This window comes from Nannobrachium achirus (assembly GCF_963921795.1).
Source record: "Nannobrachium achirus genome assembly, chromosome: 7".
Taxonomy (NCBI): domain Eukaryota; kingdom Metazoa; phylum Chordata; class Actinopteri; order Myctophiformes; family Myctophidae; genus Nannobrachium; species Nannobrachium achirus.
In genome coordinates this window covers 34131109-34203197 of record NC_137816.1, presented here as the reverse complement: position 1 = coordinate 34203197, position 72089 = coordinate 34131109, and the positions used below count along the sequence as shown (strand labels likewise).

The following is a 72089-nucleotide window of genomic DNA, read 5'->3' as shown; positions in this document are numbered from 1 at the left end:
CAGTGTGCATGCTGGAAACATCAGCTTGATGAGGTTAGTTAGAATGGCAGCCAGGGCTAGTTAAAAAAAGTGATGTAGGCCTACAGCAAAAGTTTAAGATATTTAGAAAATGTGTTTACTTAAGTAAAAGCAGCAATACCATAATGTAGAAATACTCTTGTTATAAGTTAGAGTCTGTATTCAAAATTGTACTTGAGTGAAAGTACAAAAGTATTGCCAGCAAAATACACTTGAAGTACCAAAAGTAGAAGTACTCATTTTATGAAGATAAAAGAACTGCTCAGTAACAAGTAACTAAAGGTTTAAAAAGAGTAAAAAGTACAACATTTGCCCCTGAGATGTAGAGAACCAGAAGACTAAAACTTTTTAAACACTCAAGTAAAGAAAGTATACCTCAAAGTTGTACATAAGTCCAATGCTAAGGTAAATGTACGTATTTACTTTCCACCACTGCACATTCCCCTATTCAACCTTAATTCTACCCATTCTGCCCTGATGATTATGCGAGCAGAGCAATTTCCACAGACAAGCTGAAATCACCTTGACGCAACACTTATATAACCAGAGAACCTTCCCTTCCTTGTAATGCTCCAGCAAAGATTTATTAACAGTTTTCAACCCGGCATGTATCTGAAAAATACTGGTGATTTCATATAATTTAATGGGTCACAGATGGTCCAAATTCAAACTGCTCGGTCAGAAAATAGCCTTAAATGTGCTGTGCTTTCTAATATTGCTGGCACTCCAGACAGATGGGAATACAGTGGAATGGAGCATAAATGTACTTTTCATATTTCCAGGTCTGCTCTGAATCTCCACCTTGTAGGTGATAAAAATTGGACGTCTGCAGCTTCGATTCAAATAAGCTGGAGAAATGCAGTACACATTCATCTTAATGCTGCAGAAAGAGAGAAGGCAAGCGACGGAGAGAGGAGGGGAGTAGTTGGGGATAGCGAGCTCCCAGTGAGTCGCGGCTCTCCTGAGTGGTTCAAATAGCCAAATGTACTCAAGGGAAATATCACTCACAACTCACATCCACCCACTGCACACCTGTTGAATTGGTTTTCTTTCCAAATGAAGGCTAAATCCATCGGTCAGTTCCTTAATGTCTGGGCTACAAAGGCATAAAAAAGTTAAAGTTGGCTGAACATCACCTGCAAACAATCAAATCATGGATGGTCGTGGCAGACAAAATGGCTCCCTGGTGAAACGTACTGACCCACACATTCATAAAGACGAGGACGGCGATCAAACTGTCTCTAACATCTCACACTGTTCCGCTGTGTTGCTGCGCGACAGAATGGAGCAGATCATTTCAACTCCATTAAGTTTGAAACAAGGCCCTTGATAACTCTATACATGTCCTGTCATCTTCATAAAAACTTGCCTTTAGTGCCTTTTGTTATACCTGTTCTTGTACATCTTGTGGATGAATTTAGAAATGTTTAGCCTATAATGCCAGGTTGAGTGTGGTTAACAGAACAACACTTAACCTACTATGTTGCTCCATGTTCTTTCCCGTCTGTGAGTGTCAAGAAAAGACACCTGAACTTGATGCAGAGATGGTGCAATTTGCCACATAGTCACAAAAGCTAGTCTTTGATCTAATTCTGTTCCAGTGTACCGTCGTGTTTCAGTATACCGGTAGTTCACAAGGTGTTCACAAGGTGTTCTTGTAGATCTTGTGGAACTGCTATTTTTAAATGTTTTAAATAATTTAGAAATGTTTAGCCTATAATGCCAGGTTGAGTGTTGTGACTGCCGGTTAACAGAACAACACTATGTTGTTTTATTTTATTTCCCGTCTCTAAGTGTCAAGATACAAAAAAGACACCTGAACTTGATGCAGAGATGCAATTTGGTTCATTTCGCTCGTTCATAAGTCATATCAGTGCAGTAGATTAAGATTAACACGTTCAAAAGTGTCAGGACGTCTTCTTTATGCATTACATGTATTAAATGTATTAAAAAGCATTCTTAATGTTCGCTAGCGATCAATATCTCTTCATTATTATTCTGCTCAGGCAATAAGAAATATCAAATTGATAAAATCCCCTATGCTTATGCTATTTTTTTTTTCCAGACCGATTTATCCGGCGATTGACCTGGCACTTTTGCTTCTGTGTTATTGAAGACTTTGTGGCTGAGCCGTTGAATCAACTGATGCTTTAGCACAAGCGCTCAACTCTGAGGTTATTTCTTCAGGATTTCCGTTCAATTCTTTAAAGAAGGGCTAACGTTTGGAATACACATTATACATAAAAATGCAGGCAAATAAACTAACAAAAGTTGGGGGGATCTCTGGCATCAAAGCATCCTTGGGCCGGCTTGGACCGAGCGGTGAGCCCTGTGTCTTTGTGAGCAGGAGCTTGGAGATGTTCGGCACATTTCAGAGCCCTGCTTTAGGGGTTTGCAGCAGCTTATCCACAGGTCTTTGAAGCCCAGAACCCACCTGCTCCAATCCCAGCAGTGCTGCCCCTCTGGTTTCCAGGCTGTGGTTCCATTGGTCAACACAAACAGCACCTATGAGCCTCATCCCCGGGGGAGCTCCTGTTTATTACTGACCAAAGTCGGGACGGGGGCTCTACACCACCCTTCAAAGAACAACCAGCAAATATGCTCCTATGAAATGTGAATCCATCGGGCGAGTTGCTGGGAATTTGAAATTATTCAAGCTGTATATCTGTCAAACAAGGTTCAGCATGTCTTCACGCAATCTGCCATAATGAAAGTGAGATAGAAATCCAAAAAAGCCAATATAAACTAGGGCTGTAGTGAGAGGGCAGAGGGCACTCTCTATTCTCTTCATGTAGTATGCATCTGTATACTCCACTAAAAGCATTGACTTTGTTCATACCTTAAAGGACCGGTTCACCTCTGGGACAACCAGATCTTATTTTATTGTTGTTTGGGACACGATCAACACAATCCTGAGTTATTTTTTTAGTTCAATCTGTGTTTTTAGATATTTTAGTATTTCAGCATGCTACAACTGGTCATATGATGCTTTGTAGCATGATATTGCATCATCTAATGCATCATATGATGCAAAATGCATCATATGATGCTTTGTAGCATGCTGAAATACTAAAATATCTAAAAACACAGATTGAACACAAAAAAAAAACTCAGGATTGTGTCGATCGTGTCCAAAACAACAATAAAATAAGATCTGGTTGTCCCAGAGGTGAACCGGTCCTTTAACAATGTGCCTCTCTCCCACCTCTCCCTAACACAAAGCAACACACCATTGTAATTGAAAACCCAACTATGTGATTGAAACATAATATGAATAGAAAGGAAAAGAGATGCAATACACACACGAGGTATCTGCTGTAATATATACAGTGTGTGTGTTATACAGTTATACACACACACACACACACACACACACACACACACACACACACACACACACACACACACACACACACACACACACACACACACACACACACACACACACACACACACACACACACACACACACACACACACACACACACACACACACACACACACGTGACCAGACGTCCCAGTTTGGTCGGGATTGTCCCTGTTTCAAGCTCTGTGCCAGAGTCTCGACAGATATCTCTACAACACTATTAAGAATGAATGAATGAATGAATTAATTAATTAATTAATTTATTTATTTTTATGTCTGGCTGCCTCAACACAATCCATCCCTTACAGGATCATTCAGACACATTTTAAAGAACACAATATGTCCAGTGCCAACATACTGTACATATGACTCGCATCAAAGGTACAGAGACAGTTTAGTAGACTTTAGGAGACTTTCCAAACTAGAGAGTAGAGAGAGAAAAGAAGAACACGAAGAGAACAAACAGAAACGGGTAAGGTCTAGTTTAACTAATTTGCTATCCAGGGACAGAACTACACGTGATGGTACTTTGTCAAAGAGTGTTTCTCTTAAATCATCATAAAATGGGCAGTATAGTAGAAACTTAAAGCCACATAGTCTTTGATCTAATTCTGTTCCAGTGTACCGTCCTGTTTCAATACGTAGTGGTAATAATCCCAAGCTAAACTGTGCACACAGTGATCGCTGGCTCTTACAATGAATATGTCCCAGTTCTCAGCATTCACTACAAAATTGTCCCGGTTTTTGCCAAAATTAAAATAATAATAGTTGTTTTCAGCAGTTGCATAGATGTTTATCATGTTATATTCTTGTAAACATGCTCATCTAACCAATCAGAAAACATGAACAAATGCATTACGTGTCTGAATTCAATGCTGAGGTTGTTGTTTATCAATTGTGGTGGTGGTGGTGGTGGTGCGTATACCGTACATGTGCGTGTGCATGAATGTGCATGAATGGGTGCACGACAAACGTGCACATTGATTTAAGAGTCCTGGTTTGAGGGGTTGAAAATGATCACCCTAATATACAAACACACACACAATATATATATATATATATATATATATATATATATATATATATATATATATATATATATATATATATAGTATATGAGAGAGAGAGACAGAGAGAGGGGAGAGATAGATGTTTTAGCCAAGAGAGGGGGAGAGGAAGAAAAAAAAACTTGTGTGAATGGGCAATGCTGAAGCAAAATGTCAGTGAAACTGCAAAGAATCTCAACTCATAAGAGAAAGAGTCAGCAGGCAGGGGCCTGAATGAAAAGGGGCCATCTCACATGCTACCTTCAAGGTAGAATGAATAATAAATGGGATCGCAATGGACACAGAGAGGCTTTATCAATATTTTAATACTCCTTCCTCTAATTTCAGTCTCCCTCACCCCCATTGCCACTACTGTCCCAACACAGATTCTGAACAGCAGCTGCACAATACGCGCACGCACACACACACACACACACACACACACACACACACACACACACACACACACACACACACACACACACACACACACACACACACACACACACACACACACACACACACACACACACACACACACACACACACACACACACACACACACACACAGGTCAACAACACAGCAGAGAGCATCTTTCAAAAACTACACTTCCTCTGTCGGGAAAACCCTTCACACCTGCAGGGTAGGACTGGGCAATCAAACAGAAATATGTCCAAACTGATATTTAGAACCAATAACCAACGTAAACTTGTAGGGTAATCGAATATGCATTGTGTAAAGTCGAAGACACAAAGGCCAGGTACAACCGCTGACCAAATAAGGTGATGAAATGAGTTGCAAAGTATTTTCAATAAATGGTGCAGCCCTAGAAGTCAGCATAAATACTGCAAGAATTCACCTCACATTTACAAACACATTATAAAACAGGCCTATAGGGTAAAAAGAGAGTGGTTAAGAAAGTTGTAGAATGACAGCAGGAATTCAATTACTTGCATCCAATGAGCTGGTGTTTGGGAAGATGTCAAATTAAAAGTTGTGACATTTCTAGGTAATGCTTATTTGTCAAAGGGAAAATCCATGCTCTAATTGTAAAGCCTGTCAGTATCTAAATCATCGCATGCAAATGAACACACGCAATTAGGCTAAATTGGATGCCCTCAAACTTTGCTTGTGTACTAAGGTTCCAACTCTGGAGGCAAATGAGATATACACTCCCTGACCCGGCTTGTATGTGAGTCCCTTTGTCGTGTCCTTTTATAAAGTGTCACTGTCCTGATTACCCTGCAGTGCGGCAGGGAAGGGAGCGGGTGGGAGAGAGGGGGGATATGTGAGTGCGATGCTCAGTGACCTCACGCTGCCATCACAAAACACCAGTCTGATCTAATAACCTGGCTGGCTGCGTGAGCGAGCGGAGCGCTCCACGTCAGCCAAGACCCAGCCCTGCTCCAAGCCTCCGTCTCAGCACCATCAACACACACACCATTCATCAGCGGCGGGAGAAGGACTTGCATTTTGTACTTAAGACAGGGGTCTTCAACGTTTTCAGGCCAAGGACCCCTTAGCTGAGAGATATGAAGCAGGGACCCCCAGATTCCATATAGTTTCATCGTTTGACAGCACAATCATCAGTGTATTTTGGATTCATGTCAATTTGTGTTTTCAGATATTTAACCACTTGAACTGTCAATACTTAATAAACTTGATGTTTCACTCTGTACTTAGTATGCTCTTTTCCCCCTCTATACCAAACCTATTTGCCGAAAATAGCCGATCTACAAGATTGTAGATCGGCTATTTTTGGCTAAAGTTCTCAGAATAAGGACACTAGGGTTCAAGTGGTTAATTTAAAAGAGGAGAAAAAAAGTCACACAAAGATTTGGAGGACCCCCTGTAGTAACTCTGAGGACCCCCTGTTGAAGAATCTTAGTGTAGAGGTAGCCTACCTTGTCACAAGTAAAGGTGCTCTATTCAAAATCTTACAATGGTTAATTAAAAGTAAAGTATTTGCATAACAATATACTTAAATTAGCAAAGGTAAAACTCATTATGCAGAAAGCCCATTTCAGAATAATATATGTTATTGGACTATAATAAATCTTTAATTTATGGACCACAATGGAAACAGGCCCCCTGGGGCTTTTTGGGTTATCCTTTTAGCGTAACATAACAATTTAACTGGACTGTTAACAAACCTGCTAATAAAGTATTTTATCATACAATCTCAATTTTATACTTACTGTAGGCTATTCGGAAATAGCCAATCTACAAAGCTCACAATGTGTTGCGATGTGACACTATGTCTTTGTAGATAGACTATTTTCAAATTACGATTTTTGATTACAAATGTGATTAATCTACATCTGCAAAATAACTTAAGCCATCAAATAAACGTAGTGGACTAAAAAAGTACATCTGAGATGCAGCGGAGTAAAAGTAAAAAGTATCAGGAAATGGAAACACTCAAGTAAAGTGAAAGTAAAGTGAAAGTACCTTGAAAAGGTACATACTTGGCTTAGTCACTTTACATCACTGAGACCCAGCCCTGTTCCAGCCCTGGTCTCAACACCATCAACTCACCATTCACACATAAACTCTGTGATAAGCAGTCCAGGACTGAATTTCAGATCTAGTGAGCAAAGGCTGTAGTCAACATGCAGTTACACTATTAAATCCTGAGTATTGAGTTAACTCTAAGAGAGCACACAATGAACCATTTGGTTCCCCTCTATGCTCTCTCAGAGTTACAGGTTTCAAAGAATTGCAGAAAACATTTGAGTTTCTTGACACACACACACACACACGCACACAAAACATGCAGGCACACACAACGCAACCTACTGCTCAGTACCATTACACTGCGGAATACTCCCCATGTTCATTATCTACTGATAACTCTGCAGTCTGCATTGGATGGCACTGCTTTGAAGGTTAACCAATCAATATTCCAGACTCTTGTCATTTATTAACAAAGCGGGTCTGGTTGGCTAATGACGACCATGCAGGCATCCAGAGACAGCAATGTGCAAACAGGCCATTAGAAGTATAGCTGGGACCTCCTCTGTGCAACCATGAATGAGTACAGGAAAAGGGGCTCTAATTGAGAGTATGATTGTTTGCGTGTAGCGCGGTCACCTCAGATATCGCAGGGCTCATCTCCAGAGCCAGACCCGTCAGGCAGATTAGCGTCCGTGCATCAGTGACCTGAACCGCGCCAAAGTTAAAACACTTAGTTTCACCCAACCCATAATTCAGATGAACTTAATTTTTTAATTAGGCACAGCTCTGGAAAAGTTTGTATCCTTCCCCTCTTCCTTCTCAACTCCTCCAGCCCAGCCTTTAAGTCCTGTGAGTGCAGAGCAAAGAATTGGTTCATCAAGGCAAAAGGGAAAAAGTCATATAGACGGCAGCAGCGCCACAGTAGACAGACAGGCCAACGGAATGCCAGTCCACAGCCAGCGCCACGGACAGCAGCGCGAGGGACTGGATGCATCCCATGTCTGTTCAGATTAAACCAGTAACCGGCGATGTTAATTAGGCAGCGTAAACTTAAACATCGGCAAATTATGTAAGCAGCTAGAAGCGGAGAGCCCTGAGTAACAAAGCGTGATACCAGCTAACTCACAGCTTGGCAGGCCCTGCCCTGCCACTTCACGCTGATGTGGCCATGGTCGATCAAGCAGAGGAGCCTCAAATGCCAATTAGACATGAGCGGGTAATTGTGTCAGGGGGGGCTGGTGGCACCAGGGACTCTGTGACAATGTCCTGAGGCACTCTGTGTTTCTGTTTTAGTCAGACATAGCAACTGACATATCTGAGGTCACTAATGGGTGAGTATATGCACGTAGACGCTTGCATGCATATTCGTACACTTATTGTAAGTACAGTGAGGATCTATATCTATATATCAATATCTAGAGATAGAGAGAAATTGATGAGAGAGAGAGAGAGAGAGAGAGAGAGAGAGAGAGAGAGGGGGGGAGGGAGGGACGGAGACAGAGAGAGAATTAGTGTGTGTGTGTGTGTGTGTGTGTGTGTGTGTGTGTGTGTGTGTGTGTGTGTGTGTGTGTGTGTGTGTGTGGCATCACAACGCATTGTGTGATGTTGTAGATCGTCTATTCTTGAATAGCCATATTCAAATAGAATAAAATAGGGTTAAGGTCAAACTTATTTCAATACTATACTAACAAATTTGGAACCCCTTCAAGGACCCCTGGGGGTCCCTGGACGCAACTTTGAGAACCACTACCTAAGTAGCCTTTTAATTCAAATTCCATTAATGGCCTTGGCTACAGTCATGTACAGGAGGTTTCTCTACCATACCCATGCAAGAGTGAAAGTCCAGCCCTTTCTTCTTGTTCCTTTCCTTTGCTTTGAACTCCTCTCCTCATCCCTCCCTTTCTCCAGCAGGAGCGGTGGAAGAAGTACTCTGTGTTCTAAAACTTAACCCAAATTGCAAAAATATTGGCATCAAAATATACTTCAAGTAGCAAAAGTACTCATTATTCAGAATGCCTATTTTAGAATTGTTATTGGACTACTGTATGTATCATCAACCACTTAAGCATATTTAATACGGTACTTTTCATTAGGCTATTCAGAAATAGCTGATCTACAAGCTCACAACGTGTCCATTGCATGGACACATTGTGAGCTTGTAGATCGGCTATTTTTGATTTAATTAATTATTAATATTCTAACCCTGCAAAGTAACTAGTAACCTGGCTTGTACCTTGGAATTGAACTGAGTAAATGTACTCAAATACTGTTAATCTAAGTTACTTTCCATCAGTGGTGGAAAAAGTACCCACATATTTTACTTAAGTAAAAGTATCAATACTGCAATGTAGAAATACTCCGTTAGAAGTAAAAGTCCAGAATTCAAAATGTAAAAGTATGAAAGTATTGTATATAGTATAAGTACCAAAAGTAAAAGTACAAAATGTTTGAAAATAGCAGATCTACAAGCTCAACGCCTAGCCTATAGGTTAAAGTGGATTAATGTATGTTTAATTATATAATTTAATTACATGTATATCTTCAAAGTAACTAGTACAGTAACTAACATTTTCAAATAATTGTAGTGGAGTAAAAGTACAATATTTGCTTTTGAGATGTAGTGGAGTAGAAGTAAAAGTACTGGAAACTGGAAATAGTATTCAAGTAAAGTACAAATACCTCAAAACTGTACTTAAGGGTGCCCTCACACCAAAATACCTATGAGAGTGGAATCCACGTCCCACCAATGCATTTCAATTAGAGTGAAGCGGTTTCATGCCAGCAGAGGATTTCCGCAAAAAACGCTGCCTTAGGGTTCCCTCAGACCAAAATATGGTCGGCAGTGGATAAACTCTTCTGGTGCGCGGCTAGCTAAAAACGCAGAGAGCGTATTCCGTCCCAAAGCCAGTGACGCGCCTGTCACTCACTTCCCGCACCGCCCTCCCTCCAGCCTGTAGACTAGCGTAGCGATCCTTTGTCTGCAGAGGTACGTTAGCCAGGTTACGTTGCGACTTGCGATGTTATCAATTTAATAGGCTTTATTATCATCATCTTTTACGTGTCAACTCTATAATGGACAGGCGAAGGGTACTCGCCCTTGCTTTATTGGAAGGGGAGATGCAACAAGCTAAAAAGAGAAGAGTTTGGGTGCATGAGACTCTTCAAAACAAAACATCTCCCAGTCCCTTCCTGATTCTCAGAATGTTACGCCTTCGACTCACCCGATTGGACAGAGGGGGAAACCAGAATCTGCGTGGAGAATTTCTTTGCTCCAGAGCATAAACGCAAGGTCTGCGCGGAGCGCAGATATCCTCCACTGACATGAAACCGCCCCCTTCTCATTGAAATGCATTGGCGGAACGCGGATTTCACTCTCATAGGTATTTTGGTCTGAGGGCACCCTTATCATTGAAATACATTGGCGGAACGCGGATTCCACTCTCATAGGTATTTTGGAGTGAGGGCACCCTTGAGTACAGTACTTACTGTAAGTAAATGTACTTAGTTACTTTCCACCACTGCTTTCCATCCACCACTGATGGTGTGTGCCTTGCCGGCAGGACATAGCAGGAGGACAGGCCTCTGGCTGAGAGAACACCCCCCCCCCACCACCACCAGCACCTCCCCCTGCATCTCTCTCCTCTTTCTTGACTGCTCCTGATTCTAATTGGCTCAGACCATGCCAGTGCCTCAGTAATGTCTGCATGTTAATATTCCTACACGGTAACATTCTCTTGCCTAATGGCCGCACAGTGAGAGGCATTTTCAACCACATTACCTCTTATCGAGTTATGGAGCCCCATCGTTCCAAATAAGACAAATTTAATTGATCCGGTCTATAAAAATCCAAGTGCCGCTGTGAGGGACCCCGTTCCTCGGGTTTCTTTATTTATTTATTCACTCTGTTTTCCCCACCTTGGCGAGCATGGCCCTGCATGACGCACAGGGAAATTAGGTTCATTCAGTTACATGGAAAAACGCAGGGAGCAGCCAGAGAAATTCAAAGGTTTTCAAAATTAGATCAATGGTCTCAACAATCAATCAAAGGCAGTGGTTCTGCGGGCGCTCGCTTCTGATGTTAGTTCAAAATGAACCTTTAAAACAGCAGGCGAAGAGTCCGCCCTTCAGTGAACTTTGCAGGGGGGGTGGACAGAAAAAACCTTAAAAACTAGAGCAAAATTCAATAACAAACACCATTCACTTACCCTCACACATCTGATGTACACTAGCAACCAAAGAGGAACCACATGAAACACATGCACTCGCTCTCACACACACACAAGCGCACGCACACACGCACGCGCACGCACGCACACACACACACACACACACACACCCCAACACACTTATGTAGGCTACCTATTTTATACTATGTCGTACGATGGTGTGGCACAGTGTAAATAGCCGATCTAGCAAGGTGACACATTTGGACACTTGCCGGTAGCAATCAAAAACGTAACATGTCCATATGTGAAGACTATTCTGGCAAGCAGACAGTATATTTTGCTGGTGTAACTGATGATGTCACACTCTGTGATATCACAAGCTCACAGATCAACCTCAAACTCGCCAAGGACCCGAGGGAGGGTGGTGCTTAGCGTGAAGTCGATCGGACAGATGGATACAGGGTGTCCATATATGGGCATAAAAGGGACACAGACAGCCAGACAGATACAGAGATCTCCATATATGGGCATAAAAGAGAAACAGGCAGACTGGGTGGGGCATGCATTCATCACATTCGTCGCATGCATCGTTCCCAACATGTGCAGTCGCTGAGTAGGCCGGTGCCCAAAGGGCACCAGTCTAGTAATAAGACACTGTAATGTTTTAAAGCGAGACATGCATAGTGTAGTAAGCAATCAAATCCCCAGTTAAGTACTAACTGAGAATGAATTCACATGCCACGCAGGAGCTGGTGAAATAGCACATCCAAGAGCATTACAGGGAAAACATTACTTTAAAAAGTGTTTTTAATACAGTATATAAAAAGTGTGTGCCTGCCCTCAATTTCAACCCGCATGCATCCAATCCTGTTACTGCCCGCTGAAGATATTGCGCTCAGCGATACTTAGTGATTATTCAAAATAAATACTTGATCCAGTGTAAAAGCTAGGGATTGAATAGGAGATGAACATTAGAACACTGGATTTAAACTCGCCTGCTTAGAATAAAAGGTGATAGTGAGGGGAGAAATGCTGAAGTAATCCTACCAACAGAGTGGTTCCCCTGTGAAGGATTTAACTATTCCCAGCAACTAGATATTACACTGCAGCCAAAGGTGTGTGTGTGTGTGTGCGTGCGTGCGTGCGTGCGTGTGTGTGACACTGTGTGTGTGTCTGGCACGTCTGCGCGTGCGTTTGTGTGTGTGTGTGTGTGTGTGCGCACGTGCGTGTGTGCGTGCGTGGTTTGTCATCATTACGACATTCTCTTCCATGGCGAGGCCGTTTTTTTGTAATCTAAAGTAGCCTCCTTATATACGAGACGTGTAGCAGATCTACAAGCACACAACGCCTCGCATCTATTTTCCCTGTTTTAAATCGTTTTTAAAATTATAAAAAAGGAAGGTTTTTGACATACAAGGTGAAGGTTTCCACCTGACAAGTAACAGTCCATGTCCAAAACAAATGCCGATATATAATTGCGACCGTTAGGGAGCAGTTTACTACCAAAACCTCCACCGGCCGTCCGTCCGTCCGTCCGTCCGTCCGTCCGTCGGTCACACGTCACACGTCACACCTTTGTTTGTGTACGGTGTTATGTCATATATCTTCAGTATGACATCACACCACATGTGTACACAAACCTTTGTGTACGTTGCTGTGGCAACAGTCTGTTGTTGCTGGTCTGTTAGTGTACGTTAGCAACCACCTTAGCAATCATGGTTTTACCCTAGCAACCAACTGTTTACCCTAGCAACCAACTGTTTACCATAGCAACCATGTTTTTTTACCCTAGCAACCAACTGGGCATAAAAGGGATTCTGTTAGGGATCTCCATATATGGGCATAAAAGGGATTCTGTTAGGGATCTCCATATATGGGCATAAAAGGGATTCTGTTAGGGATCTCCATATATGGGCATAAAAGGGATTCTGTTAGCTGTTAGTGATCTCCATATATGGGCATAAAAGGGATGCTGTTAGGGATCTCCATATATGGGCATAAAAGGGATTCTGTTAGGGATCTCCATATATGGGCATGAAAGGGATTATATTAGGGATCTCCATATATGGGCATAAAAGGGATTGTATCCCAGATGATGCCCTGTTAGGAGATCCACACTAACAGAATCCATATATGGTCCTACCGACAGCTGCTATAAGCCAACCCTGGCGATAAGGTCTGAGTCGAAGAAATGCTTCTTTCCTGGCAAGAATTGCCCCTTTATACTGTAGGGCTCGTTTGTGTATTGTATGACATCACGCCACATCATCGGCTGAGGACTGTGTGATGTCATCATATCTCCATATATGGAGACATAAGTTGCTCATGCCCAAATATGGGCTGGTGAGGTCAGACTTAGTGTGATGCGTAGGTTATCTCCATATATGGAGATTCAACTTCAATGAGTAACCATGGCAAACTGTCAACTGCCCGTATGTCTTGATAATTGGTAAAACAAACTTTTGGCCTATTTGTGGAGATAAGCGACCAGCGGTCGCTTATCTCCCGATTAGGGAGTCTTACTGGTTTAAACATAGTCGTATGATGGTGTCACGCAGTGAAAATAACAGATCTACAAGCTTATAATGAGTCACGATATGCAACGTGTTGTGAGCTTTAGATCTGTTATGTTTGCTTTTGCCTTTGAGAATTTTTGGAAAATGTTGCTTTACATGTTGGTACGCCTGTTGAAACTAGACCATTCACACAACTATTCACAACACTGTAGGAGAGGAGAGGAGAGGAGAGGAGAGGAGGTGGTATGAGGGGTTATGATTTGCCTAGGGGGATTTTGATCCTTGGGTGTTGTGTAAAGAGGCTGAATTAAAATCCTGTCCATTAAATCCCATGTCAGGCTAGAAAATTCCCTTTCCATTCCCTTTCCTTAACCTTTTAGATAAATCTCCATCAATCTCATTTTACGCACGATTACAGTTTTAATGAGCGATGGACAGTGTTATTGCTGGGGTTAATCTCAACTTTCTCTTTTTAATGCTGGTAGTAGCTGGGCTAAACACTGCTGATAAAGCCCAAGGCTGGTGATGGAGAAAATCCTTCCATTTACCTCTCTTTCAAAGCAATTTTTCTTTCAACTTATTTGACAATGCCCATCGTACATGTCATGAGAATTTAAAAGTTAATTGCCTATTAGATAAATCCAGATTTATCAAAACAATCAAATCCCCCACCTGGATTTCATTAAATGCTTAATCAATTCATGATTGATCTAAACATTTCTCATAGTAACTGGCTTACTCAAAGCTGTCGGCTAATGACCAACTGCGCTCTTGAAGGATCCTGCGCTTTGGCTTGCGTTTGATCTGGCTTGTTTCAGTCTACTGCTGCAAAACCAGCATTATGAAGTCCTTTTCTGTGAACATGACAGGTATGGCCCTGATGTCAACCTTCCTCTCCAGGTTCTCTTTGAAGATTTGTCTCAGTCTGATGCACTCTTAACAGTTACCAAACCTTTCTCAGGAAGACAGTAAACAACGGCTGGGTGTGCTCGGCAGAGGCCCCGGTCAAACCTGGTTCAAGTCAGACCAAATAGAGTGAAAGGCTCATCTAAGGCACACAGGCGGTTAAGCTAATCAGATCTGAACAATCTCAAGAGTGAAGGGGCCACAAACATCTGTACATGTAGCTGGCCAGTGTGTGCTGCATCCCCCTAAGCCAGTGCTTCTCAAAGTAGGGTCCAGGGACCCTCTGGGTTCCTTGGGGGGGCTCCAATTGGACCCTTACAGTCACAGATCTGTAAATACAGCTGTGCACAGAGGCATGGGGGTACTTGAAATAGAAAAATCACACCTGAAGTGAGCTGTGCTATTCCCCCCCCCCCTTCTGTGCCAAGGGCCAAAATGGCCCCAAGGTAGATGTGCCAGGATTTTGTATGTTTTTCTTTACTATGCAATGAAAATAAATTGTTTTTTTTTGTCAATCAGACAAATGGTTCCAGAGATAGAGCTGTTTGAATAAAAAAAAAGTGTCCATCCACTAGAATGAACACACATTTTCTCAATCAGCTAAACGAGGGAGCCAACACACAAACAGAGAAAAGCATCTCTCTGATCTCAGGTCATTTTGACATATTCAAAAAAAAATATGTATATATATATAGCCTTTGATCTAAAGACGTCAAAGACGTCATTGGCACACAGGGCCCATTGAAAAAAGCAGTCATGAGACATCATAGGCATTGAGTGAGATTAGTTGTTGGGCTTTTATGCCTTTATTGATAGGACAGTAGACTGACAGGAGAGATGGGGAGTGACACGCGGCAAAGGTCGTCCAGATCGGGAATCAAACCGGCGATGCCGCGAGGCAGTCATGCCTACAGTATGTGGTATGCGTCTGGACCAGTAGGCCAGCGGGCACCCCAGCTGTGCTAATTATGAGTTAATTTCATCAAGCGAAGCTTGGCCAATGTGACCCTCTTGGCCAATGTGAATCCTTAAAAACGACTGCCCTTTTGTTTTATTGAGTCTCTGCCTCTCCATTCTTCCCCAACAGTTTAAAATCATCAGTGTTAATCTAACACTAAAGAGTTTATTAACCAAATTGACCTTAAATCAACACTGATGATTTTGATGGCAAGTCTATACTTATAGACTTGTCTCTCTCTCTCTCTCTCTCTCTCTCTCTCTCTCTCTCTCTCTCTCTCTCTTCAATGACTTCAGTTAATTACTGCACTAGACAATCTACACAGTAAGATCCATAAAAGATCCATCTGAAAGTGTAAACATTTTACCCTTTCAGAGTTAAATTAACGGTGCAGATGTTGCTGTGTACTGAACTAATTTAAACTACAATAGTCTATTTGAAGTATCACGCCAAAAAGTTTAACAAGAAAGGAGTGAAGAGAAGCCCTCTCCTTCTTACACGCCTTCAAGACGAATGCTAATGAACTATGGAGAAGCGGCTGCTGAACAAAACTGGGTATGGGGCAATTAAAGAACGCCTAAAGCAACTTTATTGAGGACAAAGCACCCCATCTTTCTAATTAAATTCTGGGGCAGACACCTGGCCTTTCACCTCCTCCTCCTCCTCGATTTCCTCCTGCTCCCTTGTGACAGTCAAAGGGGGGGGGGCGGTGTGGGAGGGAGGGAGGTCTCACTGGTTCTTTACTCCTCATCTCCTCCAGAGTGGCTGGAAAAGCCCATCTTTTTCATGGACAAATGCTCCCCACAGATCCAATCAATGTTGGAGGACTGGGGTCAGGCAGGGGATGGATATCAGAGCCACCATTTACTGCACATCTCTGGTTCCCACATGGTTCTTCTTCCCCCAGCATCGCGTTTATGACTGGAAAAGAAAGTCAGCTGCCGGAGGCCATCAAAAAGCTGTGTAGGCCGAGACCTATTCTCAACATTTGAGATGATTTTCCCCCGGTTCTCACAGAATCCCTCTATACAACAGGTCTTAAACTATCGTTAGGATCTGATATTGATGTCAACTCGTCCTTGGTGTGTGGATGGTTTCTTACGTGTGGGGTTCTGAGGCTGGCCCCGAAGCACAAGGCCAGACGGGAGCCCTGACACTGTTGCACGCAGCGATTAAAGAGAAGACAGTGGAGAGGGTACCTCACGTCTCAGCAACTCCATCCCACTGGGATCTCTTAGAAGTGGGAGACTGCGAGAGGGAACAACCGTCAAAGGGAAGAGAGAGTGGTAATGGTACGGAAGTTAATAAAAATGAAGCCAGGTAATGGAAATTGGTTTTAAACCACTGGCCAAGTTCCTCCTGAGATAGAGATGGCTCGGGCTAATGAACCCTGACAGCCTATTCCAGGGCACTTCCACACTTACAGCACATTCACCTCCAACACCATCTCCTCTCAGCACCAGGAGCAGCCAGGGGAAAGAGAGGAAAGTTACAACTTCACTCAGATTAACTACTCCCCATTTCCTGGTTATTTAACACCCAATCGAACTTCAAAGTCTGCAAGGGCAATAGAGCTTCTCTCACATCAAACACACCAGCACTCTCTCTCATTCTGGATAATTAGCTAAATTTGGCTTGCCCTCCGACCACGACCCCTGGAGCGCTGTTTAACACAGAGCAGTGCAGGGCACATCTCCACACACAGCGTGGCAAACCCCACTTGCCACCAACCATCTCCCAGACACCTGAAGAACCTCCAGTGCATTATTTCAGCACAGATCTCCAGGGCCCAAATCTTAAAGACACAAAATCCAATTCTGATTCGGATAGGGATTAAGGGTTTTGAACCCTTGAGCCAGCAAATCTCCGACATCATGGGCTAGGTTCAGACTGGCAGACCAAATTTGATTTGGCCAATCTAGATTGGAATAAGGTTGGCTTTAACTACATTCAATTAGACATGCGATCAAATTTCTGTACAGTATACTTCGTCCCAGTAAGACATGTCTTGGCCATCTGGCCAGTGATGTAATGTATATTGGACCAGTTACCCATATATGGAGACCCCTGGTACCCATAGATATCCACAGATATGGGCTTAATATTGATGACATCAGGGATCTCCATATATGGGCATAAAAGGGATTTGGTTCCCCTGGCATCACAGGGATCTCCATATCTCCATATATGGGCTTAAAAGGGATTTGGTAACCCTGGCATCACAGGGATCTCCATATATAAAGGGGATTTGGTTCCCCTGACATAACAGTGATGTCAGAGCCGTTTCTCATAGTAAACTGACTTCCGGTCGCAATAAATATTTGTAAACCAGTAAGACGCCTAAGGGCGAAAAGCGCCATCTGTCTTGGCCATATATGGATTCTGTTAGTGTGGTTCTCCTAACAGGGCATCATCTGGGATACAATCCCTTTTACGCCCATATATGGAGATCCCCAACAGAATCCCTTTTATGCCCATATATGGACATCCCTGCTCTGAGTATCTGACATCACTGTGATGTCACCTGTTTAAGCCTATATATGGAGATCCCTGCTCTGATATCTGACAGCACTGTGATGTCACCTGTGATGTGTCAGGGGAACCACAGTGTCAGGCGTTACACATCTGGACGGAGGTCTACGGACAAGCTGTGACGGTACTGATAGTAAACTGCAACCTACGGTCGCAATTATACGTTGTATGACAGTGTCGCTCACAGAACACAGCCGATGGACAAGCTGACAACATGTCATTGCGCCTCACACCTATGTTGTTATTACAGCAACCAATGGCAGATAGGTCCACGATGACTGAATAGTGAATACACAAACCCAATGTGAAAACTTGGGCCAGTCAGTCCTGAAGATTGTTAAGTGAGAAACTAACTGGATTGGCCTGCAGTCTGAACAAAGCCATGGCAAGTTTATGCACATTCAACAACAAGGCAATTCAATGTGCTTTACATAAAACATTAAGCAAATAAAAGCACATTTGAATTCTTTAAAAAGGAAGAAAACTTCATTATAATAGGAAACACCTATTCAGTACAAAAACAAGAAAAGAGAAGAAAATGAATAAGTTGGGGAAAGAAAACATTAAGGAGTAGAATTACACTGCAGAAGAAGAATTAAAAACACATCTCAATAAAAGGCAGCAGCAAACTGAAATGTTTTTAAGTGTAAAAAAACAGATTTGCAGCAGAACTGCAGTTTTCTGGGACTTTGTAAGGTCAGTCCGTAGAGCTCTCGCCTTTGGACCACAAGGTCATGAGCTTACTCAGTTATTCGTTATGAAGTCCTATGACGTCTATGACATCTGATATCATACATACAATCCCTTTTATGCCCATATATGGGCATTCCATATGAAGTCCTGTTAGATATGGGCTTAATATTGATGACATCCGGGATCTCCATATATGGGCATAAAAGGGATTCTGTTAGTGTGGTTCCTGGTTCATCACAGTGATGTCAGAGCGTGATGTCAGAGCGGCAAACCCATAGACCGTAAAAAAGCATACACGGACAGACGGACGGCCGGATGAATGGACGGAGACATGATGTGCCGTTTCTCATACTAAACGAGTCATCACTGTGATGTCAGAACAGGTCAGCTATATCCAAATCTGGAGTCGGTGAGGTCAGATGTAGAGGTATTGGCCAGCTCCATATATGGAGACGGACGGACAGACATGATCTGCAGGTTTCCATACTAAATGCGACCTACGGTCGCAATAATCTGTACATTGAGACTATACACATAATAGGATGCCAGGTCAACAATGACCAGGCTTTATTAATCTAGGCCTACATAACCTGCTATCTAAATTACATCTTAGTCTTTGCATAAACCTGCAAGGTCGTTGAGACTAGGGAAAGTGCTATGGTAAGTGCTACGGGCTGGAGACTGAAGAGATGAGTCTTATATAGACCCACAGTAGTGTTTTGAAATCAATTATTTGACATACAGGAAGCCAGAGTAAAGATCTAAGAAGAGAGTGATATGCTCAACTTTATTGGTATTAGTAAGGATTCAAGCAGCAGCCTTCTGAATCAACTGCAGTCTAAAAGATCCTGCAAAGACTTGAGAATAATATGCATATCTGTATGGGATATAGGAAATATCTACACAAATAGGGCACTATCATTCTTAATTTAAATGTATCGTCAAAGGTTGAGGTCACTGATGAGAAATGATGGAGACTAAAAGTTCAGTGCATGCAGTATTCCTTAGTGGTTTGGCCAGAGCCTGACTGGTCTATTTACCTTGAAGATAATTAACCATTTTTAGACAATTAACTCTGGGGACTGCGGTGCTTTTTAAAATGAAAAGTCTATGTAAGGTTAATTGTGTGTGCTCCATTGTGTGATGTAGATACAAAACGGAGCAAGGGAGAAGCAAGGACAACCACGTGAGGTCGGAGAAAGACTTCCAAAATGATTAATCCTTCCTTTGTCATGAAACCTGTCCAATGTTTTTGTCCTTAAAAACGGATCAACGCAGGAGTTGAAATAGTTGTGAAACATTTCACTTCATTGCCTTTGAAACAATGACGAGAGAAAGTTGAAGGGAAAGCACGGAAAGGAATGAGTTCTGAGGTGCAGTTAATCTAGTGCACATGGCAGAGGAGTTGAAAAAACAGGGGGGGAGAGAGAGAGAGAGAGAGAGAGAGAGAGAGAGAGAGAGAGAGAGAGAGAGAGAGAGAGAGAGAGAGAGAGATGCTTTAGCAAACTAGGGTTTTAATATGTCCCTGCCTGCTAATATTCCCCAGCTTCCCTCCTGCGGTGGACTTCCCCTAACCTCTCCTCTCTCCATTCTTCTGTTTCATACCGGTCCAAGACGACCTGGAACTAATGTGTTGTTTATTTCCCCCCAAAGAGAGTGTCTGAGGCTCTCTGCTCACGCAACCTGTCTTCATCTGCAGACCCCCAGCCCCACACTGCAGGTGGGGAGGCTAACAGAGAGGAATGGGGACAAGGGTGTGTGTGAGGGGTGCTGCGGGGGGTGTGAAAGTGGGTTGTGTTTCCAACATTTTGACTTCCCGTTACACTCTCTCACACAGTACACACAAACACATGTGTGTGGTGTACACATATACACAGTATATACACAGTATATACACATGTAGAGAGAGAGAGACATTTCCCATAGTAACTGCGACCTGACGGTCGCAGTTACTATGAGAAGCTCCAAAGGCTGTCTGTCCGTCTGTCTGTCTGTCTGTCCGTCACGTCACGTCACGTCACGTCACACTTTTGCCTTACTCTAATCTCCGGCACCGTTGCCCCTATCCATGCCAAACGTTGCAGACACACTCCTTGGATGGCAACTCACAACCTCCACCCCTCATTTCTCACATGGCCCTCTTCTAGCGCCATCATCAGGCCGATTTTTGCAAAACAAATTTTTGGACACTGCTCCTACAGATTTTGGCCTAAAATCATGCAAAGACGTACACAGTATCTCTAAAGTCATGTCATCAACATGGATCTGTCCCATTTCCCATATTCCCTCCTGATTGGCTACGATTGCCTTCTAAAGTTTGTGTATGCGACCTGACGGTCGCTTATCTCCCAATTAGGGAGTCTTACTGCTATTTAATGTAATTTATTTACCATTAGCAGATTAGACTATTGGTGCTGTATGCTGTAGGAAACCTGACTCCACACATTCATTTAGCCATGTCAAGAGTGCAGAGGTCTTGGAACTGTTCTCGGTGAGCAGGTTGATGCCTTGCATGGATACCTCCACCGTGTGTGTGTGTGTGTGTGTGTGTGTGTGTGTGTGTGTGTGTGTGTGTGTGTGTGTGTGTGTGTGTGTGTGTGTGTGTGTGTGTGTGTGTGTGTGTGTGTGTGCGCGCGCGTGTGTGTGTGTGTGTGTGTGTGTGAGTGAGAGAGAGAGAGAAACACACATTGTAAAGCTCTTTGGAACCAAACTACATCTACAACATTCAGTAAAGGAATGTCTAACATAGTACGGTAAGTATGTGTCAAAGTGTCACTGAGCAAGACACTTGACAATTGACCCCTCCTTACTCCTTACTGCCCCCGAGCCCTCATCATGAACATCTGATTAGTCATCAGCTGGGTGAAGCTGAACTCCTGAGGCAGGATTAAGGTCTACAAAATATACAAAATAAAAATAATCAAACGTTCCATTTCATAATGTACCGTTCTGTGATTCTGTGCCTTGGTTTTTGAATGACAGAGGAAACACAAGAAGAGAAGAATCTTAAGGCAGATCCAGCCAGATACAATAAAAAAATGGACTGCTGCTTTCAGAGGACGTAATGCATGCTCTTTCATGGCTCTCAGAGTGATAAAACATAATCTCAGATTGTATACCCTGATAAAGGTCCTTCTTCACAACCCAGTGAAAACACAAGGGGGACCTTTGAAGTGGAGACACTGGGGGGAAAGCAGTCCCCCGTTACTCAGGGCATCAGAGAGACAGAGAGGGATCTCGTCTAGCCCGAACTCTCCTGAACATTCATAAATAAAATATCAAGGAACTGAGACCCTAACACAATCCTCACCATGCCACAGTAGCAGGAGCAGCAAGCAGACGGCTGGCCCTGACGAGAGCAGGCAGGAAGAGTTTGAAACCCAGCGGTGTTGGAGCGTTATTCTTAATGAATTGGAAACAGGAGCTTTTTTTTCTTTCCTTTTTTGCGGACCCCAGGTTGAAAAGTGGCCCCTACAAGACCAAAGCCAGCCTTCAGAGAAAGGTGCTCCGGCTAATCTGGCCTCATTTTATGCCTTTTTAACCATGACCAATGTATTTAAATGGCTGTTCCCTTTGACAGATGCTCAGTTCAAATTATTCCTAACTGGAAATTTGCAGGAGCGATATTAAATATCCTTCAGGCCAGTCTGCCTGAAGAGAATGTGGAAACATCAAAAGACCGAACCCTTCAAAAAACTAAACCTAATGACCTCTGCCCACCTCTGGGGAGCAGGAGGGCTCCAGCCTTGGCAACATCCTCCTGGCCACATCACTCCTTTAAATGGAGATTTGACCATTCCCCTAAACCCACCGCTCCATTTAAGATATTTTATATAAGATATATAATGTCCATCACCTGACTAGCATAATCTACAGCAGAGCAGCATGTGTTTAACCCACAGGGGAACATCTTCCTTCTTATCTCATACGTTAAAACCAATCTTCCCTTAACAACAACAACAAACTCACAATGAAGAATGCCTCGGTATTTCAACACTTTGAAGTTTTTCTGTGCTGCAGTGTGCTACACTTCAGCATCTACAACCGGGGCGTCACAATGGGGGGGGGGGAAGTGGGACTAAGTTACTAGGGCCCAAGGTGGAGGGGCCTTAATTATTTTATACTTTAGCAATTGAAAAATAGCAGATATAGTATACAATCTCACAGCGTGGCACCAAGTGCCGCGCTGCGAGCTTGTAGATCTGCTATTTTTTTAAAGTCGTGAAAATGTGTGAAAATCTTTGAATACATGTATTTTTTTAAGCGAACATTCTCAAACTCAAATTTTGCTTCTGGAGGGTCCCTGGAACTAAATATTTTGAGATGGGGTCCGTGGCCAAATACATATCATTTTGGGGGTCCTTCACATGAAAAAGTTTGAGCACCACTGACAGAAATATTCAGAAGGATTTGAAATATTCAAAGACTTGCACACATTTTCAAGATTTTTCAAAAATAGCAGATCTACAAGCTTGCAGCGCGGCACCGATTGCCGAGCTGTGAGCTTGTAGATCTGCTATTTTTCAATAGTTAAATCATCAAATGTGAGTGAATCCTTGTACCCAGAATTTGGTGCGACACCCCTGTCTACAACTATAGGACCTTCAATGAAGTTTTTGCTGGGTATATATTCTGTACACAGTTACAGTACTCACCAAGGACGGAGCTTCATCACCACCATGAGGCTGCATGTGGAGCATGAGTGGCAGGTAGAGAGAGAGACCTAGAGAGAAAAGGAGAGGACGCGGCAGATTGGGACGAGGTAGAGAACAGCTGGCAACATTCATTTTGGGCTTTGATGGGATGTGACAGCGGTGATTAAGTCATAAAACTAGCCGGGCTCCGTTTGTGAGTGAGGTGATTACACAGACCCACCTGGTCAAAGGGGTAAGAGGTGAGAAGGGCAAGAGGCAAGGAGGGCAGCCGTGACTCAGGGCACATTGCCTTCTGTCCTCTATCCAGGAACAGGTCTCGGAGCTAATATGAGTTGAAGGGCAGTAGGCTGAAATGTAAATGTTAAGCAATTCAACAACCATGCACACAAAAGAGGATGAAAAAAATGGAGTCTGATTATTTTTATAGTCTGATGTTGAATAATTCTAATGAAAAAAATATTGGTAAAGATCTTGTTTTTGAGCATTATCACAAATGAGGAAGGTTAAGAGAACCACAATTAGTGATACAAATTTAACAATTAATTGTAGTACCAATGAGAAAATGTAAAAGCATAAAATGTGACTCTGCTTTAAGAATGCTTTCCCACATATACTGTAGATTAACTTTCATATGCCTTCAGAATATGGCCAAGAGACTGTGATAACATGCATAGATTATTTTCTCTGATAGGTTCCAAGAACATGCCATAAAGAATTTAGACAGGGAAACTCAGGCATTACTGTAAAGGACAACCTATGCACATTAGTGACATTTTGAAATATTAACAGTGAAATGAATGGACACCGTATGGTGGGCTGAATGAAGTGCTGTCTCTGCCAGTGAAAGGCAGTATTTTGTTTCTTCAAGCGGTGGGGTTAAACAAAAAGCAAATGTTAAACTTCATTCCTCTGAAGTTGTGCCTGGCTTTGAAAAACAAAACCTACACTCTCCAGGCTGGCCTCACCCAGTCAAATTGAATGCCTACACACATCAGTGCTCATAATTTATGACAGTAGTATTTTAAATGCTATTGTTATATCATTGCTACCATAGCAGAACGAAGGGAGAAACACTCACACGGGCTGCCATAATTTTAGGCAGCTATGTGGAATAAACAGAATATGGGTGCTTTCAGGGAGGCGGTCCACACTGGCTGCCCAGCCTGTGGGCTAATATTTGGTTTAGGGATGTCATGGTCAGACTGAACACAATGCATTCCAGCATAACGTCAAACGATTCCAATTCTTACACATACTTCTCTTCTGGTCCTTCCATCATTCAGCTGTAAAAGGTACAAGTTTAAATTCATAATGTATAGCTTCAAGATATTCCAGTCAGTAACCTAATACAAAGGACCAATATAATGCATCTGCAGATGGCGTGTTAAGTAAAGCTGGAATACCATTGTCATATTTCAAAAACATACGGAAGAGTTAAATACCCTTTTTTGCCAAAGAATGAGGTTCTTTGATTCATATTTCACTCTGCTAAGAATCCAGTTAATGTCTTCGGGGGTGGAAAAAGAATGGCTTTTACTGTGAAATATTACAGTGCTATTAATTATAGACGAACAGCTCACCCTGGTAATAAATGTATCTTCCTTATGATACATTCCTCTATGCCGACCTCTTAAAAACAGCTATGTGGTCCATTAGACCCCACAGGACAGAGAACATCTTCGCAGGTGGAGGCGTTGTGTGGGACTTAAAAGCAACGGAGGACCAGCTAAGGGCAGCCACAAAAGAACAGGCTCCTTCTGCCAATCACCTGCAATGAAAGACATTTCAGCAATTTAAAGTAGAGCCATTTGGCAGTCAAGAGCTTGAATATTTCACAGGCATGCCTGCAAGAGTTTGAGCTCTCTGGGGCCAGAAGTGTACGAGTGTTTGGTTTCATCCAGCGATTTTTGAAGTTGCTCAATGGCCAATTGTATCGTTCACATGACCTTTGGTGACAACCAGTGGTGGAAGAAGTACTAGATTTTTTATTTTTTATTAAAGTAAAAGTATCAAATACTCTGTTACAAGTAAAATATACTGTATTCAAAAGAAGAAATCAGTTTTAATTCATTCATTCAACCTTTATTTAAATTCTCTGAGAGATCAATTGAGGGAGACTCTCATTTACAATGATGCCGAGATTACACACACATATAAAAACACAATAACAACAACGAGAAAAGAACATTAATGTTTAACAACAATCAAAAGTGCTAATGTATAGGCATAACAAGTATTATAAGACATTTTTTAAGATATTTCAAAATGTGTCAAATTGTTAGCATGGCATATCCACAAGCTCACAACGTGTAAAAAAGTGCAACATTTGCCTTTGAGGTGTAAAGTAAAGTAAAACAACATCAAAGTTGTACTCAAGTACAGCACTTGAGTAAATGTACTTAGTTTCCACCACCGATGACAACAAACAGAAAGTTTGAAAACCTGCAGATGTTTAACAGCTCATTTCAAGGAATTAGACAGATATGTGTACCGGAGCGGTAGCAAGCCGTAGCTCTAAAACTAAAACCTATTTTTTGCCCTGAAGGAAATTCATTAAAAAAAATCTTGGCAATGCATAGCTAGATGTAAACCTTTAAATATTAACCTGGAACAGGCGTCCTCTGGCCCTCTAGAACGGCAGGGTTCACCATAAGAAGAATAAGCTCACAGTCCTGTTAGCCACATGCCGCATGGATTTAATTTTCGCCATCTGCTGGCTTCATGCTTCTACGCTTTCCATTCCCACTGCACATTCTTCACAAATTCAGTAGCTTCCTTCTTCTACATTTGTAAATGTTGTTGACTGTGGAAAGCGTCCATGTTTACTTTGAATCCCTGGCCATTCGTAGGCCCTCTCTAATTACCTACAGCTGTTCACTTCTCCACTGCTTACTTTGGCCCTTGCCTTCAAATACAAGGTCCTATTTTCAATGTAAATTATAAGATCTGTAACAGACTAAATAGAAAGTCTCATTGTTATGGGAAGCAACATGGCTCACTGTAATAATGATATTTTTAGATTATTTTTCAGGACAATTGTGATCTTTCCTGGCACACTTCCATGTGTATTTAACTTACCACAGACCTTATGAGTGAAATACTAATACTTTTCTTACAATTATTTTGCTTTTGTGCCCAGATCTGGATACAAGGAGTGACTGAGTTCTTGCTCAGGTTGAGATCCATGTAATAAGTGACACCATGTCATAACGTTTTTTTTTTTTTTTTTTTTTTGTATTTCACTGTGATTGGTAGACACTTAACAATGTGTATGTTCTACCCCCCATGTTAGTGGGAGCTGGAGGGGGGAGGTGAGTTTTAAAGAGAAGTCGACTGTTCTTTGCCTGAGGACCTTGTCTGCACTCACCTGCTCTGTTGGGCAGCAGTAACAGCAAATTTTACACCGTCTGGGACACAAATTGGCATTTTGAACTCTGGTTATTCCTCCAGTATAATCTAATTAAAGGACAGTGCCAGCGGGGTACAAATCAGAGCATTATAAAGTTTGATAGACAGAGAGGCATAAAAATGTCTGGAGCTCTTTTACAAAAACCTCACATCATACTGGTCAGAGGTGTAAAACTTCAGAGACCCGGCTGGAAAAGGTTTAGGCAAACTAAATCAGCCAAACTGCACATTTTGTGGTGAGGATAAGCACTGCATAGGTGCTGCAATATAAATTACAATGTTTTTGGCTTTGAAGTCCTGCCATAGGCTTTCTGCCATGTACTGACATTACACTTTATGTTATGAATGGGCAAGAGTTTTCCTTTTCACTTCATGAAACCTGTACTGAAATCCTCAAAACAGCTATTAAAACGAAAATAGGAAACTACACTAGTTTTCTGGAAGACGTACTGTAATCTGTACATGACAACTTTTCACCATCACTTTCTCTCAGCTCTGAACCCTGAACAATTATATTATCATCCAATAAATTATTCTGGATAATGTAATGTCATATTTTCCATCCTTCCCTATCTGAAGCAGTAAACCCATATTACATCATAGATTAGGAGTGGGACAAAGTGTTTTAAACTCAACTGTCCGAGACTATAGCATAGACAGTCGTATGACTTTATAGAGGATCACGTCAAGTCAAACCTTCTGGTCTTATACTTAAGAAAAATAGGCCTGCACACAGAGAAATAAAGTCTTTTCAAGCAACTGAGCAAACAGTACATTTGAATGTAATTTGGCAATGTGATGCAAAATGTCTTCCAGGGCAATGGTGTGTCACATAATATAACTTCATGATGGTTGCCACAGTCACAGAACCAAAATCAGTTATATCAAATATATGAAGTAAATCCACTGAATGCAGTGTAATGTTCATCAAACAGGATAGTAAATGTATCAACAACTCTCCAGCATAGCTGAATTCTATTGTAATTTATTATTACAAAATTAACAGCTTTGAAAAAATCCAATATAGTGGCAACATTTTAAAATGTTGAGAGGGCTCAGTGCTGAGCCAAAACTTTGTCATGCAATTTTATTAAGCAATACAGTACACGGTAAGCTGACTATAAGATATCATTCATCTTTACTGTCAATCTGCACCTTGAGAACTACAGAGTAAGCTATGTGACAAAATATACTAAGATATATGGGAATATTAATCTGCAGTTAGAATTGATTGTCAAGAGTTGGAGTTTTTACAGGAGACCATACAAAATCCTTGCCAATAAAATGAATCAAAGTTTTAATTATGGCGATGCCATATGGCATCTGGCTGGACACAGAAATCTATTAAATGCATGTACAGCAGATTGTGTTTTATTTGATCTCTCAGAACTACTAGCCTTCAAAAACACAAGTGATTAAAAACCTGTTTGAGAGACATAAATATGTCTTCCAAGGACAGATAGTTTGAGAGGGCCTCCAGGCACTCTTTTTTTGCATCCCAGTAGGGTGCTTTCATTTGACTGCCACGAACTAATTCAAACAAGACCCATCACAGCCATGGCTTCAACCAAACCACCCCTCTGAGAGCCCTGGCCCAGAAAACCCTCCTTTGACTCACATTACTCCCTAGGTTTCACATCACAACTACCACTCACACTCTAAACTGAAAAATAGAGTGGGCTTTCCATTCTAATTGTTTCTCCATTCAACACAGCGTCTTTGGTTATAACAGGGGTTGATTTGAGGGTAGTTATGAAACCACACCAACCCAAAAGGCCCATAGTCTCTTCCACTGTCAGCTCTGATCAGCAGGAAAAGAGTTAAATGGCCCTGGTGTCGGAATGGGGACCACTAAGCTGTCCTAATGAGATATCACAAGCGCCTCAAAGCCACCGAAAGTCTCCAACCAATCTAACCAAGCAGCTACACAACCGCAGCCCATCAAACAAAGTGCCCTAGAGACAGAAGCGTCTCAAACAGAGGGTCCCCTATTGCAAGTATTCATGGCTATGGCTGTCCAGTGTGCTTTAAGAGCAGACGGTTTCCATGGCACATATTCACTTTCAGAAACAGGGTATGGGATATCTGCCCCTAAAACCACAGGACCTCTGAGATCTTTCTTTTTTTTCCTTCTGCAAAGCCTTAAGCTTAAACTATCAGTTGCATCTCGGAGAATTAAGTTGAAAACACATGGCTGAATTGCAAGCCCCTAAATGAGACTGCGGGAGGGAGATTGCAACAATAGTCTACTGCACAACTTGGGACCATTTAAGGGACTATAAATAACCATATAAGACTCTTGGAAATGTCAAGGACAGCTGTGTGAACTGTTAAAGGCGGTATTAAAACAAGGCAAGCAGGCCACAGACATGTTCAGCTGGTTGAGAAACAAAACAACACACAGATAATACTTCACAGAGGAGGATATGGTAAATCCCACTTCTGGGAAACACATGAGCAAAATGCTGTCTTCTTAAAGACAAAATGACAAATGCCTATCATATTCTGAAAGAAGATAAACATGACCCCTGAGAATTATGACAATTATCTCTACCAAAGCAATATATCACTGCTCCAATTAGTTGTGTTACATGCTCAATTAAACCTTTCACATACAGTGAGAGCGCCAAATAGCACCACCGCCTTTTCCCACTAACTACAAGGAATCTGGTGTTTCAGTAAAAATAATACAACAAATGTCCAAAACAATCTTGTGACACAATTCTTGTAATTAGATGTTAATAAGAAGGAATCTAGGTGCCATGCCGTAAAAACTACATTACATAATTTTCAATGCTGGTGCATTTCCATGTAGACACAAAATAAGAAGTGAGAACGCAACAACATTTCACTGTTTTCTCTAGAGAACGTCGTCTGCACGGGGCATTACTTGACTGAAGTGAGCTAAGTGTGATGACACACCTGTTACGATGCATACAGGATAAACTAGCCATTCACACTCCCTCTCAAACTCAAACACACACACACACACACACACACACACACACACACACACACACACACACACACACACACACACACACACACACACACACACACACACACACACACACACGTCCAAGACCATGTTTTCGCCCCGTCTGTCTGTCTGTCTGTCCGTCCGTATACAGCTAATCTCCGGCACAGTTGGACCTAACGACGGGAAAGTATGCATGCACACTCCCTGGAGAACCTATGACCCAGATCTTTCACATCTGCCTGTTATAGCGCCACCAGGAGGCTGTTACACATTATCTCTATAGTCATGATCATGACGGATCTGCCAAATGTTTCATACTGATTGGCAAAGATTGGCTTCCAAAGTTTGCAGGAGTCGCCTATTTTGTACGCACTAGGCCAAAGAAGAAATCTTTCTCATGGTGGCGCTATAACAGGGTGATTCACTGACAAGTTTTCTGACATTTGGCCATGCCAGGCTATATACAGTATATACTGTATATGTACATATACCAGTAAGACGCCTAAGGGCGAAAAGCGACCTCGCCCTAAAGGGCCCCAAAGCACCCTTCTGGAAACGCTTCCACTCACTTGTGCCAATATCCGCAGGATTGTTCCCCTGGCATCACAGGGATCTCCATATCTCCATACAGTATATGGGCATAAAAGGGATTTGGTTCCCCTGGCATCACCTACTCTGAGTATCTGACCTCACTGTGATGTCACCTGTTTATGCCCATATATGGAGATCCCTGCTCTGAGTATCTGACATCACTGTGAAGTCACCTGTGATGTCACAGTGATGTGTCAGGGGAACCACAGTGGCAGGCGTTACCCGTCCAGACAGACACGGACAGGCTGTGATGGTTCTGATAGTAAACTGCGACCTACGGTCAAGTAAATTGTAACTAATGTTTTCAAATAATTGTAGCGGAGTCAAAAGTACAATATTCTACTCTGAAATATAGTGGAGAAAAACTATAAGGTATTGTTAAGTTGTACTCAAGTACAGTACTTGAGTAAATGTACTTAGCTGCTTTCCACCACTGATATGTATTTCCAAAGAGGTGTGCAGCCAGACACTGTTTCAATTGGTCTGCCTTTATTCCACTTCAGTGCTGTAAGTCTCTTGGCAGCCATAGATCCAGTCATCAGAGTTGTTTACAACAATCTTCTTCAACAACAACAAATAAAACACAAATGATTGTACCTTTGTGTCCGTTGTAGAGTCAGAGGAATTCAACACATCAACTGCCAAGTATTAATTAATTAATTAATTAGTTAATTAATTAATCCAGGGTTTTTCAGTGTCGCGCGCACGCGCGCACGCACGCACGCACGCACACACACACACACACACACACACACACACACACACACACACACACACACACACACACACACACACACACACACACACACACACACACACACACACACACACACACACACACACACACACTTCAAAATTAGCTAAAATAGCTGTTCTCTAAGCTCACAACACATTGAAACAAAACACGTTGTGTGTTTGTAGATCTGCAAATTTAATTTAGCAAATTTAAATAGGGATTAAGTGGTATCAACACGGGATTTGACTGCGTTGTCTCTTTCAGTGACTGCAGTTTCTTGAGTCATAGGATGAGAAAGCCTCCATCAGTGGAGAGCAATGCTTTGAAAAACACCATAAACGATATTGACAGCATGCCAATGCCTTTACTACAATCACATGTGATCCCAACGGAGCATTTACGTATAAGAAATTGTGATTGGCCATCTGGATCACTGGGACAAGTGCCAGTAGGCCGGTCAGTGTCACTGTTGGTCTGGGTGCACCGGACTGATGTGGAAAAAGCAACCGCTGGCATGTCGTCTCAGGTTCAGACTGACTGAAATTCCAATCGATAGACTTTATGGATCTTTATTAGACCGATGATGTGGCCCAGTAGTTTAGGGGGGAGTTTGTCATCCGAATGAAATGCGTCAACAAGGTGTGCTGCAACCTTTCCCAAAGTGAGTCAGCTCAAAATGAGATCAACAGGCCATAAAACTTCAAACGGCAATAGTAAGTGTCAGCATGTATACTAGAGGCAACTTTTACTGTTGTGGCTGCCCAGAAAATGCCAGTTCAAATGACGGGAGGAACTGCTGTGAAGTGGTGAAACATGTATTTTTGTTAAACGGTTTGAGCTTTTACCTTTCTAGAAGACTTCTAGAAAAATAAATTTGGATTATTATTGACAACATAATGTCTCACAAGGTTTTTACAGGTTCTTACCGTAGATTAATTAAGATCTGAGTGTTTCGCAAATTACTTGGGGGGCCACTAGCAATAGCCTCACACGAGTCAGGCCTGCCATTGGGCCCAGACCCACAGGTTGGTAATGGCCATGGGCTAGGTCAGGGGTCTTCAACATTTTCAGGCCAAGGACCCCTTAGTTGAGAGAGAGATAAAGCAGGGACCCCCACAACCTTTTTCATAGTTTCCATACATAGTTTCATTGTTTGACAGCACAATCATCAGTGTATTTTGGATTCATGTAAATAATAAATATGTGTTTTCAGATATTTAACCACTTGAACCGTCAATACTTAATGTTTGACCTTTCACTCTGTACCTGGTCTGCTCTTTTTTACCCTCTACACCAAACCTCTTTGCCAAAAATAGCCGATCTACAAGCTCACAACGCTTCGCAGCACGAGGCGTTGTGAGCTTGTAGATCTGCTATTTTTGGCTAAAGTTCTCAGGATATGGACACTAGGGTTCAAGTGGTTAATATAAAGGAGACAAAAGTTTCTATCACACAAAGATTTGAAGGCCCCCCTGTAGTAACTGGACTAGGTGATTGAAATCTTGTTGTTGTTGTTGTTGTTCAGTTACAGTAGCTATGAAAAATAATCATGTGCGGGTTACATTCCGGGGCTCCATGGTTTTCATGCAGTCAGATCGGTTTCCACTTTCATGAGATAAGAACAATCCTGCCACACGGTGAAGAGATCCTACTGCATTCCTATTCCTCTAATTCTACACAGAGGATTTCCCAGGACTCAATAAGCAAGAATAAACCCGGAGCCGAGCATGAAAATGGCCACTGGGTTCCCCTCCTCTCCTTTCTCCCCATCCAGCAGTAGCCCAGGGTTTTTATTAATTTTATTTAATTATGGCACAAAGCTCTTTTTACACTGTGCCATATCTGCCCGTGCCCTACTCCCATTGTGAGCTGTGTAATTTAATAAAGCCTCATTTAAGAGAGGAGTTGATTAAAAAATTAAGCTCCAGTGATCACCCCAGCCACCGCCCGCCCCGTCTCGTGACAGGATCCAATATTTCATATTGTGAACATGTCGAGAAGAAATTACCACCGCAGGACAAATTAATGCTTTCCATAAGATCACATGATAGTGACAGCAAGTCCCACTATGGAGAGTGAAATATGTGCCATAGTAATGACACCTAGAGGGAGAACTCCTCCTCCTCCTGATCAGGTACTCTTTCTTTTCCATCTGCTGTCTGCCGATCATCAGGTTTTTTTACACTCAAGTAAAAGTATAGCAATACCTCAATGTACCATAGTATACTGTTACATGTAAAAGTCCTGTATTAAAATGTTACTTGAGTAAAAGTGTAAAAGTATCAAAGAATCTAAATATACAGTACATATTAGTACCACTACCAATATAAAAGTACTTGTTATGAATGGCCTATTTCACAACTTGGAAACAATTTCAAACCTTTTCAAATAATGGCTGAGCTACAAGCTCACGATGTAACGTGTTGAGAGCTTGTGGATCGGTTATTTTTGATTATCAAAAGAATAAACATTTTATAATAATCGAAGTAAATTATTCAAATAACCATAGTTAAATTACAATATTTGCGTTTGAGATGTAGTGGAGTAAAAGTATAAAGTATTGAAAAATGTAAATGCTCATGTAATTTAAATGTGCCACAAAAAAAATTCCCCGGTACATGAGTAAATGTACTTAGCCGCCTATCATCCATGTGTTAGCTTTTTCTTATTTCATTCATAATTTACAACTTCCTACTTCTTCGGACAGCAGGTGACTGCCTTAGACGGCATCAAAATGGCTGTGATGGAGTTGTGTGATGTTGTCTCCACACACTTCGGAGTGAATGACGACACTGGACTGCAATTTCAGACGGAGGAGAAGGAGGACATTTCAGCCAACTGCCCGCCGCTTGGCTTCAGGAAAGAAAATTGCACCGATGGCCTAATTGTTTACACACAGCATAATGGCTCTTTGAAATACAATCTGTCTAAGCTATCCCATCTGTGCAGCAAACTGTACACATGCACATAAACTCGCTGATATAGAAAATGTGCAAGCTGTCATTTCCCATTGTGTGTAAGAGAAAGAGGGGGGGGGACGGTGGATTCAAAGTTAAACGCAATATCTACACTGCAGTTTAAAGTTAAATACCTTCTCACTGCAGGAGAAACATAATCCACACAATTAATGCTTGAAAATTACAGCCTGGATCTCGTGGCGGTTTTGAACCATAAGTTATTGATTTGGAAATGAAAACCTGTAGTCTTCAAGGTTAAATCCAGTCCACCCTCATTACTGCTCCGTCCTTGAGAGGCCCGCATTAGGTCTGCTGCAAGGAGCAGAGAGGACTGCTTTAATGAAGGTGAATTTAATGGGATTTAATGTAGCTGGGGGCAATGGAGCAGCAGAGATATGGTTTTAACAAAGAGCAAGGGACCAAGGGTATAGCCTATTCTTTTTATTTATTTCACATTTGGCCAGCCATAGTAAAAGCGCACCACATCTTAGTTGTAAGTGGATCCCGAGGGTCAGTGGTTGCAGTTCTGCTCTCAGGACGGCGTCTTTACACCTTGCTATTGACCCTGCTATTGTATAGCGAGCTATCGTTTACACAATATTGGGGGGGAAATGTATTCCATAGCCACTGATCTGAACCAAAAGCGTCAACGTTACTCGGTGGCTTTAAGCAGTATCAAAACACCTGCGTGTAGAACTACTGGCAATGATTTGACATACAAGTATTACTTATAGGACTTATACTTATATGTGCCAATACGAAATCAGTCGTATAAATAAATACTTATAAAAACTGTGAATGTTCTGTAAGTTTAAATCATAATATTGGGGTTTCACATGTTTAGCATTTTTGGACAACCTCCAAACACTCTAGACCTAATGAGGCCTGTGATCTTTGAACCCAGGTCGGGAACCACTGGATTAAGGCAGTGGTTCTCAACCTGTGGGTCGGGACGCCCAGAAGGGGTCCCCAAATTATTTTGGAGGGTCCCCAGATGTTTAGCTAAATTTTAACATTGTTTTCTCACTCGACAGTAAACAGAACAACAGCGTATCAGCACATTTCCAAAGTGTCAGTTTAAGGACTTTCAATACCTTTTTAGGACCCCTGCATGGTCAAACATTGGTCAAATTGTCAAATATTAGAGGCAGAAATTGTGAAAATAGCCGATCTACATGCTCGAAGCGCGAGGCGTTGTGAGAATGTAGATCTGCAATTTTGAAAATGGAATAGATCGAGTCAAACTAAATGTAATGCCAACTCCTACAATTCAAGCAGGGTGGGGGCTCCCCAGTTAAAATATGATTATTTTGGGGGTCCCGGCCTGAAAAGATTGAGAACCACTGGATTAAGGTATCGTCTCATATCAAGGCTCGAGGCCTTAGCTTAGGACACTTCACAGGACAAAGAAGTCCAGTCCAGTTGTCAGTTTGCAACCTGGTCCCATTGTTAACTGTGTGTAGTTCTCACTCACACTGAACCTCTTTTATTTCATGCAGTCGGGCCCTGTAACAGCGAGGTCATGGCTGACATGGCCGTGCCTTCAGCTTTCGAAAGCTTGATGTGAACAATGTGTGCTTTCTGCAAATAACATTAAACAGCCCGCTCCTACAGTAATGCCCCATAAATATGCCAAAATCTTGAAAAGTTGAAAAAAAAAGACAGAAAAAAAAGAAAGACCGTACTCTCATACCTAGATGTGAACCTCTTTTCCCTCTCCTGTCCACAAATCTGCTGGTGAACTGGCAGGCGGCTAATTCGCAAACATAAAGAGAGGAGAAAGGCAAAGAGGTGATACAAGTGTCATCATTCCAATACTTCATACTACGTGCGTTATCAGCAACCTTCTTAATAATCACATTGGGCCAAAGACCAAACCCATTACTGATCTTGCCTTCCGTTCTTATTAAACGCTGGGTACAATGTATCTGATAAATTATTGTTCCATCCCTCACTTGCTCCCACTTTCACTCTCCTTGAGAAGCAAGGACCAAAGAGAAATGTTTCAGCCCCTGCTTGCAGAGAACACTACTTGCATCTGCATTTTAAATACTGAATCACTCTGCAGATGCATCATTTGGTGTATTTCATGAATCTCAGCAGGCCAGGGGTAGTCAGACCCAGGACTGGAATAAACACTAGTTCAAAAAAGAACATTTCTGTAAAAGGTCAAACACGGGGTACATAACTAAAGACATACCTGGACGTGGCTCGCCTAATTAATGTACGGGCATGCTTTTCGAATGGACTGAAGCTCTGCCAGGTTCGGCATGTGTGGATATGATGTTTCAGACCAGGGCTAGGTAATGAGTGAGGGGGTAGAGTTAATCCAGCCTGCCCTCACCTCTATCCTGAAGCGTTTGGGGAAGAATCTAGGAGGCCTTTATGTCAGGGATAATAACCCCAGGCCAAGGGTCACACTAACAATTCACAACGCCCATAAGACAAAACCTACTCAGAAGGCTGAACTCAATAGCAGGCCCATCACATGCATGCATCGGGCCCATATGAAAGTGATTCGCTGCCCAGATGATCCAATTAAAGTGTTGCTTAGCACTTCTCTCTTTTATGTTCCTCTGCCTGTTGACTTGAATTAGGTCAAACTGGTAAACATCCCAGCACATGTGCCGTTTCAGAGTAGCCACCTTAACCACTTAAACCATATACTTCATTGTACGACAAATCTACAGCCGATCTACAAGCTCACAATGTGTCGCAATGCGACTTCTTGAAATTTAAAATAACTGTAAAATAATAAATTGACGTGTTTTAACAGATTATATATATACTTTTTTCTGTTTCCACTTATATTGTTTTGTAATCAGTGATCACATGTGGGCATCAGGAAAATAATGTCAACCTCCATTATAAGTGAAAATAACATTAAACTAGAAGCAGTGCTCTTCCGAGCACAGGTCTCCACCAGGCCGTGCGTCCTGGTGGTGCTACTGTATAATAGGCCAATGTAAAAAGGGTGGCATATGTTCTTCACCTTAGATCTTTCATGGCAATCGGACGCTGCATGCATGATTTCAAGCATTGTGTTCCAAAAATGTGTTTTGCTAAAGTCGACCTGCTGGTGGCGCTATAACAGGACAATGTTAAAAAGGTAGCATTTGTTCCTTGACCTAGTGGGAATATGTGTGGCAAATGTCACGCAAGCTGCGTTGATGATTTGAGGCATTTTGTTCAAAAACGGAGCAATTCTGCAAAGTTTGGAAGCTAATATTAGCCAATCAGGATGGAATGTGAAATATCAGACGGATCGGACTTGATCACATGACTATAGAGATACTGTGTACCGATTTGCATGATTTTTGGATAAAATCTCAAGGAGTAATATCCAAAAATGTGTTTTACATAAGTCAGCCAAAAGGTGGCGCTATAAAAGGCTGATGTGAAAAATGCAGGGCAAAGGTTTATCCTTAGCCTCTAGGGAGTGCGCTTACAAAGTTTGAAACTGATCGGTGGAGTTATAGGTAAAACCACAAATCGGGCTGTTATAGCGCCACCATGAGGCTGATTAAAAAAAAATTAAGTGGCATTTCTTCCTCGGCCTAGTGGGAACGTGTGTGCGCGATTTCATGATAATTGCACTTTGCGTTTGTGATTTGAGGCATTTTGTTCAAAACGGCTCAATCCCACAAACTTTGGAAGCCAATCTTAGCCAATCAGGATGGAATATGCAAAATCGGACAGATCCGTGTCGATCACATGACTGTCGAGATATTGCCTACCGATTTGTAGGATTTTTGGACAAAATCTGTAAGAGTAGTGCACAGAAATGTGTTTAGCAAACATCGGCCACTAGTTGGCGCTAGAAAAGGCCCATTTGAAAAATTTAGGGCAGAGGTTCTAGATTGGCATCCAGGGAATGTGTGTGCTCACTTTGGCAGCGACCGGGCCAACGGCGACTGAGATTTGGCGCTCACAAACTGCGAGGACGCACGGACGGACGCACGCACGGACGCACGCACGGACGCACGCACGGACGGACGGACGGAGGGGAAAACATACTCTCCCTCAGCCTTCGGCTGGTGGAGACAATAAAACAGGAAAGACTGGGACAGTCCTATGTTTATGAAGTAATATAGCTAATGTGGATGGAAAAGTAGGAAACAAAATACAAAACATCTTACCACGTTCCTCAGTTGCTAACCTTGAACAAAGGACAGTTTTGCCACAATCTCAGCAAAACTCATTTCTATTTGCAAGTGGGATTAGGAAACCATGTCAATCCATGTTAAAACATTTTTTTATAATTGCGAACTAAACAGCTGTGATGGCTATTGAATGAGACACATTGTTCGCACATCTGCATTTTCCATTTAGTCCTTGACTTTGATTCGAGCTGTCTGTAATCCCTCAAACATGACTAATGGGAAACATTAAGTACAAGTTTGGGAGCAAGTGGTTTTAATTAAAATGCCGGTTCACAGAGGACCTTGGACAGAGGATTTTTTTTATCCTTCAGAGAACTCTTCATATGTTTTCCCTTTTTATTAGCAATCATGGGCGCACTCAGATCTCACAAAAGGTACATTTTCACAAGAAAGAGGGAGAAGAAAGAGGGAGTGAACCACATTTCACCCAACAACTCCTTAGAGAGTTGCACATAAAGGAGGTGCTCCAAATGAAACTTATTAGCACTTGATAACGAAGATGGAACACAGCACAACAGTGTTTGTAATGTTGTGTTTCCTGCGGACATAAAAAGAGAAAGAAGAAATAGCTAAAACAGATGAGTGGCATTATGAAAGAATCTTCAGAGAGCCACAAAATGACATATTTTCCCGCTTCCGACACGGAAAGAGGTAGAGGGGGAATCGTTCATGACCTTCTGTTGGCAGCAGCCCGTTCCGCCCACATGTAGTGAACTCAACATTATGAGACTTAATGAACAGCACTTGCAGACATTTTAGCATATGTCTGTGACACCGTGACCCGGCAACTTTAAAGGATATTACATATGGGCGTAATCACCATAACAGATCCTGTCAACATGAGTTTGTGCTGGGCGTCTCCATGAGCCACCAGGAGGAAACAATGGGTTTTCATACATCCAATTTGTTCCATCACTTTGATTGAGTGAGAGAATTCAGACTCAGAGGTTATTCGTGGGGTCAACAGTACATCACAGTTATCTCATGTTTCTGGACTGATATTCAAATATATGGTTGATGTCGTCACTGTCGTGCTTAAAAGTTGTACAGTATGGTCAAAACAGCTACATTTCTGGAAATAGAATAGAACAGGGGTCTTCAACGTTTTCAGGCCAAGGACCCTTAGTCGAGAGAGATGAATTGAAGCAGGGACCCCTACAACAGTATGTTTGACAGCACAATCATCAGCGTATTTTGGATTCATGTCAATTTGTGTTATCAGATATGTAACCACTTGAACCATCAATACTTAACTTGTTAACTGCCAGGGGCCACAAGAGGCCGCTAGAGTGCCAGACATTTCCCCATAGGGCTTCACTATAACATCCGGGTATCCAGGCAGAACTGCCTTGGATTTTCACTGCAATGAGTGTTATGAACGTGAACCGGAGGGAGTGAGCTAACAGTTAGCTATTCGGCTGTTTGTTTTTTTAGAAGACCGATCTGAGGCTATTTAGCCGCAAAGAAAACTTTTTCGCTGCCCTAGGAACACAGTTCAGAGAAAAAGGTCTCTAAAGATGTGACAATGTATTGGATTAGGCGGCGCGATGCGGTGGCGTTACCCGATTACAGGCCCGTGGAAATTGATCGCGGTAGGCGGCCTGGATGAAAAAATTTAGTCAGGCTTCGTCGAGGCCTCCGATTATTTAATTCATTTTATTAAAGAGACCGGAGTTTTGGAACCTCCGATACGTCGCGCAAAAATAGAGTTTTTTTGGGGGGGCTCTAAACTTTATTCTAAACCATTTTCAATGGAATAAATCGGCGCAACATGTAGAATGGCTCGTTGGAACGCGAAGGACGAGCCAGGCCCACCCACGTCTCTACTAGCAGCTCAGGGTAAGTAAAATAGCAAAAAGAATATTGGATTGGATTGAAAAAAAGAAACTAAATTCTTCGGTTTGGGCACTAAAAGACTTAATAAACTTGACCTTTCGCTCTATATTTAGTCTGCTCTTTTTTCCCCTCTACACCAAACCTCTTTGCCGAAAATAGCCGATCTACAAGCTCACAACGCATTGCAGCGCCTCTATCACAAAACGATCTGGAGGACCCCCTGTAGTAACTGAGTATCCCTTAGGGGACCCGGACCCCCTGTTGAGGACCCTTGGAATAGAAGATTAACCTCTGTTCTAATGGATAGTCATTTTGTCACAAGCTCTTGTTAATACTTTTCATTTGTTAAATATTTATAAAACCCACAGACAGATTTAACCACTTTCAACGTTGTGTTCTTTAATTTGGGCATGTCATTCCATTCATTAATTATTTTTGAATATTAAAACATATTAAAAGACGAAATATTGAAATACAAGGTTTCTGCCTGACAACAACAATATTGTACATCTCAAGTAGAATATGAGTCTAATTCTTTGATGCTGTGGTGGTGAGTGTTGTCATAGAAGTACAGTGAACATAGACATGTCACTGTGGAAGACAACAAGGATTCACACAGCAACACAGCATCTCTAAACATGCTGAAGCCTGACAGCCGTCTGGCGCTGCAGTACGAAACTTTGTAAACAATTCAAAAAGTTTGCAATCTTAACAACTTAAACCCTCTAGTGTTAGTAAATCGAACCTGAAATGCAACTGTAGTTGGACCACTTTTCTTTCCGTCTACACATCATCTGGTGTAGAATCTGTTGTAGAATGTTCCCCCCAGAATAGGGATGCTAGGGTTCAAGTGGTTAAACAGTCCGCCCAGTGGTGTAGAGTTAACTGAAACTTTTATTTATTTATTTTCTGGCTAATTTGTCCAGGAAAATGACAGAAAATAATGTAAGAAGAAATATGATCATCACTTATACTTATATCACACTAGTTGCCAGTGTGTAAACACTATACAGAAAAATAAACTGACCCTGTACCATACGTATCTTAATTACAAAAGAAATTTACTTCCAAACATGTAACTGTATCTGTATACATCTTTCAATAAATACCAGTCTCAAACAGATGCCCAGTGAAAAAATAAATATTTATTGTTTTGCTATAGACCCACCGGCACACCACATTCAATTCAATAATTTGTTATCCAACTTCAGTTCACTGAAGTTGGATTTCTGCAGAACAACACATTAGCATTATTTCTGTATATATTCCATCTATCTATCAACTATCTACAGTATGGTTCTCGACCCAAGTGGCCCATAGGTCAGGAGCAGTGATGTAATGTACTAAGAACATTACTCAAGTACTGTACTTAAGTACAATTTTGAGGTATTTTGACTTTACTGCAAATCCAACCCTTGATACTGGGTGCTAAGCAGGGTGGCGTTCAATACAATTTTCATAGTCTTTCTTTGGTATGACTCGCCCAGGGTCTGAACCACAACCTCCCAGTCTCAGGGCGGACACTCTAACCACAAGGCCAGTGAGCTGTATATCCTCTGTACTAGACAGTGTAAACTGATCACCAGCAGAGGACTTGCTACAGCCCTTGTTGTGGGGCCTTTAGTGTGGTTCTTGCGCAGACTATGTGGTTCTGAGTATCATTGTGATGATGGAGATGGTTGGCTGAAGACAAACCATGGTCTATCTGTGTCCATCTGGAAAAGGCATTGGATAAAGTAGGTTTCGGGGGTCTATTGGAGGCTCTCTTGGAGGTTGTCTCCAAACTGCCTCTTAGACCTGGCCATGTCTGTGACAGCCCCTCTCCCGGTGAGCTAGCTGCTATGATGAATGACCACCTCTCCGTTCTTTATTGCCCCTCTAAATCATACGTTTACCATGCTTTTATAACCAATTTTTGCTGCTTTGTTTTATATATTTTTTAACCTCCATTTTTGGACTGCAACTACAAAACACTGCTCTTTGCCTTTGTTTTCCTTTCATAAAAGGGGAACATGGTAATCTCTGAGGATACAGCATCACATTGGTATTCAGATGGAGTGTTGGGGTCTGGCCGTATTAATCAGATTTACTGAGACAAATATGTCATACCTCATTGTGATAGACTGGAGAAATGCTCTGGAGAAAAGCGCTATCTAAAGAACAAATCTACAGTACATACATCTACAGTATTTGCTTTCATTCATGTTGTTTTTTTGTTTTGTTCCGTTTTTTGGCAGTACCCACTGTGCAGCTCACTGCTCTGGTTCACCTATAAAGTAACAACTGGAGTAGCATACAGAAATAAGTCTATTGTAATTCTGGAATAATATTAATTATTTATGTGGGAGAGGGCCAGACTTGATGTTTCTCAGAGAACACAGATTGACAGGCAGACAGCATGGTAGACAGTCAACTCAGAATGACAGGCTAGGGAGAAAGCGGGGTAAGAAGAGAGAAGGTTTAAGAAGGGATGGCAGATTCTTCTCCCTTGCTGTAATAAAGGATGGCGTAGCTCAGTGTTTACGAATGCCACAACCTTTATTTGCACCTCTTCCTATCTCTTATAGTATCTGATAATCCAAGATAATACTGATGGATTCAGTAATCGTCTTTTGAGTGTCCACTACACACTACAATCAACGCAAAACTAGTTTTACAAGATATTATAAGATTTTAGCATTGATCAATTCATATAAACAAATCATCAATACATTATTGTTTATTTTTTATTGATCACTGTTGTTGCTCTAGTCTAATGCACTTTACAATAATACGTCATAGTGAAAATAGGATTATTCAAGAAGTAATTGTACCATTTGTTGTTAGTGAGGAGTCCGAAAAGCCTGAACAATGAGTTCTTCCCAAAGCAGTAGTGTTAACTGAATCTTTCATGAATTCAACTTGACTTGCCCGTTTGGCACTAGGATGTCCATACAGGACCAGCATTATATATATGCATGAAAATCTTTACTGGCTAAGGTTGAACAGAAATTATCTGTGAGTCTTTTAATGCTACTACGTAACATTGTTAGCACCAATAAGCCATCTACAGTAGCTTGGCTCAACAGTTTGAAATGACTTCTGAGCATGGGTACAACACCAGAGGAGCAGTTTCTGGTAAACTAAGAACAAAAATAGCACCAAAATCAAATTGTCTTAAGCTTACTGGTATATATAGATCAATAGAACTCTGGAATGCCCTGCCGAAAAACATCTTGTCTATAATCCATAACAAAATAACTTTCAGAAAACATATCAAGAAATATCTTGCCAAGTAACATAACTATGCAACTTTATCTGTGTATTTTAAAATTTGACTGGACTGTTTAATTTGATTTGTTAATTATAATTTTTGTTGTATTCATTTATATATTTTTTATTTTATTTTTACTTGAATTTGTATTTTTAATTGTATATTTGTATTGTATTTGCCTGATTCAGGACCCCAGGAAGACTAGAGGCTCATTTGTGAGTCTCTAATGGGGATCCTTTAATAAACATAAACATAAACTTACTGCACGTCATCAACATTTAGTATAATTACAAGAAGTTGAACGTTAATGTTCAACGATTATTAAAGTGAAATTATATTTATTATTCACAGTAAGGCCTGCATATGCATTTTATTTCTACACCAAGGACCAATCAGGAGGGAGGTTTCATACCGGTCAAGATACAGAATAATCAAATTAAATTGTGATGAACAAAAACAAAATTGGAATACTATAATATCGAAGCTGATAAATGGGTTCTCTCTCCCGATTGGATACTTATATGTTGTGTTTACTAAAGAGCTGGAGAGACGGGGAGATCCCTGTTACTGACTGAACTTTATAACAAACAAACAAACAAACAAAAAGCACCTTGAGTCATAGCAACATAAATCAGGGAAATCACTTCTCCTATTTTGAGTAGAGGTCAGGTGATTCTACCAAGCAGTCATTGATTTTAATAACACTCTTGGGGTGGGCTATCTCAACTCACCTGCTATACTGAAACCTATGGTCTTTTTTTTAAGCATCAGTTACTGTATGCGTCCTGCATCTCCATTGACTATTGTGCTGGTCTGTGTGCACTGTAAAGGACATCAAAATTAAGCCTTCCATGCAAGTGATTCAGATTAAAAGTTAATTTCATTTGACTCACCCTGACAAGAAAATTAGAAGTGCACTGCCTAAAGTTTCCGGTTCCCACTCGGTTATGTGCCAGTGACATTATTTATTTATGTTAGGTTAATAGCCCAACCTACATTACAGTCAGAAGTGCTGATTTGTGGCCAAGACCAATTCTGCTGCACTCACTACACGACCCTCTGAAATCACAAAGGCCCTCATCATAAAATACTGGAGCTCAGTCCTCGTCAGTGGTGTAAAGTAACTAAGTAGATTTACTTAAGTACAGTACTTAAGTACAATTTTGAGGTATTTGTACTTTACTTGAGTATTTCCAATACTCTTACTTCTACTCCACTACATCTCGGATCCAAATATTGTACTTTTACTCCACTACAATTATTTGAAAACTTTAGTTTCTTTGCAGGTATAAGTTATATTATAAAAACATGCATTAATCCATTTTAGCCCCATTTTATACGAGCTACAAGCTCACAATGCGAAACATCGCGGCACGTTGTGAGCTTGTAGATCTGCTATTTTCAAACATTCTGTACTTTTACTTTTGGTACTTTGGTAGTTTGATGCCAATACTTTCATACTTTTACTCAAGTACATTTTGAATTCCGGACTTTTATTTGTAACAGTACACTGCGGTATTGATCCTTTTTCTTGAGTAAAAGATGTGAGTACATCACTGGTCCTCATCCATCAGAGCTTTCGACAGGCAGACAGACAGGTCAACCTACCTCCAACACACATACAGTATGGAAACCAACAAGCTTTGAAGAGCTTTTTTTCTTCTCCTTTTTAACTACAAGCTTGACGCCTTCCCTAATAACTCAGCCACAACAAACATTAACGTTATTAAGCTCTGTTATGTTGCTTGTAGGACTGTTCATTGTTCATAGGGCTTCTGGTCAATGCTGCAGACTACACTAAAGCCATGTTTAGCTACAAATGCTGTACTCTGTCTCTCCCTGGTGGACAGAGAAAATGCCAGACAGTTTATTCTGGTCTTGAATGATGTCACTGCTACATACAGCACCCAAAGATTTTCCCACGGCGCCGGCCAGTAAGCCATCAGCATATTAGAATGGACACTCATGGACAAATTGCAACGGTGCCTGCACAAATCACGCCACATGGGCTTCAGCGCGTTTGTGCATTTATTTATTTTTTACTAACTCGCACCACCCTTAAATGAACCGTTCGATTTTATATTATTTATTATCAATAATCCTAACAGCTTGGCTCATCAACAAACGTATTACCCAGATCTATAAATGAATCCAACAAATAACAGTAATACTATATTCAATTTCTCTTGATGAGATCAGTGCTTGCGTATCAGAAAAGAAAACACAATCAAAACATGTGGGTCAATTTGAATCCACGCCAGCTAATATAATCTGACTGGGCAGTGAAGCCCATTCTACAGTCCTGCAATGACTTACAGGTCTTTATGATCAATCAATCATCTAAACAAAGCTGGAGTGCAAGAGCCACTGCCAGGGGAGGTCTGACCTGCGGCCTGGCGTGACATTCAAGGAAGGAGTGCTGCTCACCCAGGAAATCCCATTACTCCAAAGTATGATGGATATCCATAGTGGAAAAGCTCATATGTGGTCTGACGTATAATTTGTTATAATTTGTAAAACTGGCGTGGCCACGCTCACCTTTATCACTATTCTTTTTTTTTTTTACTTTTTTCAAAACTCCTTCCCCAACACAATGATGTATAGCCTGCCCAGTTTGGCTTGGGTGGCGCAGTGGTAAAGTGCCAGCCCACAACCACAGAGGTTGTTGGTTCAAATCCACCGTGGTGCATTCGGCTTTGTCGAGTGTCTATACCAACATAATTGATGATATTTGCCACTGCATGTACTCCTACGGGAAGGGGCGGCACCTGTAAGCGGGGAGTATTGGGCGGGAGGAGTATAGGACGATGGGGGTTCAGTAGGATACAACACACAAAATGTGTGAGGAGGAATTAATTGGCAAAACACATAGATTTTAATGTTAATATTAAAATCGGGAGATAAGCGACCGTCAGGTCGCATACAGATACTTTAGAAGGCAATGGTAACCAATCAGGAGGGAATATGGGAAATGGGACAGATCCATGTTGAAGACAGGACTTTAGAGGTACTGTGCACCGCTTTGCGTGATTTTAGGGCAAAATCTGTAGGAGCAGTGTCCAAAAATGTGTTTTGCAAGAATCGGCCTCATGGTGGCACTAGAAGAGGACCATAAATATTATGGTATTTTGTCTTTAAAACCTTGAAAAAGTTTTCATTCTGATACCGATGAATAGGAACTTAACATACCGTATACTATGTTAATTACATTGTTCCATAATTGATTGATCATTAAAATAAACATACTCTGAAAATGCGTGTGGCCCACCCAGCCAAATAGCTGCCATGTTAAGTGATAAAATGGGTGGGCCGTGAACACTTTTGAGATTTTCAAGTGGGCCCCTAACCAGAAAAGGTTGGGAACCACTGTGCTACAGTTCTGTATCTGTACCAAAAGTTCACAGGAGAGTTATATTTGCAAACATGCATTATCATTTCAGGTCTAATCAATAGTACCAAACAGCTGATGGCACTTTCCCAGTATGGTCAAAGGTGAACAAAGAAGCACCACATATTGTGAAAGAAGTAGTGCTATCAACGTTTGTGGCAACCGACTGCCTCTCAATTCAACTGTAACTTAGACCTTTGTGATGAGGTGTACTGTAGCGCTACCGACTGTGCAATAACACGTTTATCCTAACCTAAAAACTTGACTAATTAGGAACAAGTGATTGCACAAGCCTCCACATCTGTTTGCGCTGTAATGATGTAATAATGGCATGTTCAAAATAGGGACACAAGGTTGAAACTGGCTAAACTACCACAATTATGTTATGAATTCAATAAAGTATTAACTTTTTTTAAATCTTCGTTTTTTCCCCACTTTTACACTTGGCTCCCCCAACTCCTCCACTATGAAAACATATTACTGTATGAGCTTCTTTGGGTCTGAGAGTGCGTCATGTTTACCAACCCTCCCTTTTATTGTGTTTCGCTGTGATAAGAGACCAACAAACAGACAGCAGGCCAAATCTCTTTTTTTCTTCTCCCCCACACACCTCACCTCATTTCATTCCTCACGGGAACAGTTTAGGATCTGCCCCTTATCTAGACTAAAGGTCACTGTAGTGGAGCCTCGGTGAGTGTCTGTCAATCCACCATGACAGTGTTTGAGAGATGATGAAATTAAGAATTTATTATATTAACCGACTGAGACGAGCTCAAGAGGACAAAGAGGAAAACTACCAAAAAGCTGTGTAAAAGAGAAGACAGAGAGAACAGAACATGAGGGCCTCTGATAAATGGAAACTTCACTGATCTAGGTGGATTGGACAATACTGTGTGTGAATGTCAGCGGAGTACACCGGCCTTTCTCAAAACTCTGTCAACACAACTGGCTCTTGTTCCGCCTGCGTCAACATACTGATGAGACTGAGCCATGAAGCTGACAGGGACTATGCTAAAACTAGACTCCAGTGATTACAATAGCAGCTCCCTTGATGGCTCCTGTGCCGTGGTGGCATTTGACAACCTCACAGTGTTGCACATGGAAACGAGCACAGCAGGTACGTTGGTGACAACTCTCAGCTCATTCACTGTCACCTAATCAGATACTGTACCAATAAAAGTAGTAACAAAACAAGAACCGAGGAAGAATGATACGATAACTCAACAAACCATGATGCTTGTTTTTATTGTTGTATGTCAGGGACATGCAGGGTTAGCATTATTTTATATACAGTATTTACACTGCTTTCTTAACTGGACTGTTTCTGCATTGTTCATTAACATATCCTGTCCCTCAAATAAATAAGTAAAGTAAAGTGATGTGATTCTGTCTCAGCACTGTAAATCCACTCACAAGACTTAATGGAGCAATCTAAATTGGGTGAATATTGTGTTTTATGTGTTTGTGTTGGCCGATTGCAAGCGTTGTGCAGACCAGTGGTGCTTTACTATAGGACTTTCACATACAGTAATTTACACAGCAGCCATATTCCACATTCTCATGACATAGACACAAAAATGTGCCTTTGCAATGACCTCAGCTCTCATTCCGCAAAACGCTGCAAAAGTACCAATCATTATTCCCACAAGAAGGACAAGAGCGCTCGAAATACCTCGTTCCTCCCTCCTCTACTAACCCTCATAATCTAATTTCCAGTTATCATTAAGGCTCTGTTGTGCTGAATCAGAGCCTTTCTTTGGCACTTTTAAAGGAGATGCTTTACCAGTAGACTGCACTTCAAATGCAGATAACTGCAAGGCAGATGTATTCTAATCTCTTGATTCAATCTACCCGATCTTTGAGCACAGAAAGCATTCTCCTTGTTAAATTGTAATCCCTGGCTGCGCTGTCTCCCAAAACTAAGTGTGCAATTTACATACATTACAGCCTGGAGCCATTGTCCGTGCAAGCGCGGGAACACTATGCCAATGGAGTGTATTTGATGGTCAGTGGTTATAGGAGAGACAATCCTGTAGCAATCGAATACTGACAGGAGGCAATTTAGAGCAACATGTAGGGAGATTGAATTAAAAAAGAGCTCCCAATGTAAAATTAGCCAGAGGAGGGTTGTGGACTTTGGCTTACTACTGACCTCTAACTGCTTTAATTAAATGTTGAGTTTCCTCTTCCTCTGAGTAATAAGTAGCAGGGCTCCTCAGAGGGCTATAAGTCTGGCAGCCACAGAGATATCTCTACCTATGACCCCGCTTTTATTATCACTCCTAGCACAGCCTGTGCCAGACTTGTGAAATAGTGCCCTCATGCTTGCTATAGTAAACCACAGGCTCACAATCAAAACATTTCAATTTGAGAATGTTGCACCGATATACATTTTTTTTTTTTTGCAAATTCTTCTGCCTCATGGCAGTGATAAACTAGGATATCTTGCCTATCTCCACCAGGCCAGGCAGGCTACCAATGGGTGCATGTAAGTTGTGGGTTGCTGCCGCCAGGGCCAGAAGACAATACAGGGGAAATAACGTTTCTGCGACAAACGGTTCAACTTTTATGGCAAGTGAAAGCAATTTTGCAGGTGCATGCTATAGAGGTCCCTTAAAAAACAATTACAATTTGGGGTTGATCGGGGGATTTTTTTGTTCATGATTTGTGGCATTTTGGTAAAATAGGCCGTTCCCACAAACTTTGTAAGACAGCTAAAACATGGCGTATCACATGACTACAGAATCTAAATCTGTAAGAGTAGTAGCAAAAGGTTTGTTTTGTAGAAAATGCTAAATGGTGGTTAATCTAGTTAGTGTGTGGCCTATATAAGGAGTCTTTTCATGATCTTATCTCGCTTCTAACTTTTTCTCATCTCACAAGGAGAAAAGCCTGGTAAAAAACTACGGCAGAAATCGGCTATAGGGAAGTTATAGACGATTGCCTTTTTTGTCCTATCAACACGATTTTCATGCCCTGGGAAAATAAGCAGATCCAACCAACATAACTACATTGGGCAGTACTTCCTGTACTTCCACTTAAGACATTTTCAGGAGCCATTCTTGCCCAGTGTAGTTATGGTGGAAATAAAAAATAGTCTTGTGACTTCCATGGCTTACTGGCACAACAGGTTGAAGCTGATAGGTCCCCGTTTGCAAGATTAGGTCCGGATTCACAGTTCAAACAGACATGCACAAAAACACACACACACACACACACACACACACACACACACACACACACACACACACACACACACACACACACACACACACACACACACACACACACACACACACACACACACACACACACACACACACACACACACACACACACACACAGGGGCGAAAACATAATCTCTGTCACTGGCCTTTGGCCTCGAGGAAATCATGATGATGGAGCCACTGTGCTGGTCAGGGCCAGATGATATGACTTCAAATCAATATCATGATTATTTCAAACTTTTGCCTTATTTCTATTAGAAAAAAAGATAAACTTGAAAATAGCTAATCTACATGCTCACTTTCTATTTTCACAAATGCCACCATTATACAACAAATATAATACAGAGTTTAGTGGTTAATCAGGCTAATCAATTTGCTTGATTTAAAAAAAGCATTCTATTTTTTTTTGCATTGATTCATTGCTATATAAGAAATAAATATAGTTTATTCCATTATTCTATTAATCTACATGAGCAAGAATAAGTCGATTATTTGTTCTAAATATCGGTTTGGATATATTTCCAGTTAACTGCCCAATGTTGGTCCTTATCTGCTGTCACACAATCCTGACATTCTCTCAGTTAAATGATCTGTCTCAGATGCTTGTGGGGCTTGTTAGTTCAGCCTCACAGATGTTTATTTATTCATTAGCAGCCAAACAAAAGGGGCCCTTGTCTTAAAAGTCATGCCCACCCCGTTACACTACCGTTCTTGTCTCTATTTCAAAGATGTCTGTTGTTCGCCTCCGGCAATGAATATGAGAAATGCATTATACATCAATAATCCTCATCATGATGGCATCATCAACATAACAATAATAAATACATTTTTATTAAAAAGAACCTTGCACAGAATATCAAAATCCGTAAAAAGTAATGTTCAAAACCAGCTATTAAAAATGCACAGAGAATATAATAGGGTTTATTAAATCATAACTTCTACTTGAAGTCTTGATGTAGATATGTAGGGCTGCAACTATCGATTACTTTACAGATTAATCAAATAATCGAGTATCACATTTTATATATATCTATATATGTAAGGGATAAATACTGGCTCCGCAGGGGTTGTCCATATATAACATCCCGACGGACTGATAACTCCCCAAGGCGCTAGCCGAGGGGATGTTATATATGGACAACCCCCAAGGAGCCAGTATTTATCCCGCTTATTACCCAGCTACTAAATAAAATTTATAATTTTACTCAAAACTAAAAACAAAACAAAGTATTTCCTTGTTTACAGACGGCTAAAAGTGTGCTGGGCGTCCCTCCCAGCGCGACACGGTCGTCTTGGAAAACAAGGAAGTGCTGATTAGATAGAATCCATTTTCTGATACTACGTCATCTATTTCTCGCTTAAAATATTTTTAAAAACATTCTTGAGAGTAACGTTTAGTTCTAAATGGCGCTGTGTGTCTGTTTACATGGCTGACATGATGGCTACAGCACTAGATTCACGCAGTGCAGCTTGAGTGCAGCAGGTGATCTGAGTCTTTGATTAGGCAGCGGTCAACAAACGATTAGCTATTCAAGCCTTATTTTATAATTTGTAAAAAAAAACATCAAAATTATAACCATTTAAACCAATTAGTTTGATTAACTGTTTCACCCCTACTATTATGTGTTAATTGACAGAGTCAAGCGTCTCAGCACGCACCTCTCAACTGCTGCAGCCCAGTGGGAGCTTATGTTCCATCTGTGCAGACAGAGCCACGGGGAAGCATTATGGAGCGTTCAGCTGTGATGGCTGTAAGGGCTTCTTCAGGAGAAGTGTCCGCAAGAAACACACCTATACCTGCAGGTAAGATGTCACACAACACAGGGACATTGGTTAGGGCAGGCCGGCAGGGGTCTTCAACGGGAGTTACTACAAGGGGGGCCGCCAAATCTTTGTGTGATAGGAGAATTCTTTTAAATGAACAACTTGAACCATTGCATCCCTATTCCGAGGAGAACTTTGGCCAAAAATAGCAGATCTACAAGCTCTCAACGCTGCGAGGCGTTGTAGATCAGCTATTTTCGGCAGATAGGTTTGGTGTAGAGGGGAAAAAGAGCAGACCCAAGTACAGAGTGAAAGGTCAAGTTTACAAAATATTGTGTTAAAAAAAACACATTAACACAAATCCAACAGACTGAAAATCGGCATCACCCATTTATACAATATGTAGAGGGGGTCCCTGCTTCATCTCTCTCTCTCTGTGCTAAGGGGTCCTTGGCCTGAAAACGTTGAAGACCCCTGGGTTAGGGAGATTGTATCTGTCAAGAAATGATCTGTCAAGAAATTAACCATTTACTATATATAGCGAAAACAGCCGACCTACAAGCTCACAACACATTGCAACGTGATGCATTTTGAGATTGTAGATCGGCTATTATCCTATTACTTTTTGATTATTCTTCTTTGAAATCTATAGAAACATCTATCTGGAACATTTTGGAACATTTTTTTCATCTAAATATGACATGCCCTGAATAGTGACACCAAATTGACAACACCATTTGTGGTGGAATTGGACGATGACAGATAGCTTTGTGAAGTTAAATGAAACACAACCAATACTGACGCCGAGCACTCACCCAAAAAAATCTAAGTTGCACAGTGTGATGATTCAAGTAGGTGGAAGATCCATCATAGAGCAGGTGGCACCAGAGAATAGGAGAAAACAACTTGTGGGTCATAGTCACAGGGATCTGCCCAGGCATGGAAGCAATAACCTATATGCAATGACAGAGGATTGAAAAATCAATGGTGAGATATAGCTGCGGGCTCTTGCTTCCCCATGAGAGGAACTGTATAACAAACTTTATGCATGTGTGTGTGTGTGTGTGTGTGTGTGTGTGTGTGTGTGTGTGCGCGCCTGTGTCTATTTTGTCAGGTTCAGCAGGCAATGTGTCGTGGACAAAGACAAAAGGAACCAGTGTCGTTGCTGCAGGCTACGGAAATGTTTCAGAGTGGGGATGAGAAAGGAAGGTGAGAAGTAGAGTTTAACTGCTGTCAACCTGGCTGCGACATTTACCCAAATTTCACAGAAATGTAATAAAGTAAACTTTAAACACACTGTAGACACACACACACACACACACACACACACACACACACACACACACACACACACACACACACACACACACACACACACACACACACACACACACACACACACACACACACACACACACACACACACACACACACACACACACACACACACACACACACACACACACACACACAGTATAGGGCTGTCTGTCACAGGTTTATGGTCACAACTCAGGGCTCATTGTGTTAATGTTTTGAAAGAGAAGAAATTCATAACAGAAAGATATTACATAATAAGCATCATTTATGAATGTCCTAATTAAGGAAGTTACTTTTGCAGCAACTTGTGAACAATACACATAATCGCCATAAAAAAGCAGAACGAGTGGCGGCATCACAAGCAACTAGAAAAAGTGCTCCTCGGAGCCAGGTCAAGAACGTTATTTTGGGCGAGCAATGTTTGGAAGTCGGCAATCAGGATAGAAAATGAAACATCAGACGGGTCTGTCTTGATCACTTGACAATAGAGATAATGTACACAGTTTAGGCTACCGATTTGCAAAAATCCACTGTTTCGCTGGGAACAGCCTAACGGTGTAAGAGATTACAGTTGTTGATTACAGTCAGACGACAGACTCACGGACAGACAGGGTGCAAAACAGTCTCAGCCATGCCTTTCGGCCTGACGGAGACAACAAGCTATGAGGGCTTTGTTTCCATTGTGGTCCTGTGTGTATTCAATTCGTCAAGATATATAAAGATAATCAATACTAGAAGCAGTAAAAGTACACAATAAATTACTGTTAACTGCTTTGTCTCCCATACAGTAGCTTATAGTAAAGCAAGACTTCTCCAACAGTATCTCTACCAGTATCTCTTAGGATATTAAGATAAGACAAAAACTTTGGAATCTTTCTAAAGGGACCTTAGTGGTTTATGATGAGGCAGAGATTCTTTTCCCTGTTTAGTGTGCATTTTTCAATAACACAAATAACGCTGTGGAATCTACAATTGATTGTTGTTAATACAGTATATGTTAACAGCAAGATGCTAGCAAATGGAGCAAATGACATTGCGCAGCACAAATAATCGTTGAGAATTAGGAGTGAGGGAAACCTCTGAATGTTGGGCATCCATTTTCATTGCAGGCACGCTCTACCAAACGGATTTGGCATAGTGGGTGGTCTAAGAATCCGCTATGGGCCAATACGTGTGGGCAAGATAGCAATTGTAGGGATAACACGGCCATGGCCACACCTCCAGGCGCAAATAACAGAGTGGGCATAATGTATAGCGTAGTATACGGTATATAGGTACTGTGCGACCGTAAGATACCGTTTGGGGACAGGGCCAGCTGCCCTGTGCATAATTACTGGGTAGTGGGTAGTGCCAGAAGATAGTGCGGCTTGCCAAATAGGCCACCATCATGTTAAACTCTCTAGTCTAGTAAACTAATAGTCTACTTAGTTGACAGGGGTCAGCTCTGTACATGATCCGCTCTTTTTTTCTCCCTACACCAAATTTCTTTGCTGAAATCTACAAGCTCACAATGTGGTGAGTCCACTGCATTGTGATGTGTTGCGAGCTTGTAGATCTGCTATCTCTGGCAAACGTTCCCCCCAGAATAGGAATGTTGGGTTCAAGTGGTTAACATTTGCAAAACACTTTATGGACATAGGCCCATTACATTTAATCCACATTCCAGTGAAATTATCTCAATTTCCAATCCCCCATGAATGTCCTTTTAACAAAACCATTAAAAACCTCTCTCCTTCCATTTTCATATAAAAATATAAAAGGCTCTATTAAAAATAAAAAATATAAACAAGTCCCATTATGGTCAATAGTCACGTCTACATTGTTTGCATGGTACAATTTTGTTGTGCCCAAAGGCTCTATTAAATATAGCATTTTGGAGTTATCTCCAATATCATTATGATGAACTTAATTTTACTGAGGTTCCGTATAAGCAGCACAGAAAACTGAAGTAAGTTAGTAGGTTTTCAGAGGTTCTGTACAGTGTACATTTTGTTAAAGTTTGACTTAGTTTTAGTCATAGTCTTTTGAATAAAATTCAATTTAGTTTTAGTATATTTTTGTCACATGAAATGTTTTAGTTTTAATCTAGTTTGACCACAGACTAAAAATAGTCTAAAAGTGTGAAAATATGAAAATAATCACGTGAAATACACAAAACTTCTCGTGAAAACCGCTGTGAAAAAGAAAATCACATGTGGCAATAACATGTGAATTTGTTTATAAAACATATTTATAAAACATTTTTTTTTTTTTTTACACGTTTTGCCTACATTGTGCACCGTGCATGTACTGTTGGGCGTTATCTTCCAGTAGCTGACACAGATAACCAGGGACGAGAGATGGGATTAGAGGAACTATGGATTGCCTCCTCACATGAATAATTAACATGGCTGAGTATGGGCAAATATTTGTTTTGCAGTTCTCAATAGGGACTGCAATAGCTCTCTGTCCCAGGGAATGTTACATAAAAGGGAAACTGAAGCTTAAACTCCCTGAAGAAAAGGATAGGAATATTTTTGCCTCACTAATTTGTCAAGCGGTTTGAATACCATAGCGACATTTCACATGTACATGATGACAACCACTTTAATTTAATAGGTGTTTTGTTTTACATCATATCTTACAACACATAAGCCACCCCAGACATACAGACCATTGTTGCTAGTCCTTTAAGCCTGATTTATGCGGTGTGTTGTGAGCTTTTTGACACCATCATACGACAGTATTAACTAGAAAAATGTGCTCCACGGAGCACAGCTCTCCGCCAGGCCAGGTAGTAGAAGTCAATGTAGGCCAATCAGGATGAAATATGACAAAACAGACGGATCCGTCTTGATGACATGGCTATCGAGATAGTGTGTACCGATTAGTGTGATGACAACATCTGTAGGATTAACAGCAAAGATTTTTTTTTGCAAAAATCTGGCTCCTGCTGGTGCTATAACAGGACAATGTGAAAAGGTTGGCATTTCTTCCTCGGATAGTGTGAAGATACATAGAAAGTTGTACATAGAAAGTTTGCCGGTAATCGGATGCTGCGTTCATTGCCGATGCCAATCTTAGGCAATCAGGATGTAATATGAAAAATCGGATCGCTATAACAGGCAGATGTGAAATATTTGGGCCACTGGTTCTGCTCTGGCCTATAGTGTGCAGGGCAGGATTAACCCTTAATAGTGCCCTGTGATTGGATCTAGTTTGGTGCCCCCTCCAAAGATTTCTACAGTACAGTAGCTACTAGGCCTGACCTCCCCCTACCAACAACATACTGTTTCAACAGCACAGCAGCCTCTAATCTTTCTCTATACCACAAACATGTCATCAGGTAGCCACATGTATCACAGTCAAGCTCAAATTATAAATAAAATTACAACAATAATCTGCCCGAAAATGGTGTATGAAACAACAGAGACGTCTTCTCTCATTCAAAGGTTTGTTTGAATCAATTGCATAACAAATCATGTACTAATTATCATTACAGGTACAGACCAGAACCAGGTAAATGTGTAAAAATACAGTTGCTTACAGTTGCTTCCATTCCAGAACCCCCAGGCACTGTTCTGGACTGAATTCACCTTATTCCTAGCCCCGCCCCCGACTTCCTGTTCATATCCTGAAAGAGGCTGAAAAACATCAGTGGGTTTCCTGTGTCCTTGCATTAAAATGTCAGTATATGGCGTTCTGGGCTCTGAATGAACCTGTGTAGCCTGTCTGCTTATAAAAAGCATATATTTATATTATATATTATAATATTTATTTAAACCAGTGGTTCCCAAATCTTTTCATATCACCCCAGATTAACATATTTGTCCACAGTCATAGATGCCCATCTGAACATATGTGGTGCCAGGGACCTCCACACAGATTTGTGTAGTTAAAATGTTTCAAAAATATTCTATTTTTTTTCCTCAATATTTTTTAAATAGCAAATATACAAGCTCACAATTTGTCAAAATGTGACACATTGTGAGCTTGCTGATCTGCTATTTTCAAATGTAAATAGTTGCTTCTGTTGGGCTTATTTTTCATAGACCTGCTGGCCACTTGTTTCTTTGGCAAAATCTGGCAACAGACAATTCCTTGTCACTTCCTTACTTGGGAGGAAGTGAAAATGTTTTTGAAGCAGCACACAGAGAAAAACTCTCTAGCGCCCTCTGTAAAAGGCAATGGCTGCCTCCCTAGATAGGGCCAGGAATAAGGTGAATAGGTAAGCATTCATATTAACCATTTTAACTGTTTTCATTCATTGCATTTTGTATCAACACTTTTAGCTCTCATCATGAATTATTACTACTTTTAAACTCCAACTCATTACAATGTTTCACATTTCATATATTCTGTCCATACATTAGCATAATGACTTAGTAGTGTGGTCTCTGGGAATGATAGCACCTTAACTCTGCAGCCGCACTGAGGCGCTCCAACACAAGAAAGCACCAGTTCTTTTAGAGTTGTGCATACTAGTATCCACCAAATGTTTCCTCAAATCCCATTTCAAGTGTAACCAGTCATTACAGACAGCAATGCTAGCTTAGCTCATGTGAATCGTTTGTGGAATACAGTGAGAAAACATTACAAACGCTAATAATGTAATTTCCTCTTCAAAACACAAAACAGAATGCAGGGCAATAGCATGAAACATTATGTATCCATGATCCATGGGATAACGTTTCTCCACATATTTACCTGAAACAGGGGAGAATAGTGTATGAAACAACACAGACATGTTCTGCAGTGCCTTCTCTCATTCAAAGGTTTGTGTATCATAGCAGGAAGGCATAAGCGATTGATCTCTTCTTCTTCTTGTTTTACCGCGGTTGGCATTCATAAAGTTGCATTACCGCCACCTTCTGATCCAATTGTGGATTCCACAATTCATCATGCTATCTATATCACATCACCACCCCTGTACAAACTTAGTGTCCACCCAAAGTGATCCCCTTCCATATTATTTCCATTACTTTAATCTACATCCCAGACCCTGAGGCCTGAGATGGTGTGAAACCCTCTCTCAATGTAATGTCCATATCTTCTCCTGTGACATCAAGCACATCCAAAAATCTCCTAGCCGCTTCCAGTACCATCTTTATACGTTCTGATTAGGTTTGAATGTCCACTGCACAATTGATTACCATGGCAATAAAAGCCCCCTATATATAACAAACCAAGTTTTGCTGCATTTTGAGCCAAACTAGTAATGCAAGTTTTCTCACAAAAAATATTTGAATCTGTTTTTAAAGAAAAATACCATGTTCAGTTTCTTTTGTGTTTTTTCATGTTTTTTTACATTATATATTAATGTCATATTATCAATAAAATCTTACTGGGGGCCCACTTGCAATGACCTTGAGGCCCACCAGTGGGCCCCTGTCCATATGTTGGGAATCGCTGGACCAGAGCCTCTTCTCTCTCACCACCATCAGGCTATTTCAATCTATCACTCAACTGGTGTATCATAGAAGAGTCATTTGTGACACTGTCACGCAGGGCCATGTCGCTGGAGCAGAAAGGGACTCTCCTGTTCTTGCTGCTGCTCTAGTTTGATTAATAGCCTCCTGATTGGTTGCTGAGAGGACAGCTCTGATGACTGATTGCTCAGAGACCAGGCCTTGTTGTCTGACTTTGTGGGGGCATATTGGAATCAGACGGAGGCCATCCACATTGCTCTCTTTCTAATGAATTTCTTTTAGGGGTCACCAAATATCGTCGCTGTCGGGTGGAAACCTTTTATGTCCAAAGCTGATACTTTAGAGGAAATGGGGGGGTGAAAAGAATCTGAGTTCCATTGGATCCCATGTAGTTATTATTCAGTCACAAGCTCTTGTTAATACTTTTAGTTGGTTCAATATTTATAAATATACCCAAAGACATACAGTACAGTACTTAATCAATTTGAATTTGACTTGAAAGATAATTCAAAAATAGCAAATCTAGATACAAGGTTTCTGCCCGACAGCAACACTGTGCGATTGTCTCACCTGTGAAGCACAATCCACATCATCAAGCTGCCCCCACACGTATATTCCACATGCCAATGTATGTGATACATTTAATGAAAGGCTAGACAACTACTACTGCCAAAAGTGACAACATGTACTGTAGCCCTGTACTTTGTGTACTTCCGGTTAGACACTTCATTTTCCATGCTATATCTCCCATGAGATGGAGATACTGTATAACTGGAAAAAAGGTTTTATTTCACATATCACATAATACTGCTCACACTAATGTTTGTGTTCTTTAATGTGCTGAATACAAAAAAGGGAATTAATTAGCCATTTATCATTACCTTTCAACTTTTTAAATCAAGGCAGGGAATGGCAAAGAAAAATCTAGTTTTAATTACTTTACAATTTCATGTCAATGTCATCTCAATACCACGCATCTTTTCAATATTGACGGTATATTTTAACTGTGAAATAACCATGTGAAACCTAGTGTCCAGAATTTCGGAGGCAAACATTTGGCCAAAATAGCTGATATACAAGGTCAAAGCAAGTCACCTTGAGAGGCGTTATTGATCGACTATTATCAGCGAAGATATTTGGTGAAAAGGGAAATACTAGTGGTCCTAGTACTTACAGACCCCTTGGTGACCCAGTTCAAATAAAGGGATTCAAGAGGTTAATTGTCATATCACACAACCAAATAAAATGATCAAGTCAAACAGCAACAGTTAATTGACGTAATCGATGATGTGATTATAGTCGCTTCTCGACTACTTGAATAATCGAAGATAAATATAATAACAGGCCTAAACAGTCATACCTGGCTGTACTTGGTGGAGAGCCTACATACTGTATCAGCCACCTCTGCTGATGGAGACTTCAGGAGGCTGTTTGAGCAGCTTCTGTCTCTCCTCCACTGTTGGGACAGCCACACAAACATCAATGTCCATGTCACACAGGATGGTAGGTGAGAGTGGAGGACACTGACAGGAGGGCAAGCTATTTATGGACTTGGGAAGCACCTTTCAGGAGATTTTACAAGCAGCTTCCCTCCTCTCCTCAGTGGTGAAGATCTGCAGAAGAACAATAAGTACTCAATATCGTACCACAATGTAGAAATACTCCTAATAATAAGTCCTGTATTCAACATTTTGCATCAAAGTAGTACTTAAAGGGGAATACCACTCAGTTTCAACATTGAACTATGTCATTGTTGTGTGGAAATAAGAAGTTTGTATACAAATAGGACAGGGCGACATCACTTCAAAACAATATCACCATGGTTTCAAATTTTGCCTTGCTTCTTGAATATTAGATTAATCTACATGACAAAGATGAAGTTGGTTATTGGTTTGTTTGTTTGATTGGTTTGATTTGACTGTTTCACTCCTGGTACCCAGAGACTTTCCTGATGGTCCCAACCTTTGTTTTATTCCCAGCTGTGCAGAATGAGCGCGACCGCATCAGCAGCTACAGAGCAGAGGGACAGGGGGTGGGCACTCTATCCATCAACGTGCTGCTGCAAGCGGAGGCCACCGTGCATCAGGTATCACACTGTCACTTCAAAACACTCTGCTTATTCTTAGATACAAAGTCTTATGTTGGAAATATATAGGCTTCCATTTCCCACACAGCCTGGCCTAGAGAGCCCTTATCTGTTTCTGAGAAACATGCAGATAAAGACCATAGATCGAGAGGATACAGGCTGCACTTTAGACAGGCAAGCCATTAAATTCCCTCGAGATTCTAGCTCCAGGCTGGATTCAGTTACTCCTTAGAAAGTACAAAATTGCCCAGGGACCCCATCTAATCAGAGACGGTTTAATTGCAGCGCTAGGTCTGGGATTGTGCGGCAATGTTCAATTACCTTCAGATGCATAATAACAACCAGATATCCCGCTTTGCATGTGGAAGGAATGCACAGAAATGAAATGGATGATTGACAAATGAACCAGTAAATGAGACCAGGGTACGTTCCATCCTGTGATGTTTCCTGAGGTCAGCGAGGCACTCTGATCAGTGTCTGACTGCTGCTCTCTCCTTCCTACACCTGCTACAGACATGTCTCATTTTGTTACAATTATTTGTGACAAAACGACCTCACACACCAAGTACAGTACCATCTTCACTCCCACCATAACTATTACCTACATATCTTGTAGTGGTGGAAAGTAACAATGTCCATTTACTACTGCAGTATTGTACAGTACATGATGAGGTATTTTTACTTAACTTGAGCATGTACATGTTTCAATATTTGATAATTCTACTCCACTACATCTCAGAGGCAAATAGTGTACTGTTAACTCCACTCCAACAATTATTTGAGTAATAGTCTTCTATTTTCTATTTTGGCTATTCAAAGAAATGCAGATCTACAAGCGCACAACACGTTCACAATGTGTTGCGAACCTGCAGTTATTTTATTTTGGTACTGTTAAGTATATTTTGATGTCAAAGTATTTTCACACTGTGGTACTGCTACTTTTACTTAAATCCAAAATCCTGATACTTTTTCCACCACTGATTACACACCTATCTTGCCTGCCATTCTCCAACTCATCCACCCTCTCCTCCAGTTCATTCCCACATCTCACCAACACCTAGGCCCACTGAGATGCTCTCATTTGCCACTTTCAGTTCCCAGCCATGGCCTTGCCTATGATTTGTGACATCAACACCAAAAAGATAGCCTGCGTGGGAGACGTGTTCAAGTCCATGAAGCAGCAGCTCCTCCTGCTGGTCGAATGGGCAAAGTGCATCCCAGAGTTTTGCAGCCTACCAATAGATGACAGGGTATGGAAAAAACCTTGACTTAGACATATTTATCTGTACGCCTTCTGCATGCACAAGGATTAAAGTTGCAACAGTCACAACTGATTTCAGTCATTTTTATAAGATTAAGAGTATCAGAATGGGTCAAATAGAATCTTCTATTGCTAAAATAAACCCCTAATGTATTTCATAAACATTAGAGCCTCAATCTGCGATTGACTTGTGGGCTGTATGTAGAACAGCATTGAGCAAGAACATGAGTTCAGAATGGTAATATCTTAACTATATTCTACATATTGTGCTAATTGTTTAGGAAACAAGACTCCTTTTACACAAATCACAGATTGGTACAGACTAACAAAGATATTCAACAGTGAGATTTGTTTTTGCTTTAATCCCTGCATGCATTTATGACTACAGTGGTCATTCAGATCATTTGTGTTTACTCTGGTCAAACACTTGTTTTCATTTTACAGCTGTAGTTGATGTTTTGGTTCACTAACTATTTAATGTATTTGTCATCACGTCTGTATGTGTGCATGTGCAGGTATCCCTGTTACGAGCCCACTCTGCAGAGCATCTTATCCTAGGTGTTGCCAGACGCTCTCTACCTTACAACAATCTCATTCTTTTAGGTAATATAGATATGAGTGAGAGTGTGTGTGTGTGTGTGTGTGTGTGTGTGTGTGTGTGTGTGTGTGTGTGTGTGTGTGTGTGTCCTGGATCAGAAAGGTTAACGTGGGAAACATTGTAGGCACATCCCAAGTTCATACTGCAATTTGTAGCATTTGATGTTTTTTTTTCCTCATAAAAATTAATCATACAAAAGTGTCGCACAAAAGTAAAATAGCAGATACATAAGCAAACAACGCGTTGTGTGATCAACTATTTTCACTAGTTTAAATCATTTTTTAAATAATTAAAATCAAGAAGGTTTTGGACATACAAGGTTTCCAGCCGACAACGACGTTATGAATGTTTTCTTTATGTTTGTGCTCAGGTAATGATTTTGTAATCCCAGTGAGAGGTGCAGAGATAGAGGTGTCCAGAGTGGCTGTTCGTATCCAGGAGGAGCTGGTCAAACCTCTCAGAGATTTGGACGTCACTGACCAAGAGGTGGCCTGCCTCAGAACCATTGTCTTCTTTGACCCGGGTCAGTAATTCAACATGTGTCACTGTCACTGATCTGTTATTGTAGTGCTTCTCAAACATGTATTTGGCCGCAGACCTTCATCTAAAACTATTTTGTGCTAGGGACTCCCAGAGGAGAAGAGTTATGTTCAAAAGAATTCAAAGAAATTGCAAATTTTTCAGACATTTCCGAGAGGTTTCAATTAACTCATACAGTGCCAGGCGACTTTTAGAGCAACTTTCTCACTATGGGCTTCCCTGCCAAGCGACTTTGGGCGACTTTTACTTAGAAAAAAAAACAAAAAAAATTTTTTGGACCCCAAAAAATGTAGTAGGCATGATAGAAATCGCGAAATTGCATGTTTAACCCCCATAGCAACCCCATCTATCAAACATGGCAGCCATCTTTGTTTACATTTTAGGAAAACATAATGGCTATTATCTCAAGAATGCCTGAACGGATTTCCAATCTTTTTTTTTTGTTTGAAAGCTGTGAACAGCCTGCACATTTATGGTGCATGATCTGTGCATGGGTGTGCATGATCTGTGCACTACAAATTACATGGAAGTCTATGGAGAGGGCTGGCACTAATGCCACTCGAGGGCATTTTTAATTGGCAGTAAGTGAGTTAAAAAGAAAAATAAATGTGACGTTGTAGTGTAAATAGGTTTGAAGTGGTTAAACTGATTGTGATGCTATATTACCAAATTTTGCTGGGGACCCCCTGGAATATCTTCAAGGACCCCTGGGGGGGCTCCAGACCCCACTTTGAGAACCACTGTCAGACTGTGAAGCTCCACTGTCATGGCAGAGACTGTCTCCCAGACAAAAGCAGACACCTTGCCAGGAATCTTTAGATAGCCAGCTTTCTCTTGGGTCTCTATCTTTTCTTCCGTCCTTGGAACACGCACATTAGTCTGGGCTGTCTAGTTTCACTGCACTGTGGGGGAATCTAATAATAATATGAGGGTGTGATGATGACAGGCTTTCAGGGAGAGGTGGCGGCCTGTGCGGGACTTTATGGCCAATTTGCCTGGTCCTGTGATTGCAGTTGGAGGGCCAGAACTAACTGGTGGTCAGTGTGACTCAGCAGCAGCACAACCAGTCCCAGAATCACACTATGACAGCTATAGTATGACAGCTACAGTATAACGACACGTATGATGTGATTATTGTAAATTTGCCCCCATTGATTCTCACCCAAACGCATTCGGGTCCCCATCCGGAATCAATTGGGGAAAATTTATTGTAATCAAATTATTGTCTTAGGAATGCGACAAATAATAATAAAGAATATTGTTAAACTAAAGTCTCCATGGCATGAGTAATCAAAAGAAAAAAAGTCATTTTGGGGGAGAACTACTCATTTAAGTGATTAATCAGACTAATTTAGTCTGATTTAGTCGACTATATATTTATCGATATATAAAAAATAAGACAAATCCAACAAAGTCTGCTTGTCAATTTTTTGATTAATCAAAAAATTAATCTAAGGAAATAATTGAAGCTACAGCACAATACAGACATAAACTCCAAAACCCAACCATTATGATCTCCAGAAAAGTTTAACTCAAGCTTCTCGCAAGGCTCTATTTAATTTCAGTAGATAATCATGTCTACTATATTAGTTGGCCAGGCTTTCTTTGATCATTTGTAGTTATGGATAATTAGTTAATTAATTAATCATTTGTAGTTATGGATAATTAGTTAATAAATCCAAGTGAGAGAAAGACCTTAATTGGTAAATAATTGTTTTACTACACTAACTTCCATGTACACCATGCAATCTCCTCCTGTCCATTCTATTCAATTGTACCGTAAGCTTTTTTTCCAACACTCCCCAAGTCCCTGTAGTATTGTTGTGTTGTACATGTCATTTCAGACTGCCCAGGCTTACAGGGCCCTCAGACGATACGGCATCTGCGTTTCCAGGCCCAGGTGCTGCTGGATGAAGCAACCTGTGAGCAACGGGGTCGCTTTGGCGAGCTCCTGTTAATGCTTCCCCCCCTCCAGAGTGTAGCGTGGCAGATGGTGGAGACGCTCCAGCTGGCACGGCTACTGGGGGACGCTAGGATAGACAGCCTGCTCCAGGAGATGCTTCTTGGGGAGGAAGCTGCCGCCGAACGGGCTCCACCAACAGGTGGGAATCACTGTCAGCTACTTTTTTCTTTCTTTTTTGCATTTTCCCTATTTTCTCCCGATTTAGCCCATTGCCAATTCCCCCCAGCTGTGATCCCTGTCGCATCCAACCCACCTACTGTCGGCCTGAGGAGGGGTAGACAACCATGTGCCTCCTCTGCTCTGATACACATGGAGTCACCATTCGCTTTTCGCCAGTGGTGGAAAGTAACTAAGTACATTCATTCAGGCACTGTATGTAAGTACAATCTGGAGGTGCTTTGACTTCACTACTCCACTACATCTCAGAGACAAATAGGCTACTGTACTTTTTACTCCACTATCATTTGAAAACTGGACCAGAATAGATTTTGAATATTATTACAAACCATACGTTACATACCAATTAATCCTCATTTTATACTATTTGACAGTGTAAGTGTAAGGACAGTGTAAAGGTGTGGAGGTTCCCCCAGTTTCCATTGCTGAATTGCCATCTTGACCAATCAACAGGGGTGCTATTGCCCCCTGCTGGTTGGTCATGGATTTGCAGCACAAAGCCATGCTCCATGTATGGCTTCCCACTGCGAATGTCAGTTGAATTCCCATTTGTGTTTGTGGAGGCGCCCGGCCAAGCTGAGGGCAGTGCTGCCAGGAATCTAAACTGCTAGTTAGCTACATATAAACAAATATAGTTTTAAATCCCTGAATTAACACTTTGCAAGCCACGGGGAGCCCCTTAATATTAAAACCGGAATATACCGGACATCTGAGCAAGGAGTCTCAGCCGCGCCGTCTTTTACCGTACTGGGTCATTAAAAACGAAATAAATGATTTTTATCCGAAAATCGGCGATCGTCTAACCTTCCCTAGTCACCACTCGTCCATCGATAGCGCATGGCTCGTCTGACATGAAGCAGAAGTGACGTCAGGTCCATTCCTTCCAGAGGCTTCCCAGCAGCCACCCATTTTCTGTTTATACGTTTGTGCTAGTATAGCAGGAGTGCTAGGGGCTATGCGAGCGAAAATGCTCATATCTACTCTTGAGTCATCCGTGGATTATTTGAGCCGACATTTACGTGAACGGATCGCGCACGCGAAACGCACGGGATAAGATGGCCGAAACCCCCACTCTAAGCCAATGCAGATTGAAGAATTTCACTGGGAACTGTGGTGAGTATACAGCGGGGATCGCCGTATGGTAATGGGGGATGAAGACCACGTGATATAGCGCTGGATGTCTGGTAAAATGAATGCGGTTCAGATCATAATATAATAATAGAAATTTCACGGCTAATCTACAACAAGCCATTCTATTTCGGCTAGCAAAGTGTTAGTATGTCAAACTACAGTCACAAATTTGACAATAAAGCTCACAACATGTCACGCTGTGACATGTGAGCTTGTAAATCAACCAATTATAAATCAGGCCTTAGATTAATGTTCATCTGCCTACCACTCACAGGATCCACTCCAGATGTGCTGACCGTTCCCCTTCCCCCGGATAATAGCCTGACGCAGGACCAGCTACTAGGACTTGAAGGTTTACCCAGCAACTTCACCTCTGTCATCCTTCCTGTCCCCACTGGTGAGCTTCTATTTGGCATTACTGTTTGGTGCTTTGTTTAGTTCTGGTTCTGGACAAGAAAACAATCTCCACTGCAGTTGGCACAAATGATGTCTTGTAAGCCTTCTTCTTTGCTAGAGGTACTCTAAGCCTCCTGCCCGATGGTAACAGCTCAAATGAGGGGCGAAGAGGGTGTGTAGAGTCGTTATAAATCTGAATTGCCTTTTTGGTTATGGTGCGGTTGTATATATCCTGAGTTGCAATTGTTTGTTTCCAATGATCTTACTTGCCTGATTAACTACATGGGTGAGCTTGTTCCTATCTCTAACTGAGAGGTTCCCATACCAGGAGACGATATTAAAAGTGAGAACGCTCTCAGTAAGTGACCTACAGACCATGGTCAGGGTGTGTTTGCTGGCATTAAAACTTCTCAGCTGTCTGAGAAGGTAAAGCCGCTGCCTTGCCTTCTTGTAAATGCTATCTGCATTGGTCTGGAAGGTCAAGCTCCCTCAGCCCTATGTTCCCTCAGCCCTGTGTTCCCTCAGCCCTATGTTCCCTCAATCCCTAACAATTTATTAGACCCCATGTTCCCTCAATCCTATATTTCCCCCAGCCCTATGTTCCCTCAATTCCAAAATAGACGCTATGTTCCCTCAGCCCTATGTTCCCTCAGCCCCAAAATAGACCCTATGTTCCCTCAGCCCTATGTTCCCTCAGCCCAAAATAGACGGTGCCATGGCATTGGTTCGACGTCTCATTGTTCCGACGTCCCATTTTTGCACTTTTTGGCGGCGGCGGCAGGGGGTCCTGGTTGTGGTTTGGCCGCCAAGGAGTGTGTGTACAAAGTTTGGCATGGATAGGGACAACGATGGCGGAGATATGAGTAGGGCAAAAGTGTGACGTGACGTGTGACGGACAGCCTGACTGACTGACTGACTGACTGACTAACAGACAGTGGGTGGAGGTTTTGATAGTAACTGCGACCTGATGGTCGCCATTAGCCTACTTTTTGTGTTAAATACAAAGTTATTTTAATCAGTTCTAACCAAAACGGATAATCCCTTGCAACATGATGTACACGTGTAAGTACCCCCAGAAGTTGAGAACATGTGCTTTCAACAGTGCACATATAATTTGATGTTGTGGTTACCATCAACACAGGTGTAAAGAAAAATGTGTGCTGAGGGAACATAGGGCCTATTAGGGGACTGCCCATAAGTCTGACATCTCTTTAGTCCTGCAGAGTTAGGTTTAGGCATAGTTTTACTGAGGTTAGGGTTATCATTCACCAGGTTAACATTCACCAGGTTAGCATTCACCAGTGTTGTCAGGTTAGCATTCACCAGGTTAGCATTCACCAGTGTCGTCAGGTTAGCATTCTCCAGGTTAGATTCACCAGCATCGGCAGGTCAGCATTCACCAGGTTAGCATTCGCCAGCATTCAAAAGGTTAGCATTCACCAGTGTCGGCAGGTCAGCATTCACCGGGTTAGCATTCATCAGCGTCGGCAGGTCAGCATTCACCAGGTTAGTATTCACCAGGTTAGCATTCAACAGTGTCGGCAGGTTAGCATTCACCAGCATCGGACGAATGGGGCGTCAGAACAATGAGACGTCGGACCAATGCCATGGGAGACTGCCCATAAGTCCCGGCTGAGGGGACATAGGGTCTATTTTTGGTCTGAGGGAACATAGGGCTGAGGGAACATAGGGTCCTATTTTGGGATGAGGGAACATAGGGCTGAGGGAACATAGGGCTGAAGGAATATAAGGCTGAGGGAACATAGGGCTGAATTTCTGCCTCTAATATTTGACAATTTGGCCAATGTTTAATTTGCCATTTTAGAGCTATTAAAAAAATCCTTAAATTGTCACAATAGAGGTGTCTTGCACATTAGGTTAATCATCTGAGGACACCACCCCCCCCAAACCAGACGAATCTGCCTGTGCAAACAAATAATAACTAGAAGCAGTGCTCTTCCGAGCACAGGTCTCCACCAGGCCACACAAATCGGCCTGTTATAGCGCCACCATGAGGCTGATTTAAAAAATGTGGGGCAGAGGTTCTGAATTAGCATCCAGGGAGTGTGTGTGCTCAGTTTGGCAGCGATCGGGCCAACGGCGCCGGAGATTAGCTGGTAACAACCAGGCCACACAAATCGGCCTGTTATAGCGCCACCATGAGGCTGATTTGAAAAATGTGGGGCAGAGGTTCTAGATTGGCATCCAGGGAGTGTGTGTGCTCAGTTTGGCAGCGATCGGGCCAACGGTGACTGAGATTAGCTGCTCACAAACTGCGAGGACGCACGCACGGACGGACGGACGGACGCACGGACGGACGGACGCACGGACGGACGGACGGACGGACGGACGGAGGGGAAAACATACTCTCCCTCAGCCTTCGGCTGGTGGAGACAATAAGAGAGCCTTCTGCAAAACAGGAGCATTTTTTGTTATGCGCCCATTGGAAATGCAGGTTCCACACAGAGATTCTAGACTAATATATGGAGTGATATTAGTCTGGTCATGCTTGCCAGGCCATAAGCAAGCATCCTCCTGAGTAACAACCCTTGTGCTGTCAAATTTAAATAACATACAGTGAGCTCATAGTCTTTTTCATCACCCATGGCCCACGGCTGGTCCACAGTTCTTCTCGTCTAGCTTTATTCAACCTGCCCTGGGTCGGTGCAACCTCGCCATGACCATGAGCTCAGACTCTAGGGCTCTGAGCTCATGTGAGGGATGTTGATACTGTATCTGTCATCTACCATTAATGTAACTACAGTAATTCTATCACATCTGTGTTGTGGTCTCCGACAGTGGATGTTGTGCAATGACTTCACATGCAGTGTAAGTGAATTAATACCTGCACATGTTCTCATTTGTGACATTACAGTAATTGTGGTGTTTAAACAGCAAGGGTCAACAATTTTGATTTGATTGTCCATGGCAGCCATTCATTTAGTGCTGATGTCTGTCTGTCTCACACAGCTCTTCAAGTGGCGTCCCAGCAGGTGCCCACACAGACTGGCACTGAGGTGTACAGACACAGCGAGGGTGCCAGTGTGCCCACAGCGTGCCAGTGGCACCTCTCTACATTTGCCTCTCAGAGACATCTAAAAGAATAGACAGCTACTCAACCAAAGAGAGGGGGAAGGACAAAACTAACATATTGTAATGCACAAAACACATTCACCCATACCTTCACCAAGCACACAGAGGGATCATTCAAGTCCTTAGTGTGAGGTTTTCAGTCGGAATAAAGATCATTCAACAATGTATTGAACCAAAAAAAAGAGTAGACTTTTACTTGGACCAAGAATAAATATGTTGTAATAATTCTTAGTCTTTGCACTGTTCCGTTTTGTGCCTTTGAACAAAAATAAACTGTAAGCTAATATTTGTAGGTATTGTTATTTATTCACTTTAAATGCAAGTACAAACAATTTAAAAAAAGTAAATTGTTGGGATGATTATTCCATTATTAACCAAGGAGCTGTGTGTTGGGATAGGCTACAACGCTACATATTGTATGCACTTGTCTTTATATATTTAAGAGGACATCAGCAAGTAAACCAGCAACAATATATAAAGCCTATAACCCACAAGCAGAAGCCCAGTAGAAGAGAGAGGGAGTAGGAGACAGTGAGCTCATGGTGAAAGGGCTGAAATCATGTCATGCCTGAGTGGATCTTGGCAATGAAGCTCTTATTTCAGCTGTGGGGGGACTGTGTCTAACTTGACAGCAGAGGGCGCACACAGCCCGTTTAGAAATGATGTTCTTGCCCTTTGAGGAGCAGAGGCAATCCCATTTCTTTGCTAATGATATCCCTTGCTATATTGTTCATGGCAAAATATGGAAAGCTAAATGGAATGCTTAGGCCTTTCCTTTTGGCAATCATAGCAAATCGTACCTCTGTACAATTGCAAACTGTTGATAAAGTATTCAATCAATAAATAAATCAATCCCTTCTCTTCCATTGAGTGATTTAGACCATGTCTCAGTTAGGTAGGTAAATATGTAGTACTTCCCACCACTGCTTGCTATAGATGGGGCTGAAGGAGTGAAGCCAGTAAAGGTTCATGTCATGAGCATGAAGTCCTGCTGTGAGACTATCTCTAAGGCTCTGTGATGACTCAGCAGTGGTGGAAGAAGTACTCAGATTCTTTACTCAAGGAAAAGTAGCAATACCACAATATAAACATTCTCTGTTACAAGTAAAAGTTCTGTATTCAAACTAGTTATTAGTTGAGTAAAAGTACAAGAGTAATGTTATCAAAATATACTTAAAGTGGCGAAAGGTTTGTAGAAAATAGCAGATCTGCTGTAAGTGCCACGGTGCGACACGTTACTTGTGAGCTTGTATATTGGATATTTTTTAACAGACAAAGTATGAAATAGGGTTTTGCCATGTGCAGATAGTCTGGGGGCCGAAGCTGATATTGAGACAATAGTATGCAGCTATCTCGGGGTAGAAGTTGCCAACCCATTCAGAACTAATCTTTAACCCCTTGTGATGGGTTCTAGCCTGGTTGGCATCTCCGAAAATGATTTTTAGGTCATTTTATCACTGTATACTTCATTTCAAACATGCACAAGAAGTACATAGGGCCCGCACACCATCTTCAACTTGCCAAAAAACTCTTTTTATTTAATGCAACGTTTCGGTCAAAGACCTTCTTCAGGCCTACGTGCCCATCGTCGCTAAGCTTTGATCAGGTGTGCATAAGACTCTGTTGCCTATCACTGTATACTTAAAAGAGGTAAAATCAGATTTTGCTGCTATAATGTTGAGCAGATTTGCAAATGTAATTGTACTGCTAATGTGGTAATGTAATGCAAATACAGGTAGCAAAGCTAATATTAGTTGATGCTGGCTAAAGTGTTGATGAATATACTGTATATATATATTTTGGGGGGTGGGGGGGATGGAGGATATGGCTGATTCTGTGTGGGCAGTCACACCTGGTTGTCAGGGAGCCACATCTGATATTGACTTGACCTAAGATAACACCTCTGGGTAAAAGTCACAAACTATTAAGTATTAATGTTTAAACCCTTGTCATGTATTCTAGCCTGGTTGTAATCTCACAAATCAGTACTGACAAGTTATTTAAAATTTTCTGCAATAATGTTGAGCAAAGTTGCATTATGTAAATGTACTACTAATGTTAGTTGATGCTGGCAAGAGTAATGAATGATTAATATTATTATTTCAAGAGCATGGTGCCCTGGTTTGCTGCTTATGATCACAGACATGAGACAGCTATAAACTATTGGTCCATCACCTACAATGAATGTGCAACCTTGGTAGAGGATACTGGATAATTTTTTGGACTGAATCAAAAGAGATTCAAAAGAGATCACTGATGCCATGCAACTTTGTTGAACAGTTTCATATAGATATCACATCTTCCAAAAGGAGAATGTTATGATCTAGTGTCTCTGAAAATGATCACTGAATTTGTTGGGAAAGAATAAAGCCTCTCCAAGAGAAAACCAAAAACTTCCTCAAGGCTCTACAGTGCAGATGCCAAGCTTGAAAAATGCAGAACCAATTGTGTGAAGCCAGACAGGAATATTTAGCTAATTGAAATGGATGAAAACAAAGAAA

General features: G+C 41.6%; 1 protein-coding gene across 2 annotated transcripts; it reads left to right on the top strand.

Annotated features, from left to right (window-relative positions):
- The first annotated feature begins 47286 nt into the window (after positions 1 to 47286).
- On the top strand, positions 47287 to 69874 carry hnf4b (hepatic nuclear factor 4, beta). Of its 2 annotated transcripts, none has more exons than XM_080729224.1 (10): positions 47287 to 47744; positions 51492 to 51657; positions 52733 to 52827; positions 60323 to 60429; positions 61524 to 61679; positions 62206 to 62293; positions 62680 to 62811; positions 64673 to 64930; positions 66374 to 66496; positions 69466 to 69874. In XM_080729224.1, the coding sequence occupies exons 1-10, from the start codon at positions 47618 to 47620 to the stop codon at positions 69600 to 69602; spliced, it is 1389 nt and encodes a 462-aa protein (XP_080585350.1). In that variant the 5' UTR covers positions 47287 to 47617; the 3' UTR covers positions 69603 to 69874. The 2 variants fall into 2 exon arrangements, with proteins under 2 accessions (XP_080585350.1, XP_080585349.1); XM_080729223.1 differs by having other exon boundaries at positions 47289 to 47744; positions 62659 to 62811.
- Positions 69875 to 72089: the final 2215 nt, after the last annotated feature.

Bases quoted from the DNA above. Each gene is read 5' to 3' on its own strand.
- hnf4b (XM_080729223.1), top strand. From the start codon at position 47,618: ATGAAGCTGACAGGGACTATGCTAAAACTAGACTCCAGTGATTACAAT. The intron at 52,828-60,322 runs GTGAGAAGTAGA...TTTTATTCCCAG, and splicing joins AGTGGGGATGAGAAAGGAAG to CTGTGCAGAATGAGCGCGAC. The intron at 64,931-66,373 runs GTGGGAATCACT...TACCACTCACAG, and splicing joins CGAACGGGCTCCACCAACAG to GATCCACTCCAGATGTGCTG.